The following is a 71,909-nucleotide window of genomic DNA, read 5'->3' on the forward strand; positions in this document are numbered from 1 at the left end:
AGCATTTTTTTGATGGCGACGACAAAAATTTTTCTAAGTATTTTTGAAATTGCCCCCAAAAATTTTTTGAGTTTTTTTCCAACCGCATATTGATTTTCGTATTCACACAAACATTTTTTGAAAAAAAAAATTTTGCATGCAAAATTTAATTTTTTGAGTGTATAACGTAGTCCTGGATATACTAATATTGGATTTTTTTCCTTTTCTCTTCATAACTTTTTTCAAAAACGCTTAAAACTCCTCTTTCTTTTGTATGACATGTTTTCGTATGCTTTGATCAATGTCTGGTAAATTAAAAATTCAAATTTTAGAAATACTCATCTTTGAAAATTATTGCCAAAATTTAAAAGTTCATTACTTTCGTTATATTATTTGTCTGAGACAGAAGTAACACATATCAGGCTGTTTCCAATGCATTTTTAATGCGAGACGGCCAAACCGTTGGTTACTACGTTTGGGTAATCAAGGTTTATGTCATTTGTGTTCCGTTACGAACACAACCAAAAAGTTTTGAGAAATTGAAATGTAAAAAATCAATATTTTTGGTTTATGGAAAAATGCTAGTCATACAATTTTCATATATGAAAAAAATACTAATCATAGACCTTTCATGCAATTTTCTGTACGTAAGGAATTGTATGGAAAGTGTATGATTAGCATTTTTCCATATATGGAAATTGTATGACTAGTATTTTTGGTCACCCCGGGAAGAAGCTTTTGTTGCGTACGGGTGGCGAATAATTAAATTGGAATGTAGGTGATATAACCTTCCCCTTAAAGCATTTTTGCTTGTCAATAAATTGTATTTCTCCCCCTAATTTGATAGAACGGTCAATCCAAACTGTTCCTGTTTTTGTCAGAGCCGCTTGCGTCTTGCCCGGGTCGAGGTCCTCGACCTTTGTTTCGACTTTTAAAGTCAATCACGCGCAGTTTTGCGATGACTGAAAATCTGCGGCCGAAAAACACACCCGATTTCGGTCGAGAAAGTCAAAACATAGGTCGAGCACAATCGAAGCATACCCAATGTCGGTCGAGAAAGCCGTAACATAGGCGAGCACAGTCGATACATAGGTCGAGCATGGTCAAAATAAAAGTCGAGCACAGTCGAAACTTACCCGATATTGGCCGAGAAAGTCGAAACATAGGTCGAGACAGTCGAACTATAGGTCGAGCACAATCGATACATAACTGGTGACCCGCTGTTTACCACCGACAGCCACAAGCTTTTATCACATGTGTTCGCCTAAACCCGGGTACTTGGAACCCTCATTTTAAAGACTTTTCGCTTGCTTCTTATAGACATAACAATGTGGATAAAAATTTCATATAGATAGTATAAGCTGACTTTCTGTGTTTTCTGTATAGATTTATTTATTACCTTCATTTATTATTAGAAATATATAATTTCCAGAAAAAATTACCTAAAATCTGTTCACTGCACAGCCGCAACAAGATAAACGTTTAATCTACATAATTTGACTATACACTAAAGTCGTAGCGATACAATGCAAACTAAAACTTGTTATGACAAGTGTTAATTTGACTTTGATTGCTACAATTATAACATTTTATCAGGACTTCTGAAATAGCGGGTAAGGCAAACGTAGGTAGATCGGGTGTTCTAGCCCAATCACGAAATTTTAACAAAATCCCTGCTTTACTTGAAAATATTTCAAAAAGACTTTCTTGCCAGATAATTAGAGTAGTGTTTGACCAGAAATCAAGAACTTGTTCAAAACGGAGATACATAATTTGAACGTCGAATTAACTGGTTTCGTGGTCCATGAAAAAACAAAGGCTCTTTTTCAGTTCCTTCCCCTTTTAATTAGTAATTGTAAGGATAGCTTTTGAGAAATTTATAAAAAAACTAAAAATGTAGGTAAAATATTCTCCCACAGACTTTTTCGAAGGCTGTAGAAAAAGGGGAAGCAAACCGAGATAAAGAGGGTATGCAGACACACGCGGATAAACAGTCTTCTATTGATATCCCTTTTTTTATTGAAAATCCGTTTCAATAACTTGGGAAAAATTTCAAAAAAATATAATAAAAACCATCTCATATTATTAAATAAGATTTTTGGGCAAATATGCCAAGCAAGATGTTTGATTTTTAAATTGAGCAAGCATCATTCGAGCCGGAAAGCAAATTGTTTTCAAAATTTTTAAGTTCCCCCTGATACTGCAAGGCACTAACGTGAAAAATCATTAAAAAAATTGTAAGTGGCAATTAAACCGACATAACGTGAGCAAATAAACAAAAATCCGATAATAAACCTTAAGCGGAAAAAATTTCATTTGCATACGAACAAAAAAAACGAGGTTCGGCCGGGATTTGAATCCCGAACGTAGGGGTGCAAAAGGTGACTCTACTGCAACGACTCTCGGCCAAGTTTGAAGGACTTTGCTTCTAATTTGAATCTTTTTAACGCAATCAGGGTCGGCGCTACGATTTTCTCAAGGGGTGGATTTGCACATAACTGTTTTAGTCCAGCAAATTGGTTTTTTGAGCTCTCGCAAACAGTGTAACGACCCCGTTTTTGAAGCCATTTTTGTGGCACCGGCAAGTGTATGCTAAAAACAAGACGTTTTTCAGGCACTTTTTGGAGGTTTTGACCAAAAAAAGCATTTTTTGGCGCGCGCTCCACCTTCCTCCAAAACAGTCCATAGTGCGCTAAAGGCGCTTGTAGAAAAATTATGACTGTGTCGGCCAAAAACGGATGTCTTAAGACAGTACCCGAAAGAGAGTTTTTGGTTGGTCAGGGGCTGAAAACCCGCTGCTGAATGTAATTGAAAGTTATTATGATTTGTTAGAATAATTTGGTAATATACCAGCTACGATTTGGCAATTTTTCCGCTTTTATTTATTTATTGCTCAAAAATATTATACGGCTCAAACGGTTTCATTTGGTTATTGTCAGCTTAGTCGCCTTTCATTGCAAAATTTTTTATGACAAAACTTTTGTAATCAATACAACGCGCCACAGCTGAAATATTTATTTAGAGCCTCTTTAGTAAATTTTACGCGAATACAGATAAAAAATGGCAATTGAGCTCCAGCTTATTTTTTCCTCAAATTACGGCGTTCAGTTAGCATAGTTAGTGTTGAGGCGTTCACTTTCAGAATTTCAGACCGAGTGTTAGATCTCCTGATATCACAATGATAGTGTGTGAGGACGAGCTTTCACTGGACCTCTAGCTTCAGCTCTAGCGAACTGAGTTTCGATTCCAGTAATTCACTACGTGATTATGTTCTAGACGCAAAGAAAAGAGCTTCGTTCAACAAAAAAGGCGTCTGGAATCTGGGAATTAATACATAAAGACTATCCTTAGACAAGCCTGTTAAGGCCTTCTGATAGCTCCTCTGCGATTCGCAGGAACCACAATTAAATTGAATTTCATTTCAGACAAACAAAGAAATTTAGATGAATGTAGTTTTTTTGAAATTTTTTTACGATTTTTTTTTATTTTGTTGCTTTCGTCTCATTTTCTGTCGACTAATTTGCCATGCTTTTTTTGTAATATGTCGCAAATGATGCGAAGCTGTGCTTCGCCTCTGAGAAAGACAATTGCGATTACACGGTGTCGGTAATTCTTATTTATAATTAATTCCCATTCATTATTGATGCTAACATTTGAGGACATTTTAATGTAAATTGCAATGATTGGCATATGAAATGATATAAGTTGCAACGCGTCCGACTCAAACGTCAGTAGAGAAAGACTTTGAATTGACCATTGAGCTGTTTGGGTCTCTTTTCACCCAAATAGGCTGCTGTTCTCCAGTTGCGGCTGATGGCTTCTCAGAAAATCCATTCATGGTACTACTTTCTTTTTCCGAAAACTTCGCGCTACTAGAATCTGCACAGTTGTCTTCTGATTTGTTTTTAGCAACTATTATGTGCTCCATGGTGACGTACTCTCTGTATCTAAACAAAAGAATGAACAAAATTTATAGATTTTGAAAAAGAATTTGTGATGCAAATTCTTTTTGAAAAATTCATCACCTGTTGAAAAATTTTGAAAAATTCATCACCTGTTGAAAAATTTTGAAAAATTCATCACCTGTTGAAAAATTTTGAAAAATTCATCACCTGTTGAAAAATTTTGAAAAATTCATCACCTGTTGAAAAATTTTGAAAAATTCATCACCTGTTGAAAAATTTTGAAAAATTCATCACCTGTTGAAAAATTTTGAAAAATTCATCACCTGTTGAAAAATTTTGAAAAATTCATCACCTCTATCCCCCACGCCGAAATAATTGTCTCAAAAATACCTCAACAACTCTGCTCTCATCTCAACATTCCTATAACTTTTATTTACAGTTAAGAAGAAAGTTGTAATGCGTTGTATATAAAAAGTTATTTCCTAACTGTTTCTGTCGAGTGGGCGAGACTATGCAGTATCCCTGTCTGCCTATTTTTACGTAGTTGGCGTAGATACACCTGTCCACTGCACTGGGTTCCCGCAACACCACCTTGGACCCCTCTTTGCTGCTACCACTACTACTATATGGTAGTTGTACTCTGCTGCTGCTAGTCCCACAACTGGATGATCTAATCTGAGGTTCTTCCTGTTGTTGTTGATGAAGATGTCTAGAGCCGTGTTTTTTCTCCGGCAGACTGCACATTCCATGGGAACATTAGTGCACAGGTCGAATTTGAACACACTGAACAAACAGATCTGCCCAAAGTTGTTAATTGATAACAAGGTAAAATCACCCAGTACTACCCAAAACAGGATTATATTCAAAAAAGACACTTCTTCCTGTTATCGTGTTTTTCAATATTTTAATTTTTGGCAGAAGAGTAATTTGCTATCTCGAAAAAAAAACGAAAAAATTTTTTGTTGCATTTGTTGAAAATAATCATTTCAAAATATTTGTTTACACAAAGGTGAAACAGAGCTTCACATCACTTGGGATGAAAAAATATGTGCCAGAAAAAATTAGTGGCAGCGCAAAAATTTTTACTGTAAAAATCAACGACTCGTTTCACCTTTTTCACAAAAATTGTTATTAAGAAAATCGGTACAATTTAGTCATTCTACAACCCTAATGATTCATAAATGTTCTTTTGACAAACTCAAAAAGGCGAAAGAAACATTTTAGAAAAAAGAAAATTGGAACACTTTTTACACGAATAACCGCACATGCTTAACTTTACAAATTTTTGTCATCAGAAAGAATCAAAATATCATTTGCTCTAAGAGACGGTGCTATTTGTTGCTTTCTTTCCAATAAAAAGATATAAGAAAAACTCAATGACAGAAAAAAAATCAAAAAGCTTCCAAGAAATAAAAACAAAAAATGAAAAAACAAATTCAACACAGCAAGCTAGCACACAAAAAAAATTACTACAAAAAGTTCAAAAATCAAAAAGCTACAAAAATTCGAATTGTTTGTTTCAATCGATGTTCGATTTGAAGGAAACACGTTCTGCAAAACAACTGCCAGTGTTCAATCAGAATTAAAATCATTTATCGAGCGGCAACGAGGCCAAAAAACGGGTGGACGACGTTTACCAAAAAAAAGTTGATACCATTAAATAATAAATATTTTTAATTCAAACGACGCGCGCGAAACTAGATCGTTAAATGGATATGATAATGACTTAAACTATTTACATCACAAAAAACAGTGATGTGGCAACTGAGATGACAAAACAAATAGACAATTAGGCTAACATTTTTTGAAAGGGGTTCAGTTTTCAGTTTAAAAAAGGCCCCGGATGGATTCTAATCTAGGATCTTTGCAGTCCCAAATGGGGTCGTTATCTCTAGACAAAGCGAGCAGGAGAAGCTAATGAATTCAAATTTGTCGTAAAACTACTATATAAAATCATAGAAATGAGTTTGTTCACATCTCCTTAGCTGAAAAAGTTCTGCTTTCCCATAAAATAACGCTTGCAAGTCGCAAGCGTAAACATATCAAAAAAATAGCAAAACTTCTTGCCATGCAATTACTTGAACGTAAGAGGAGCACACTGAAAATATTTTCAATTGTAATTTTAAAAAATCTGGAATTTTTGTAGTGGAACTTTTCTGCTACAAAAGACAATGGACTTTCGTCCTCATATTCTACCCCAGACTGACGGAAACTTCTCGCATACAAATAACATACAAAGAAAATTTTTCTCATAATTCCAAATAACTCTATAAATACAAAAAATTATATAATCTCTTACATCAACCTAGACACAAATGGGTTATCATTTCCACATTTCGATGAAACTTGGCATGATGAACAAATTCAACAAACTTGCCTTTTAACATTTTGAAAAAAAGATCAAAAGATTTTTTGCACCATCTCCGCGAAGGTAGTTAATGCCATTACACTTAACTCCAGTTCGACACAAAAGTGTCAAAAACAGCTGTTAAAGTTTGATACAATCCTCTCGCAACAATTTTACCGTAGTTTATCTCAATGTGATCCTTATTTCAAAACCATTGCTCTCAAATAAAAAATGTCATCTAAAGCTGCAGTTTCGTTGAAATCCATTGAAAATATTAATGGGACTATACTACAACTTCCCAAAACCAAACCTATACCACTAGTTTCGAGAAAAAGAGACTGCCATAACAAATCCATCGGAAACCAATCTAAATTTTTCGCTGAGGATTGGGCAAACAACTAATGAAAACTGATAAATTTTAAATTTCATGAAATCTCTTTTCTCCTATCCGCTAGATTAGATTTTCACAACCACAAGATCTCATTTGCAAGATTTTTAGCGACGGGCCAAGATTTTTGAATAGATTTTTTCCAGAAGTTTGTTGGAACATTGGTGGTCGGTTTATACAAATAAAAGCTTTTTCATTTGTGAATGCGTTAAAATGCAGAGAGAAAAATGGAGGCCATCTATAGAAAAAAATTTCAGATACACAAGTGCATATCATGACAAGAGCCATGGAACTAAAGCGCAGATAGGCATAGTCATGCTTCAAGTTTTTGGCATACTTCAGTCACACATGCTTCAGTCTTTTACTCCAAAGCTGCAGTTACAAAACGAGCTTAGTTTTAAAGAATCATGAAAATGATTAATTGACACGAGGCAAACGACACTTCATTTAAAACTATCGTACATTTACTATATATTTATTACATGCAGCTCATCTCTATTCGTTCAACTAGAAGTTGAATCTGCTTAGTCAGAACAAGCTCAGAAAAAACTAAAAGAAACAAAAGTCTTCGCATTATCGCATACTATGGCAGCAACTGACTGCTTAATATTCGTTCTCGGCAGTCATAATTGGCAGCAGGAGTCTTACTTCAGCACCGGGTCAGCCATGGTTCACGAATTGCAGCACAAAGCCCTCAACGATATGCCAGGGGTCCACTGCTATTCTTTGTGGCCATCGAACGTTCTTAAAACTCCCGAAGACCGAGACGATTACCGAGTGATTGAAACAGATCACGAAGTGCCAATTTGTGAAGGTGTGCACCCTCAAAGCTCCCTCAGATTTCACTCTTTGAGTACAGACCAATTTTCGAAGTACATGGAACTCTTGGTCACTAAATGCTTGGACTTCATTAACTATATAGAGCAGAAACACGGGAAAACTCTCGACTTTTTGATGGCCCATCACGTGTTCAACAACCCAGCGGTTCTAGCTGCAGTCAACCAACAAAGAGTTTGGGATGGCATGAAAAAAATCCCAGTTTTTGCTTTTTCACACGGAACAGGAATGATGATGTATTTGAACGAGTTAGACAACCACCCCGAATTCCCGCTTCGATTTTATCCTTGGGTTCGAAAAGCGGTCTGTTTGTTCGAAGACGAAACCGAAATCCAGGGAGTTTTTACTCTAACAGAACTTCAAAGAAGCAGGTTCTGCAATCTCTTTCCAAATTTCCCCCAGACGCGAGTTAAATTAGCAACACTGGGCTACCAACAGACGATTTTCAGAAAATTGGCGGTCCCAGAAAACCGGAACGAATGGAGTTTGAAATGGAAGCAGGTTTTGTATGAGGAAATTGACGAATCAGTGTTGCCCCTTAATATAGGAAATAACAAACCGCTGCCTGATCTGCACTCTTTTGAACATATAGTCGTGTTCTGTTCAAAATTGGACAAAGTAAAACGCTTAGAACTTCTACTGACAGCTTCGAAAAATTGGGAAGCTGACAAAAAGTCTATTTTAACTTTAATCGCTGGTAGTGCTTCCAAAGAAAACATTAAAACATACGTAGATATGGCTTACTATGATCTAAGACTTAAAAATACTTATTTCATTGGTGCTTTAATGCAGAGCGAACTAACGAAGCTGTTCAACCTGGCGGATATTGTTGTGCTTCCGAGCAAAATGGAGGCATTTCCCATGGTTCTCGTAGAAGCGCTGGCGTGCGGTACCCCTGTAGTTGGTATTGATACTTGGGCTTGTTCCAGCTTCACAGCTGAAAATGTTGGGATTTTAATTAAAGAAAACGAAGATCAAAACCAAATGGCGAGAGATATCAATGATAATGTTACGAAAGCGTTGAGCGAAAATTGGAAGAAGACTAAAAGCGAGCATTGTGCCAACTTAGCTCTAAAGAACTTCTCTAATCCACGTAGAGTGAAGCAGCTTCTGGACTGCGTGAAAGAAGTGATCGGAGACTGAAACCATTGGCCACAAAAAAACAATAGAATGCCCAAGATTCAATGTACAGTTTTGTAATTAATGAAAATAACATAAGTAAATTTTGATTCATTGTAAAAAAAAACATTCAGTAATGAACCGATAGAACGTTTCAGTAATTTTTTTAAAACTATACTCTGAGATTTCATTTAATCTATTCATTATTGAAGATAGCCGGTATATATGTGTAAAAGCATATAGAGTGCTCTACAAGTCGTTGCAACATTTGGCATGATCCAATTGAATTCAATTAAGTCAGAATTGTTCCATCCGTCCGCAGGAGGAAATAATTAATCTTCATTTGTAAGCAGCCTAGATTTTTTAATATTGTCTTGTGATCTAACCAGTATACTAATTCAATTTCTGTAAACTTTTATCGTTGTCTCTTTTCTGATAAGCTGACCACTTTTCAGTACACCATACAAATTCACAGCTATAAGAACATATGTTACAATCCTGCATACAGGTTTTTTCAATTACGGGTTCGCAAAAATTTCTCATAGTGAGTTGCTACTGGTTCAAACGGACAGAGATAGCTAACTGGAAGTTTTCAGATGACCGCTTTTAACTTAAAAACTGTTACACCTAATTGCCTCTGATTTCAAAACTGAAAAGGGAGTTCAACTCTTGTGTCTTACCCGTACTGAACAAATTCTTTAATTCTGACGAGAAATACTTAAATTCTAATCTACATATTTGGCCAGAAATTCGTTTTAAAATGTTTAAATAAATCAGGGATTTTCTTAAGACTTTTTGTTTCTCATCTTTTTTCTGATCGGAAATAAACTAAATCTAGGCTATTTCTGGCTAGAAAAAAAATCTGGTATGATTCCAACCCTCAACATACCAATTGCTAGCCGCATTCGTTAGCCTCAATGCAATATGATCTGATACATACAAACAGTTATCGCTATCTAATACGAAGTAACGCTTGTTATATAGAGAGTTGCAAAAAGTTCGGACAGACAGAATTAATTAAAAAGAGCAACTGTCTAGACATCAAAGGAAATTAAAACTGAAATAAACATAACGCCGAAAGTTCATAGAGCAGAGTTACGAGATCTACTTAACAATCCCCCTTTTAAGAAAGGGGAGTAGATTGTTAATCAGATTACTTGCATCGAACTTTGGGGGGGGGGGGGTCGTTAAGTAGATCCGAGTTTCGCTCAAAACCTATAACCACGGCGGGCAATTGCATCCGAAGCGTCGAAATGTTTTATAGTAAAATCTGGATTTCGGTATTTAAAAAATAGGCTAGCATAATCATCGGATAATCTACGATCTTGCATTTTGAATTTGGTCTCACAAAAAATTCAAGGTTGGTCGGCTTCAGATTTTGCATGCAAAGAAGCTTCGAAAAGCACTGATTGCTCATTTTAATTAATTCTGTTTGTCCGAACTTTTTGCTACTAATTATAACAAGTGTTAACTTGCATTGCGTTGCTTCGGGTATACAGTGCTAATTTAAATTATCCGGACAAAACGAACAAAACTTGAATTTTCAAACACGTTTTTCTCAAATTGGGTTAAAATTAGACAAAAAGTGAGCAGTACAAAAATTGCTTAGAATTTCATCAGAATTAAAATGGTGAAGTTTTTTATCCGAAATTCTCAACCAAAATTTTACCCCAAAATGGGTCATTTTGGCTTTTTTTTTATTTAATCAAGAATTACGCTGAAACTACTCTATTAACTGATGAGAAAATTATATCATAAGAAGCCTCTTACGCAGCCCAACAAAGTTTAGGAATGGTTAAATCTCCAAAAATTTGCACAAAATGTGTAAGATTTATTTTTAAACAGAGATTCTGGGTTTTATATAGTGAAAATCACATCTATTGACTATGAATTGAACGTTTTTTCTCTTATACTAACTTTTGGAGATTTAACCCTTCTTAAACTTTGTTGGGCTACGTAAGAGGCTTTGTTGTGATATCATTTCCTTACCAATTGACAAAGTAGCTTCAGCGTAATTCATGATTAATTGAAAAAGCCAAAATGACCCATTTTTGGGGTAAAATTTTGGTTGAGAATTTCGGAGACCATATTAATTCTGGTGAAATTTTAAGCAAATTTTGTTCTGTTCACTTGTTGTCTTATCTTAACCCAATTTGAGAAAAACGCGTTTGAAAATTCAAGTTTTGTTCATTTTGTCCGGATAACTTAAATCAGCACTGTAGTTTTTAACAAATTTATCGGACGTCTTAAATTTTTGAAATAATTTTGACCTTGAGACAGTGAAATGGCGTTAAAACTGCAATTGGTTTTTCAAAACTGCATTTGAACTGACAAAAAAGCACTGCAAAATGATTGCGCTTTTTTGGAGAATTTCATTTTTTCCTTATTTCAAGAATCTAATTGAAAAAATTTCGTCATTCAACAACAATTTGTCATGCACTTTTTGTGAATAAAACACATATAAAACGCCGACGAAAAGGCAAACGCGAAATTTCAAAGAATGAGTTCAATTTAGTTCAAATTTGAAGGACAGAATTATTTCACAAATTTAATACGTTGTCAGATAAACTTGTTAAAAGTTATTTTGTGTATACTCGGAGCATCTTTATCTCGCTGCGGTTGAGCAGTGAACTGATTTCCGTTTATTCTTACTTAAAAAAGTAAATTTCTAATGTTAGATGAGAATTAAATAGTTTCTGTACAGAAAACACAGAAAATTGTTAGATTTTCTATATAGAATTTCTTTCCAGATTAGAAGTTTTTGTTGGGTGCGTGCAGTGTCGAGAAAAAACGGTTTGAACTTTTTTCGTTTTAGTCTAACTTCGATTGAGTAACATCGTTTTATGAGAATTGGTCAGTTAAGCAAAAGAAACGTGATTTTACCAAGCAAAAGTAAGTTTTAGGAAGCTTCAGTTAGCGCTTATTTGGCAGTAACAGGTTTCAAAAAATAAACAAACATTCTGCGCAAGAAACAATTGAAAAAATTTTAGATATTCTGTTTACAAAACTTTTCATTTTTTCGTTTGTTTCTTATTTTAAAGACAACTTGTCGATTATGCCTCATTTTTGAACTTAACGCGTTAGTATTTTTCCTATATCGCACCACGCACAAAATACCACAGTAATTTCAAGAAGAAGATAACCTTTTTTGATTTTTTTTTATGAATGTGGTCAGAATATTCTGAGCTACCTGCAACATTTGATTCAATCCATTTTCGGGTGACTGACCCAAAATAAAATTTCCAAAAGAGCAGTTGACGCCAATATAGGCCTATTACGATCAACTTTTCAAAAATTTAAGTCGAAATAAAAACACAAAATAGCCCGCAAAATTTTCGAAAAACCACCATTCGAGAAAATTCTAGATTCGTCCCTGGTTTCCTTTTGAAGCTATTTTACGCCATTTACTTTAGTTAGCCAGCAAAAACATTTTTATTTCATTACATTCCGAAAAAATCCTAAATTGCAACAAATGTACGACCGCGTTGCCCTAAAATTACAAGCTGATTCTTTATACGGTCTATACAGTCATTATTAAACTGTGAGTCTAAAAATCTTCGCTAATCAATTTGCAGGTAATCATTGATATCATTTTGCGGAGTGTTTGCAAAGGTACTTGATAGCACAAGAAATTGGTGAGAAGCTGGTTTAATCTTATTTGAACATTCCTGGCACTCATTGCAACTTGATGACTCTCAATTTAATTCTATTGCATATTTCATGCCCTTTTAGCAATAATTAATTCTAATTTTTGTACTTATTTTGCCTAACTCAATCAAATAAAAATTATTAGGAAATATTAGAAAAATAACTTATCCAATCAAGAGTTCATCCGAGTATATCTTAAGAAAAAAAGTTTTACTTAACTCTCAACAACTCCTAATACCAAGTGACTTCTTTTTTTAATTTTTCAAATCAATTTTTACGATCGCATTACTCTGAAATGAAAAGTAGTTTCTACGGTCAAAATCTCCGTCAGTCAAAAGGCAGGTATTCATTGATATCATTTTGCGGAGTAATGCTAAAGGTTAAAAACCTGATAGCACCAGAAGGTGGGAAAAAACTGGCTTAATCGTAGTTTAATTTGTTTTATATGGCAGTTTTTAAAAAGCCCTGCTCGATCATTCCAAAATCTAGTTGTAACATCCAGACCCAGAGCATGAACTTCTAAGTAAAAAAACACGACTTTTAAAATAATTAAATCTTGTTTTAGGGACGAGCGTCGATTATTGTTCCGGTCACTTCATTAAGTGGGAAGGATGCATATAATGTTCTGACTACAGAAGTTTCCGAAGTATAGCGTAGGTTTCATCTTTTCCAAAGCAGTTTGACTACCGCAAACAAAGAACGTAAAGGTTCAAATATGGTATCGTATTAAAGTCTTATATTTTATTGGTCGTGATTTGGATTCAAAACAACACATCAAAACAAAAAAAGTTGTCTGTGTTAAAAAAAAATAGGTCTGTTTTTTTTTTAATTTCAGACCAGATTTACAATATGTGTGACACTCATCGCAACTTGATGACTCTCAGTTCATGTCTATTGCATTTTACTCTATTTTAGCAATAATTAACTCTCGTTTTTTCACTTAATCTAATTGAGCGCAAAATATCAGGAAAATAAGACAAGTACACTTGCCCTCACAGGTGATTAAAATTGAAAACAATTTTAATAAAGAAACACTTTTTTTTTTGGTTTGAAAGATTTATAGATGTGTTAAATTTAATTAATTGAGCCATTATAATCGGAACATTCAGTTCTACTTGTACAACAACTGGTTACCCTACTTATTTATAGGGGTGGCAGTTCTATAGTAGATATTATAGGAAGATTGTTAAGTAGATCTGAGCTCAGTTCAGCTCACAGGTATAAACAGTGGAAATTTGATGGACATTTTATTAAAGACCATGCTTTGGAAGTAAGCCAACAAATAAAAAGAATGCACAGCACAAGTTCAACTAATCAAGTTTTCCCAGAAAAAATCCACGGTGAAAATTTGGTGCATTTTTTAAGCATAATCCATGATTTAGAAGGTAAGCCGACAAAAAAGGTTGCAAAAGAATAGACCAACTATTCAAGTTTTCCCAGAAAAAAATCCAAAACCCTAAGCTACCGAGGCACGTGAAGGATAAGAAAATTGCTGAGGAAGTCAATTACTTAGATTTATTACGGGAAAAGACAAATTGCCGATTACAAATCACTTGCTTTTGCATGTGAAAAAAAAACGGACGATAGAAAATATTTGTTGAAAAACAAAATGTATTGTTATGTGTGGCCAGTCTTCCACTGAGCAAATAAAACTTGGGCGCTCTATGCCGAAGCAAAAAATCGATAGAGCAGTGAAATGTGGTGCTTCAAGAAGATGGAACGAATCTCGTTTACAGGCCACTTAGCTAAAGAGTTCGTATTGAATTTGGAAAACGCGAACGCTGCAAAATAAAACAGCTGAAAAACATTACCAGGAAGTGTTTTTAGCTCCAAAAAAAAGAGAAGTACAGACACGCTGAAAAAAGGCGTTTTTTGGATAAAAAATTTAACAGGAAGACAATTTCTGTTGGTTTCAGGTCACATTAACGTCATGAGAAAGACAGGCCGTCAAGGAAAAAGCTTTTTGAATGAACATCTTAACCGGAAACTAATTCCGGTTGGTTTCCGGTTATATCAACGGCAAGAAGAGGCTAATTGAATCAACACTATAACAGGAAGGTTATTCCGGTTTAATTCCATCTATATATACGGCAAACGAAGTAAATGCTCACCGAGAAAGAAGGTAGTTCCGGAAGGTAGTTCCGGTTTGTTTCCGGTTAAATCAACGGCAAGAGAAGTAAAGGCAGGCGTCAAGGAGGATGTTATTTGGATAGAAACCTTAACAAAAAGCTAAATCCGGTTTGTTTTTGGTTATATCAATGGCAAAAAAATTAAAGCCGCAAGAAAAAAAGCTATTTGGATGGACGTCTATATGAACGGCAAGAGAAGAGGAGTCAGGCCGATAAGGAAGAAACAATTTGAATGGACACCTTGTCAAGAAGCTAATTTTGCTTGGTTTCCGGTAATATCAAAGACAAGAAAATTAAAAGCCGAAACAAAAAAAGCTGTTTGGATGGAAACCTTAACAGAAAACAAAACCATTTTTTTACTTCCGGCTATATCAACGGCAAAAGAAGAAAACTCAGCCATAAGAAAGAAACCATTTGGATAAACATCTTGACAGGAAGTTAATTCCGTTTGGTTTCCGGTTATATTAACGACAAGAAAAGTAAAAACCGAAAGGAAAAAAGCTGCTTGGATGGAAACCTTAACCGAAAACAAAACCCTTTTTTGTTTCCGGCTATATCAATGGCAAAAGAAGAAAATTCAGCCATAAGAAAGAAACCATTTGGATAAACATTTTGACAGGAAGTTAATTCCGTTTGGTTTCCGGTTATATCAACGACTAGTAAAAGCCGAAAGAAAAAAGCCGTTTTGATGGAAACCTTAGCAGGAAATAAAATCCTGTTTTGTTTTCCGGCTATATCAACGGCAAAAGAAGAAAAGTCAGCCGATAAGGAAGAAACTATTTGGATGGACAGCTTGACCAGAAGCTAATTCAGTTTTGTTTCGGGTTATATCAACGACAAGAAAAGTAAAAGCCGAAAAAAGAAGCTGCTAGGATGGAAACCTCCACAGGAAACAAAATACTGCCTTGTTTCCGGCTATATCAACGGCAAAAGAAGAAAATTCAGACAATAAGGAAGAAACTATTTGGATATACATCTCGACAGAAAGCTACTTCCGTTTGGTTTCCGGTTATATCAACGACAAGAAAAGTAAAAGCCAAAATAAAATTGAAGCTGTTTGGACAGAAACCTTAACAGGAAATAAAATCATGTTTTATTTAGGGCTATATCAACGGCAAAAGAAGAAAAGTCAGCCGATAAGGAAGAAACTATTTGGATGGACACCTTGGTAGGAAGCTAATTCCGTTTGGTTTCCGGTTAGATCAATGTCAAGAGAAGTAAAGACCGACCGACAAAGAAAAAGCTATTTAGATGGAACGCCGAAACTATCGGAATTAGTCGATATGCAGTCGGAAGCTCAAGTGAAACGCCTGTCTACAATAAGACACGGCACTAAGAAGAAAACCTATTAAAATAAATGTTTTTCTCGAAAAACCGCGAAGAATGAACAATTTTTGAATGCCTTAAAGAACAATATGTGGTTTGATTATGTTAGTAGCACATACATATAGCCTGACCACCTTTTTAAAATCTATCAATTTGAAGTGGATTAAATATCTGAAAGTTAATTACCTATCGTGAGCTTATTTGAAAACATTAAAATGAGTACCTGGTGCAATATGCCGATAAAAAATCTGATTATAAGTAAAGTTAATTCAGATATCTTGCTCATTAAAACTTTTGCCATTGCCAAATTTAGTTTAAAGGATGAGTTGGTAATATTTCCTGTAAATTTTGCTTACCTGTGAAAACAAATGGCAGCGAAATGCAGAAATCCAAAATTGGCAACACAATTCTGTGTCCGTGCAGCTGATGACAAAAGACCAAAGGCAAAATATCAACCGAGCGTTAAGGATGTTAAAGGGAAACAAAATGTTGGTCACAATTTAGAATGAAAAAGTTACTGAGGTTAGGCCGCATATGAGATTCAGCTCTGTTTGTAGGAAAGAAAAAAGAGGATCAGCCTCAGTGTCAAATTTTAGGCCCCGATTTATTTCCCAAGTAATTTAAAACAAGGATGCAGCTAATTTTGAGGCTCCCAATTTTTATGATTTTTCATTTCCTTCGTCAGATTATAGAGATGAAAAAACAGATATATTTCATCAAGTAGACATTTTTAACATTATTTAGGACAGGTTGGTGGCATAAATGTCTAGTAGTAATCATGAACAAACTGATTATTACGTGATATGAAAAGGTCAGATTGGTTTACGAATGAACAAAAGAGAGGCAGGTAGGTGGTAATTTTTGCACCTGAATTAAATCACGGATAAGCACAAAAAAAACGTAAACGGGAAATTGTACGGGAAATTGTACCATTGTCTGGTGCTTAATTTGTAGATTGAAGCTGGCCGTTAGATGTGCTAGACTACATGTATAATAGGCCGTGGGTACTAGTAAGTGTGAATTTAACTGGGAGGGGAGAGAGATAAAACTCAGGAGAGGGGAGGTGGGGTGGATTAAGAATACAGCATGACTGACGCGCACAAGTTATTAGGGTTGAAGTGTCAGGTTTACTCTCACTTTGATAAGCAGTGGCCGAAGAGGTCATCCAGCATTCGCAATTAATTATCTTTAACGGGGACTCAAATGTAGAAGTTTGCTGTTATGCAGTGAATTATTGATGGAAATCAAACGCCACTTAAGTCCCGATGGTTTACAGACTGTAAATAATGATCTGAATAACAATTTTTAAAAACGACGTTTTATTAAAACAATCTAATTGATAAATGAAAAATCAAGCAGTCTGATACGATGAACTGTTTATTAAAGTCAAAATGGGAATCGGGAAATTTCTTGATTCTTTTTGATTTTCTGGAATGTTGATAGAGTAATAGTTGATACCAACAAACAGGATGTGTTTGAAAAAAGCTTTCGAGTGTTAAATGAGTCTGAACTATTTCTCTAATATTCATGGGAAAAAGGCTTTTCACAAATTACTTGGTTCAATGCAGGACCTCAATTTTATTTCCCAGGGGCATTTTCGTCACTTTCAAAGCAAACCTACATAGAGTATTACAGAGACAGGCCACTGCATTGAGTGTAACAACGGAAGAGGCAGGGAAAATCAGTCAAAATTTGAAGTCTATAGACAAAGAAGACAGATGTTCCAACTTTCTTTTCTCCAACCTCGCAATCAGCAAATTTTAAATTAAAAGCAGGCAACACGTCAAAGATTGGAGAAGAGGATTAAAAGATTAAGAGTCCTAAAAATATTCTTCATCTCATTGCAAAATATTGATTGAAACGACAGTCCGTATCAGGGCAAAGTCCTATATTTTCTTATTAACCTTTGCAATTGTTTAATTGCCGTCCACTGGTTTAAGTTTTTTGTTGTTAAAAAAAATCAATTTTTGTCATTTTTTGATATTTCAAATAAACCAAAATGCAGAAACTACATACCACTGAAAACCAAAATTGGCAAAACTTTTATTTCAAAAATGATGAAAGTCAGAAAAAACCTGAGTGCGATACAAACTTTTTCCTGAGTGTAGTTTTTCTTTACGCTTCACCGAAACCCGTAAGAACTAAGATGATACATTAGGATAGGTGCAGTTATGCTTCTGACCTGTTTCAAGCAAAATGGTATCCGAGCTTGGTTTTAATCGCGGTCCTTCGTGACGCGAGCCAGCATGAGAAACACTCAGTTACAAGTGAGGCAAACAATAACTAAATGAATAAAAAAAATTTATGAGAAATTTTAATTTTATGAATGAAGCAGTTGAACAGAGCAAATCAAATATGAATTAAAAGAAAAGAACAAGATTCCCTACCGAAGATTCTTGGATAATAATCGATTATGCTATCAGTTTATAAGAAAAATAAAAACAAAGTATAAGGAAATATGGGAAAAACTTTAGATACAAAAGAAAACTAAAACAAACAAAAACTGTTTTCTCTGTGAAATTAAAGAAAAAAAAACGTTCGTTTTGCGAACATAAGGTTCAAGTTTTGAATTTAGTTAAAAACTACTTATTTTAGAAAAACGATTATTGTTCCGATTTTCAAAGAAAGTAAGGAACAAATGTGCACGGGTGTAATTCTTTTTATTCGGATCAATTTTCAGAAGTTACTCTTGAGGGATCTATCCCTTGCTATTCGTATTTACCGAAGACTCGCGCTCACCACTATACTAACGTTCTAGATTCTGAGCAATGAGTCTAACTAAACCATCAAAATTTTGAGCGGTTTTATATGGTTGGTTATGATGACCAAATATATTTGTCATGGGATAATTAGTCTGCATGTCAATTTTCGTAACAATCGGACAATGTCAACAAAAAATTAACTGTAAAAACTTGCAGGTGGGTGGGGAGGAAAGAAAAGTGCCTGTAACGCTTGAAAAGTGGGATCTTTTCCACTCCTCCCACATTTAAATTTCAATTTGAAAAATTAACTTAACGTTGTCTTAATAAAAAGAAAATTTGCATGGTGAACAAACTAACTACTGTGAATAAACATGATCTTCATACCTAATGTCGTACAATCACGCAGTCAGCCATATTAAAACTTAAAACAACTGTAAAACTGAAAACTTGAAACGTTGGGGAAAGGGAGTTAGAAAGAGCCAAAATTTGATATTATCAGCCTAGAATTGTAGTTTGTTAAAATTTGATGAACCAAATTTATTCAAGACCTATACAATCTAGAATGGATTTTATCTCTTTGAAAAACAGTATTTGAACAACAATTCTCATTTTCAGACAATAACTATGAAACGACAATCAAATCAATTTTTATCCATGGATCTCCAATGCGGAACTTTTTTAATTTCTGTTCATCGAAATTTGATTGGCTCTGTTCCCCTGCCTTATGCACACCAATGTTCAAAAACACTTACAATAGTTAGTTGGTTTGGAAACTTTTATTTGTCGCAGTTGTAGCGTAACAAATAAGCGACGAGCCAGTAATAATATTAATAAATCATATTATTATGATAAACTAATTGAGTAATGTACAAATTTGTGGGAAATTTGCGGGTAATTACTAATATTATTCAAACGAGTAATGTGAAAAATTTGTGGGAAAATTTATGCATAAAGCAGTGGAACAGAGCAATTAGAATATGATTAAACAGGAATAAACAAGACTCTGCAACTGAAATTCTTGGACAATAATCGATTATTTGGTCATTTTTGAATGTTTCTAAATATGCAAAAAATTATTTAAAAAAATTGTGCGTTTAATCTTTGAGAAAATGAAAAAATTCGAAACAAAAAAGTCAAAAAACCCTCAACTGAAACTTTCGAAGGCCGTAGACGTTGGCTAAAATGAAAAGATACCAGCGAAATATGCAGGCACATAGTAAAGCAGCTGTTTTGTTCGATGTTACCATTTTTTCGAAAAACGGTATAAATAATTTAAAAAAAGATGAAATTTCTGCGAAAAGTGAGAAAATTTTCCAATGCGTCGCAAAAAAACAACAATTCCCATACATTTTTATAATACCTGTTTGCTTTTTAGACAGTAGTTAAAACTAGCCAAAAATGAAGCAACAATATATGTGCTATTAAATTGCCTATGCTTAAATAGGCTTAAAAATGATTAAAAATTGAAATCTAACTGAGCACCAAATGAGCACTTATATTTGCGGTTTAGGTTAAAAGAAAATCTTCGTAATAATACACTACGCTTCGTTTGTGTAAATAATCGATGATAATGGATTATGAACATTTATCAAAATTAGTCAAATACTTCTCAAACACTTCTCAAAAAACTGAAAAATAGGCTGTTGCCTTAAGTTACTTAGAAAACGTTCATTTTGTTTTCTGTTTTCGTCTCTCTGAGGTTTTTTGCCATTACTTATCATTTTTTAGTTTCTCAATCAGAGTTGGGAGTTTATTGAACATTGTTATTTAACATACAATTTAACATACAATATTATTTATAATTACTAACAGTGATTTTAGCTATTTCTTTAGCTAAATGAGGGTATTTCTTTAAAAAACACTCCGCATTTAACTGTTTTTCAAATTGAACATCATTCCGATTTGAAGGGGGATGATAAAAATTTTTGTGTGCTGAACTTTTTCAATTCGAGATTTTTGGTTTATTTTTTGAAATCTTCGACGTTATGTTTTCACGGTATGGGAAGCTCAGAACCCAACTCGGCGCCGAGAAAGCTAGAAAACTGGCATTTCTCTTCAAGAAAATTTATGCTTCTTAATGTGTTGAATTATTTAACAACTTAGCATAAATAACATGTTTTTTTTTCAATATTTAACTGTTAGTTTGTTATTTTCGAAAATAACATACAAATTTCCAACTCTGTTCTCAATCTTTGCTGGCTTTTTTTTCCTTCTGTATTTACGAACCTCCTTTGATCCCCTCTTAAGCATATAATCCTCGAAGATTAGAACTAGAAAACGCATTTTTTGGTCAAGATGTTCTAAAAACTGCGCGAAAGCGTCATTGCACTGTTTTTCACAACGTCGAGAAAACTTTCGAACTTTTAAAAATTCTACCCTCCACGCTTTACCTATACTTATTCCATCTAACCACCCCCACTTTTAATACGTATACCAAAAGACACTAAGTTAATGGTGAACAGCGTGCCGCAAAACAAAAACACAATTCTTCAAAAAAAAAGCTATCCCGCAACATAACAAAAAAACGCGAGCTTTTTTATTGCGGGTTATCGCATTAAGAAGAGCATACATTGGCGCATCTTATATTTGAGCAATTTCAAGTTCCGCGACTCTTTAGCAAAGTTGTTTAGCAAAAACTTAGGACAATATCAAAGATCAAGTAAGGTGCAAAACTCATTCGACCGATTAGCTAGCCTCAATTCAATTTGATGTGATTTTTTGTGCTGGATAATTCGCCACGTATAAAATATTTCGCATACGCTTTCAGGATTATGGATAAAATCTTCTAAGTTCGCGTAAAATTCTACCCTCCACGATTTACCTATACTTATTCCATTTAACCACCCCCCACTTTTAATACGTAGACCAATATACATTAAGTTTATGGTGAACAGCGCGCCGCAAAACAAAAAAAACAATTCTTCAAAAAAACGCTATCCCGCAACAAAAGACAAATAAAACGCGAGTTATTTTGTTACGGGTTACCGCATTACGAAGAGCATACATTGGCGCATCTTCCATTTGGGAAATTTCAAGTTCCGCAACTCTTTAGCAAAGTTGTTTACAGGAAAAAGAAGTACCCGATAACAATTCCCTTGCCAATCACATGGGTAATCAAAGACTGAAGTAAATTATCAGTGCAGCGTAATAAAGCCATTTTAACTAGATAAACTCTTATCAATAGGTTATTTTAACGCTGGGAACTCAACTAAATTCACAAAATTAAGCTCCTCATGGAAAAGAACAAGATTTATCGTATATCAGGGCAAAGCTTCACCTCAATCCATATCGAATAGTTTTTAGGACAAGAAAATATTGAAAAACTTAAATTTTGGACAATATATGTCAAAGATCAAGTAATGTGCAAAATTAATTCGACCGATTAGCTAGCCTCAATTCAATTTGGGGCGATTTTTTTTGTGCTGGATTATTCGCCACGTATAAAATATTTCGCGTTACGCTTTCAGAATTAAGGATAAATCTTCAAGTTTGCGCAAATTATTCCAGAGCAGGACCAAATAGGCAATTTTCAAACTCCCAAAACGTGGAAAAATTATCGAAGGTAAACTATATTTTAATTTTGATATCAGGAAGTCAATATGTTCAATGGGGCATAAAAATTTTTCGTTAGAAACTATTATTTCGATCGCTGAAAAATGACTGAATAAAAAACACCTCAAGCATAAAAAATTCCGTTGTCTTTGAAAGACATAACAATTAGAACATAGCCAACAGACAGTCAGAAACGAGTCATGAACTCAGGCAAACAGAAAAAAAAAGACTTGTTTGATAAATCAACTCAATTGGCAAAAACTGAATCGATGGGTAAAGTTATTATTCCGCTGGGAAATCTGAAAATTTAAATCCACTTTCGAAATTAGAAGTCAATCACGTTTCTCGTGACCGTTACACTTTTTTGTCATTCGATAGTGTAGTTTGCCTTACTTTCAAACAGGGGCGGATCTAGGATTTTCTCGAGGGAAGGGGGTAGATTTTTAAAAAAAGGCGTTTTTAGGCACTTTTGAAAAATTTTGTTAAAAAAATCGCGTTTTTTCCGCGCGCACTGACCCCTCAAAATTAGTGTATATTTGCGCCGAAGGATCCTTTAAACAAGTTTTAGGGTCCGTCGCCAAAAATGGATATTTCAAAAAAGGACAAAGGGGGACCCTTTGGGTCGAATCCCTGAGAGGGGGAGGGCGCCCCCCTCCCTAAATCCGCCCCTGCTTTCAACAAAGGTAATGAAGAGAACTTATAAAGCAATCTTAAATCAAACGACGAAAAATCAAATTTTAGCGTGAACACAATTTAAGACTTTCCTGAGTATTCACGTTCATGACTCTTAAAAAACGGGATAAAAAATAAAGCAAAAAAAACGCACAGCTTAGATAAGTAAAAACTGATTCGCTCATGTTTGCTGAAACATTATATATGAATTCTCTAAAATAAATTAGTTGACTGCAAGTTCGGTCGGTAAAACGATTTTAAAAACTTCAACATTCATAGCATTTATGTTCGGCTGATAAGAAACGACATTCATGATAGACATGAACGAGACTGAATCATAACACAATGTTAGGGCAGCTAATCATGGCAAATAAAAGACTTGATTCAAGAGAATGACGTCCATAGATAAAATGGCAGATCAATGCTTTCACATAAATTTTGAGAAGGTAAGAACAAATAAAGAAATGCGAGAAACTGGTCATAACTGCTAAATCTCGACTAATTCGATTGTCTACCTCCGCATTAGACTGCCCGCTGAGAAATAAGTAACAAAATAGTTCCTCTCAGACGCTCGCTAAGAACGTTTCGTACTTCTGGAAACTCTTTCTGAGTTCCTTTTCTTCCTTTCCTAAGTAAAGATAATTATGCAACGCAAAGAGCAGAGCGAATGGCATAATTCAGTCAAATAAAATTCAATCAAATAATCAATTGAAACTTTCTCTTTTATATTGGGACGAACTCGAATTTCCAGGCTCTCAAAACATAGAAACTCTAGATGTGCAATGAGTGTACAATTGAATATTTTCATTTGCATACAATTATGCGCCAGATTATCCAAAGAATGTGGAACACCAAAAATTGCAGCACCAAAAAAGCAAAGCAGAATAAAAACAACACGTTTCAAAATGAGAAAAAGACTACCAAAATTGGCGATTTTCAGCTTGCTGTTTTGTCTTTAAAGAAGAAAAACGTGTAGTTACTAACACTATTAACGTGCTGCATGGAAAAATTTTAGGTTCTGAAACACTAAGTTGGAGCCTCAAACGGTGCGGTAACTCAAACAGTGCTGCACTCGAATCAATGATCGCCAATATAAAAAACAAGACTGCTCCTATATAAGGGCAAAGGATACCGAAGTACGAATGCCTCTTCGCGATGATACCGAAGTACGAGTACCTCTTCGCGTCAGTATCCACGTCATACCTCACGGCATGACCCAAATCTCATACAAATCTTCTGCAACAGGAACATCGTTGCCCATTTGGTGTTTTTATTCTGAGAACGGAGAAAACCAGCGACTATGTTCCCTGTCATTCAGCTGGATCAATCAATAACATCCTTCTCCAAAGATCCGGCATAGAATCGAACCCAGGACCGCTGCACATCTGCCCTATCAGTGATTTAAAAAATAACGAGAGTTTACAAAAGCGTCTGGCGCCACTTCGGCGGATCGGTACACCTCTCTTGCACCTCGTTGCATAACACTGAGGAATGGTCTGGCAATTACTACTGTCAAAACTGCTCTTACTGTCAACATCAAAACCACTACCCCACACCAAGCAAACCAAAACCCAAAAAACCAAGCCCCTCGAAACCAAGCAACGAAGAAAACGGCTGCAAAGCTTTCAAACTCCTACAACTAAATGCAAATGGCCTACGCCCAAAACTTGACAACATCGTTCAGCTTATGGAAACCAACACAATACCTGTACCAGCCCTTCAAGAAACTAAACTTTATGATAAAACCACCTGTAAAGCACCTCCAGGCTACTCAATGTTAACTAACAACCGTAATCCGGGAAAAGGTGGAGGTTTAGCTTTTCTCATTAAAAACAACGTTATGCATCAATAACTTAAAATACCAATGAACCCAGAAGACTAACACATAGAAAACTGCAAAACTAAAGTAAAATAGTAAGAAAGTCACATAAACCTGAATAATGTTTACATCCCACAAGCTGCGACTCATACACCGCTTCCATAAATCAACTACTCAACTTTGAGGTTTCTCTAATACTCGGTGAGTTTAACGCTCATAAACCACTCTGGTTTTCACATTCTCTAAGCTTGAGGAGGATGCAAGAGGAACTGCACTTGATAAAGAAATAGATGACTCAGACCACGTAGTCTTAAATGAGAATGTCCCTACTAGAGTAACCTCCTATTGTGAAAGTTCACCCGAAATAAGTCTTGCAAGTGCCAACCTTGCAATGAATATTAGATGGACCACAGAGTCTTGCCTTGGCTCTGATCATCAGGCAATCGTACAAACACTAACTTGAGATATCGACTTTGTTGAACCAACAAAAAGAACTTTCATTAACTTCAGGAAAGCAGACTGGAAAGGATTTCGCGAATCTACTGAATTAGCTTTTGGCAAATGCAGGTCACCCAAAACAGTGCCTGAAGGTGAAGGTACATTCCGCAAAGGCAGCCAAATGGCACATTCCACATGGCCGCATTGGAACCACACTTTCCAAAACAAGCTACAGAGCTTTCTAACACTGGAGACGAACTTCAATCAATTAATCTTGGTGACACTAATATTTCCCAGTTGATCAAAAAAAACGATGACACTGTTAATAGACACAAACGCGATAAATGGATTGAATCTTTCAATACCCTCACCCACAGAGGAGTTAAAGGAAAACTGTTAACTCTTTAGCGGGCAAATCAGCTGACAACTCACAGAAACAACGCAAACTTCAATAACAAACCAGTTTATGATTCAAAAAAGTGTGCCAATCTCTTAAATCAGCAATACAGCCCTCACTCGCCCTTTCCAAATAAAGAGAAACGCAGCACGCTCCGCAGACTGAAAGAAATACGTCATGAGTGCACTATAATTGTCCCACAGGTCAGTCGTCACAAATAAAATTAAACTGAGCAACAAAAGCAAAGCTTTAGGGCCCGATAATATCGCTTCATTCATCTTCACTATCTCGGTTACAAAAGTATCAAGTTACTTACAGAACTATTATCAATCACTCTCAACTCCTCAATCATTCCCCAAAACTGGAAAGTCGGTAGACTCTTTCCTTTGATGAAACCGGGCAAAAGCAAAGATGAAACAAAAAGCTACCGACCCATAGCCCTCTCATCCATATTAGCGAAATTGATTTCAAAAATCCTGCTGGATAACTTCAACAACATCCCACTGGCAGATCACCAGCACGGATTTCGAAAACACATATCAACAAACACTGCCTTACACTGCATAGTCACTGATATAAGAAACGGACTAAATCAACATCGTCCTCTACACAAAACAATCCTAATTGTTTTAGATCTTACTGCAGCTTTCGACTAAATCACGGTATTTTGCTGCATCATCCTGAAAAGACGTATCTTCCAAACAACTTAAAAAGATGGATAACATCAGCCTGAACAGACGTCTCTTCCAAACAACTTAAAAAGATGGATAACATCATATCAACAAGGCAGGGCGGGCAACTTATGTTGAAATTAGAAACGAAAACTCAAAAATGCGACGAATGAACTTTCAAGTTTTTTTTAAACAAAAATGGAAAAATCATAGAAAAAACCATATCTCGGAAGCCAGAAAATATTGAGCAGTCACAATTGGAGACAAAAATTGCAATCCCTGAGTGTAATCCGACAGCACACCAACAGGGGGTTGAGAATTTCAAGTTCGGTTTTTTTTTTACATATGAGCTTTTTTTTTGAAAAAAATAATATAAAACGCCATATCTCAAAAACCGAAAAAAAATTGAGCAATCATACTTGGTCGCCAGACTTAAAACTCATGAGTGTACCCTGACAGCACCCCACAATGGGGTTGAGAATTTCAGGCTCGGTTATTTCATTTTATATTTAATTTTTTAAACAACGTTTTTTTTAAAAAAAAAACATAAGAATCGCCATATCTCGAAAACCAAAACGATTTGATCAAACATACTTAAAGGGCAAAATTTCAACGCCAATGGGTAACTGACAGGACCTGTCTCAAATTTGAGTTTTTGAAGTTCGCTGAGTTTACAAACTGCCAGCTGAAACCGGGCACGGGAGTTTTGTTTGGTTCTCCGTACCAAAAAAACTGCCCCTCTAGATCAAGGTTCACACAGTACTATCAGCAGGGGGCCTTTCTGTGCTTAGAGAACCCCGGGAAAGCCACAGTTACTGTTTTACGAACGAGACGAAACAATCAATCAATCTCCACCATCTTCGATTAAGGAGTACTGAAAATAAACGGCAATGAAGACACGAATTGGACGACCTCTCTTTTTGAAGCAACAAACAACAACAACAAGGCAAATACCTGAATGTTCTGACTGTTCTTTTATTCATAGTAGTTAATTCGAAAAACTTTTCGAATAGTTTTTGAGAAAAGAAAACATTGAAAATCTATAAATTTTGGACAATATCAAAGTGAGAAATTTTGAGTCGTCGTACGAAATTCATACGACCAATTAGCTAGCCTAATTTCAATTTGGAACGATTTTGTTCTGCGGGATATTTCGCCACGCATAAATAATTCGCGTTACGCTCTTAGTGAATAAACTCTTCAAAGCGCGCATAATTCAGTCCAGAAAAAAGCCAATTTGGCAATTTTCAAACCCTTTGAACTCTACAAAAAATAATCGGTTGTAAGATATCTTTTTAAATTTGAACTCAGGAAGTCGATATCTTCAATGGTGTATAAAAATTTTTGCTGAAAATTATCAATTCGATCGACAAAAATTGACTGAATAAAAAAAAACACACCGAGCATAAATATTCCGTTTTCTTCGAAAGTCGGAACAAAAACAATCATCATTTTTTCTTCAATTTTCTTGACACGTAAAGAAAAAATGCAGCTCAGTCGGTCTATTGATTGCGTGCTGTTTACTTTAAATATAAAATTAGCATAACTCTGCGTTATGATAGTTGAAAGAAGATGTCCCTTTCATGGACTCAGCGCGATCATATGATATCCATACAACCGAAGACTTGAAAAAAAGGACAGTTCCGTTATTTCACTATAAAGAATGCAAAGAAACGAAGCAAAATGTCGAACCTTTTCTTATCCCACGAAATCATTAAAATGATGGTTCCGTCACAGTATATACCCACTAAAAATTTCCTTTTTCGATGTTCACACGTCTTGCACAAAGGTTACTAAAATAATTCCATGGATTACTCTGATGATTGTTCAGACATAATTATGCGATATACATAATCCATGATCAAATACTGGAGAATATTGCACACCATGCTGCATAAAACATGTTTAAGGAGGGAACAAAATTAGGACTTCAAAAATAGTCGAAATATCTTTGAAAACGGATGGTCAGCAGAAAACACTTACGTGAAAAGCCTATCGTTGCAACAAATAAGCCAATTTATAACAACGTTACTAATCTGTTAGAGACGCCATGCTAGTTTCTCCTATTATTTCCCTATGTTACGGTGACTCCGATTAATTTTGAGGCTTGTCTATTTTTGAGTAAATGGGAAAAATTACAGTAACTTTTAGCAACTATTTCGAAAAACAATTATTTCGAAAATTATCATTGAAAAAAAATGAACTATGAATATGGTCGTACATCATGGTTGTCATACCCAACCATTGTGATCAGAGCTTCACTCGAAACCCCCAAAAAATGTGCCAATACCAAAGCCAAGCCAAAGATTCCAGAAAATGGATACGGGGAATTTTGTAATCTATCAACTAGTTCGAGAAATGCTATTGTGAAGTTGTTGGTATTAAAAAATTGCAGAAAGATTGGCCTCCAGTTTCTAGGGAAAACTGTTAACTGCAAAAAATTCAATTGAGCTTTTTATAATTTTTCAATAACGATTCTAAATTGACGAAACAGTTTAAAAAGTCAGCCTCCTCAATTCCATGGTTTGAGTACTGATGTAGATATGCTTTAACAGAGTACATTTTCCAGCATTTGTTTAACAGTTGGTCAATGAGTTTGATATTTGACTGGTTATTCGACAGAAGGAACATTGACTTATCGAAGGGTGGTAGAGGCTTCTCGCTGAATATTCCTTTGCCAGCACTTGAACTCGGTCCTGAAAATCTACTTGTGGAAGGCTGGAACCATTTTGGATATATTTGGGCATCCTTTAGAAACTCTAGCTCTTCCATTGGATGAAGCTTAGATCCTCTCGCGACAATGTGATTGGCTATCGACCTAACATTTGTGTTCCTAGGAGTAACTGACCAATCAAGTTGCTCGTCTATGCTCGAGTTTGTCAGATACATTTGTTTCAAATCTTTCGATAATGTTTCCCATTTTAGTGTCGTAAAATCTATCAACTTCTCGGACATTTGTGGTACGTGATATGCACTAAGTAACTTATGAGTAGGAGAGCACAATTTTGTAACTATCTCTCCCACGTTGTTTGAAAAGTCATGTTCTTTGATACATGGCAAAATGGATCCGAGAATTTGGGTTGCGATGACCTTGTTGATTGAATCGAATGTGACTTTGGTTTCTCCTAGGCGTTTTTCGCACACAGTTTGCATCGCGTCGTTTTGGTGAATGAGAATTCCGTCCGAAACTCGGGTTAAACTAGAGAGACTAAGAAGAGTGTTGTAGTCCTGAAACAAACTTTCCATTAATTCAAGAACAAAAGAAGTGTGATACAAGATCTGCCTTAACTATACTAAATTAATAATTTATGTGGCTAATGTGGCTAAATAAAAAAAAAGCCAACAGCTGGTTGGAAAAGTGTACACAGAGACTAAGCTTCGCTTCGCAAACGCTAGCGACAACACGACAAAAAGCAGCTTTATGAAGTGCAAGGTGAAATCAACCCATCCCCAAGACACGCTATATTACAAGCAACAATAATAAATAGGCCTCGAAATAGCATCATTCGGCTACGTCTGAGATTCGAACAGGCGACCTTGAGATTAAGAGTTACACAAACACACACACAAACACACACACACACACACACACACACACTAACCACGGAAGCATAATAGCAGATAGAAGGTTGAACACTAGCCACAAATAAAGCAGAGGAAAGATGCTATGCAATTTCCAACGCTACAGTGAAACTTCCAAATAATTGAACACTTTTAATAAACTTTTATTGTGATTTAGGCTAGAAAAAAAGCGCGTAATAACACAAAGCTGACGCTATTGTGAAAAAGAAAAAGGAAATCGAATAACTTGAGTTGAATTTTGCAAATTTCAAATTTCCAAAATGAAATTATATCAAGTTACAGATCTTTGAATATCAAGAAATGTTTATGGTTTACTTTTCTCTTCAGGCTATCCCATTTAGGTATAGGTCATTAGGTATTTTTTTATTCCACTGGGAATGCAGAAAACTTATGTCCATTTTTGAAACTAGAAGCCGATCACGTTTTTCATGAACGTTACACTTTTGCTATTCGATAGTCGAGTTTGCCTCTCTTTTAACAAACGAAACAAACTGAGCTTAAAAATAAACCAAAAGTCAAACCATAAAATCTCAAATTTAAGCGTGGAACTTACTTTTCCTGAAGAAAAAATCGAGTCCTATAGAAGTGAAGATCATTACGATCTTTTAGTTTTAGAAACTTCTTTTTATGTGAAGAGCAACACAATATCGCACGCCAACATCAAAACAGGGACGGATAAAAGAATATTTTAGGTTCGGCACTGTATAAAAGTTGAGCCTAGCTTCAAGAACATTTTCAAGGATAGATACACAACAAAAAATAAACGTAGTCTGCATTTTTTTGAAAGATTGAATTATACACAAGCGAAGAAGAGCTTCGCACCATTTTTGATACACCACAAACATAGCATGACAAACTAGTAGACAGAAATTACGACGAAAGCCACCAAATCGAATTTTTCTCTGTGAAAAAATTCAGAAAAGCTAGATCTCCAAAAACTTTTTATATCTTTGCCTCGAAACAATTTAATTTAAAAAAGAAAATCAAAAAATTGAAAAGGACATTTGCATAGAAACAAAAATTGACACAGCGGCGAATTTGCACTTCGCAAACACAAGCAAAAATATGACCGATAACGCTAATGGGAAAAACTGAACGAGTAAAACTTTGAATCTACAAAAGTTCGTAGGTGATGCACGCCAATTATGAGTCTATATTAATGCTAAGTGAAGCAAGCCACTTATGACGCATTAGCAGTACTAGTCAATTTGAAAAAAAAAGAAACTTACCAACAAACAAGCCCCACTGCTATTCGATAGTCGAGTTTGCCTACCTTTTAACAAACGAAATGAACTGAACTTAAAAATATACCAAAAGTCAAACCATAAAATATCCAATTTGAGCGTTGAACTGACTTTTTCCTGAAAAAAATTCAAGTACTATAGAAGTGAAGATCACTTCGATCTTTTAGACTTAGAAACTTCTTTTTATATGAAGAGCAACACAATATCTCACGCCAACATCAAAAAAGGGACGGATAAAAGAATATTTTAGGTTCGGTACTGCATAAAATTTGAGCCTAGCTTCAAGAACATTTTCAAGGATACATACACAACAAAAAACAAACGTAGTCTGCATTTTTTGAATTGATTAAATTACCCACAGGCGAAGAAGAGCTTCTCACAATTTGTGTTACAACACAAATATAGCATGACAAACTAGTAGACAGAAGTTGAGACGAAAGCCACCAAATCGAACTTTTCTTTTTGAAAATATTGAGAAAATCTAAATCTCCAAAAACTTTTATATCTTTGCCTTGAAAATTTAATTTTTAAAGAAAATCAAAAAATTGAAAATGACATTCGCATAGAAACAAATACTGACACAGAAGCGAATTTGCACTTCGCAAAAAAGCAAAAATATGACCGATAACGCTGCTGGGAAAAACTGAATGAGTAAAACTTTGAATCTACAAAATTTCGTAAGTGACGCACGCCAATTATGAGTCTACATAAACGCTAAGTGAAGCAAGCCAATTATGATGCATTAGCAGTACCAATCATTTGTAAAAAAAAAGAAATTTATCAACTAACAAGCCTCAATTTATAGAGCGGACGCATTTCAGCTAGTATACGACAAAGTTCATTAAAAATCCGACTCTGCCCAGGTTCGAACCCTCTTATTTTGTTGCGGGTCTCCTTCCCTACCTCTACGCTACAGATCTATGATACCTTGAAGCTAAAGTGCTATTTGTAATATAATAGTCTGTGTTATTATCCTTAGCATTGGCTGTACTTAATAGCTGGCTATTGATCGAAATGAACACTTTTAAAATGAACACATTTTGTCGCAACACTACTTGCGTCGCAACAATATTTGCGAATTAGGTTGGAAAAAAAGAGAGCTCATGCTGTAACACAAGCTTTGGTTGTGCAAATACAACGGGTATTTTAGATGCAAACATGCTCAAAATATGTCTGGTGGTTGAAAAAAGAGCAGAATTGGATTCCTTGAGTTTGTTCGACATGTTGGAATGAGTTTGATCCGAATTAAACACGCTTGGTAACCGCGAGCACATTCATCGCATACGTAATAATTCAGTATACATTAATGAACGGAGCAAAACGAAATTCAAAAATATATTTTTTGTTTGGAAAATTTTTATCGAACATTTTTTTTCAAAAACAAAATCAAACCAAGATTCCGCAGAAAAAACCTAACTCAAATACCTCTACCAAAGAGCTTCAGCTTTCAAAATTGCATTCGATAATTGAGAAGAAAGCGGAACCTTCAAAAAACCGTGCTACGGAAACTAAGCCGATAAAAATGAACAGACGGACAATAGTACGAAAAAGTTAGTTTAAAAACAACAGGTATCGGCCGGATTCTAACTACAAGCCTTTGTCGTCTCAAGCATGAGTGTTACCGCCAACCCAGATGCGCTGAGTGATTAATTGATTTTGAAATTAAATTGAAGCAAGACAAAAAATCTCCAAAATCTTGTGAATAAATTTGCTCACAGCCAAACCAGAAACTAATTCACTATGATCATAATATTGTCAAAAAAGCCGTCTCTTCAAAGTTTTCGAAAAATTAGGCCCATATTGCAAACTAAATATGCATTTGTGGGAGCAAAAAATTGTTACCCCACATTCTGGGTTTGCTTCCAATAAAAATTGTTGTCCATTACTTGTTGTTGCTCACTTGGTGGCGGAAATTTTTGATAGCAAATCTTTCCCATTCAGGTTTATGGTTGTGATTATTTTCATCATACAGATTACGGCCAATTTCTAGATTTCTCACTTCTGTTTTATGCGTTCAAACAGCAAAGTCCGCTAAGTCTGGGTCAGTTTTGCCTAGGTGTCGTTTGAGTTACAGACTTTCCATGTTACCTTCCAATTTATACAAACAAACGACACTTTCTCAGTTCGTCTTCATTCCTTAAAATTTTGATTCACTCATTCACTCATTCACTCATTGTCAAAAAAGCCGTCTCTTCAAAGTTTTCGAAAAATTAGGCCCATATTGCAAACTAAATATGCATTTGTGGGAGCAAAAAATTGTTACCCCACATTCTGGGTTTGCTTCCAATAAAAATTGTTGTCCATTACTTGTTGTTGCTCACTTGGTGGCGGAAATTTTTGATAGCAAATCTTTCCCATTCAGGTTTATGGTTGTGATTATTTTCATCATACAGATTACGGCCAATTTCTAGATTTCTCACTTCTGTTTTATGCGTTCAAACAGCAAAGTCCGCTAAGTCTGGGTCAGTTTTGCCTAGGTGTCGTTTGAGTTACAGACTTTCCATGTTACCTTCCAATTTATACAAACAAACGACACTTTCTCAGTTCGTCTTCATTCCTTAAAATTTTGATTCACTCATTCACTCATTCACTCATTGTCAAAAAAGCAAGACATAAATTGAAGCAAGACATGTGAACTCCGATAATTGTTCCATTACCACGTATTGCATATTTCTCTTGCTTCAATTTGATTTTGAAATTAAATTGAAGCAAGACAAAAAATCTCCAAAATCTTGTGAATAAATTTGCTCACAGCCAAACCAGAAACTAATTCACTATGATCATAATATTGTCAAAAAAGCCGTCTCTTCAAAGTTTTCGAAAAATTAGGCCCATATTGCAAACTAAATATGCATTTGTGGGAGCAAAAAATTGTTACCCCACATTCTGGGTTTGCTTCCAATAAAAATTGTTGTCCATTACTTGTTGTTGCTCACTTGGTGGCGGAAATTTTTGATAGCAAATCTTTCCCATTCAGGTTTATGGTTGTGATTATTTTCATCATACAGATTACGGCCAATTTCTAGATTTCTCACTTCTGTTTTATGCGTTCAAACAGCAAAGTCCGCTAAGTCTGGGTCAGTTTTGCCTAGGTGTCGTTTGAGTTACAGACTTTCCATGTTACCTTCCAATTTATACAAACAAACGACACTTTCTCAGTTCGTCTTCATTCCTTAAAATTTTGATTCACTCATTCAGTATATATTTTTGGAAAACTATCTCTAAAATCTCACATTAAAGTACAAATCTCGCATTAAAGCAATCAAATGCACATCAATAAATCAAAGAGAAATGAAGTTCAAACCTGTAGAATTATTTCTCCGTTCTTGTACGGCCACACAACCTCTGAGAATATATATCTCTGCGGGTAGTGATCTCTCACAGCCTCCGTCATCTTAGTGCCCAAGCCAGACCCAGTTCCCCCAGCTAGACTCATTGCTACGATAAACGAGGACAGCCTGTGGTCCATCTTTTCAACCACTTTTCTGATCTTGTTCAGAATCTGTTCACTCATTTCATTCCCGTAGTGTGTGTAGCCGAACGCCCAGTTGTTGCCAGCACCTCGCTTTCCGAAGAAAGCAGCGTTTGGATCATAGGACCACGCACTTTTCTGCCTATTTAATATCAGACATGTGAACTCCGATAATTGTTCCATTACCACGTATTGCATATTTCTCAATTGTACGTTTTCTCAATTGTAAAGCACGACGATCATTTATAAAATCGTAACTTGGTTTTCAGATATCCGATTTGCAGGAAGCTTATGGGGTTCAAAATATGATTACTTACTGTAGATTTGGAACGACAACTTTCTCTTCAGTGTCAATCATGACTGCGTTGGCCTCCAGCCTGTAACCTTCAGTACCTCTACTACTTGTTTTCTTCTCGTGGAAGAATGTCTCGCAAGTCTCATAAAAGTAATTCTCATTATCCCGTTTAGTCAGTGAGTTTTCGTACTGGGCAGCTGCCTTGTAGGCCCCACTCAGCAGTTCCTGACCCAGTTGGTTTCCACATTGGCCTACTTGCAGGGCCAAAAGAGCACCCGACATAAAATTTGATTCTGATGTGGTTACATTAGTTGCTATAAACAACCTGAAACAGTCATTTTTACGAGAAACTTTTCAAATTTCAAAGCAACAAGATGATTTAGGATAATTTAGAAGCAGTACACGAAGGTATAGTGACGGCAAATTGGTATTTATTTTCTAGAAAAAAAATCTTTCAAACGTTTAAAAACGCCTTAGAAATGAACGTGAGTTTTGCTTTCATTGTGATGTTATGCAAGTTTCAGTGAACTGAACAATCATTCAATCTATCTAACATGGTAAAAAAAAAGTATTCTAAGTCTCCTCCCTAAACGTAACAAGTAAAGAATCATTCCCTCCCCTCGCACCCTAATCCTTAAATGGCAAAATTAAGCAGTGAAGACAACTTTTATACTGATGGCAGTTAACGGCAGTTATTCCTTTACCTACATTTCACATCTTGAACTGGTAGGATTTGGTAACATATTACCAGAATTGGCAAAATTTAACAAATATTAATTTGATTGTTGGTTGAGCTCTATCTCTTGATACAGTCACGGGACAGACACGCATTGATTTCAACGAGCAAACGAACGAAACTTTTCTTCCCACTTTTGTCGTTTTCTCTGCAACTATTTAGGATATAGAGTTAGAATTTTGACACAGGCTAGATGAAATAAGAGCTAGCCGGATCAACATTTAAAAAATCTTGGTTTCAGGCGCAAAATAGCCGGTATATTATAACTAGTTTTTGCTATGGAAATATCCTCGCAAACAACTTTAAAAAATTTGAATTTACGGACCCAAAATAGTTCTTTGTAAAGCTTGTGAGCTTGACTTACTCTTGATCCCGCGGAAAAACGATGCGAAAACAATTGAAAGAATCACTTGATACGGCGTCCAAAAAGGCAAAATATTTACGAGTAACTTTGCGCTGATGATCGAATTAAACGAAGAATTTTTCCAGTAATAATTTCCGGTACATGACTGCTCCTATCTATGAGCAAGTTTCTCATGAGCAGTTATGTTGTCTCTAAATTTTCTCCAACTTTTAGATATAAGCGCCCAAGATCTTTTAATTTCATCGTCAAAACCAACACGACCGTTTTTTAAGCGAGACAAAATAATTATTTCGGCTCTTTTACACTCCCTCCACAATTCAAATTCTCCGTTTTCTTAATTGTCTGAAGTGTTATTAGGGCTTGAATGCTTGATGTTAAGATACATGGTATGAAGAAAGAATGTGTTCACAATAGTTAAGTTGTTCACTATGCAAAATTTCACGAAGAGTAAGCTCATCAGCTTTCTATATCGAAAAAAAACCGACAAAATTTTTTTAAATAAAGGGGCGACTGAATTAGATGAAAAAACTGTAGGAATGAGAAGCAACCTGGCTAAGATGATGCTAACATATAAGTATTTTTAAAAATAAAATTGTATTGGGAAGTCAAATTCATCAATTTTCGGCTAATTTAGTCTGAAAAACGAAATTTTTCGAACCAGCTTTTCTCGACAGAAATTTTTAATTTTTTAAGAACCCGAATCACGACTAAAATGGTGTTAATATGATACCACACTTGGCACTATACGAGCATTTTTTGAAGTAGTCAAAATCGGCTAAAAAACTCCAAGGATTGTGATTAGCAAGCGTTGTCAAATCAGAAAAATTACTTTATCAGATTAACAACTTATTTTAAAAAATTACTTAAAACAATTTATAGCTTGGTATAGTTAAAATGTCTGGAATTCTCCACCCTACTTATCCTGAGGTAACGACTACGCCTGTGACGGAAAAAGTCCTCGATTCGACTCGGCTAAGACATGTTTTTTTCTACATGAAAACAATCAGTTTCCAAAACTGTCGGCCTATCGTTTGTCAGATTAGGTTTTTTCGATTTAGTTGCCCTGATCAACTTGTATTGCACTTGGAAGTGTCTTCGATTTACTCCTGTGAAATTGTAATATTACTAACCCTGACTTTGCTTTTTCTCGCTTGAAAGCTTCATTCGGCCTCAATGGTTTCTGCCTGTTTTAACAGCTAAGTGACACAACTTTGCGTCAATTCAGTTGATATGACAATCTGTTTCGTAAAAAATGTCATATCGAGAGCCTCACGCAGTAAAGCATGCCCTCCAGATGACTAAAAACCTTCAAACGTCTCCAACCCAATATTATCAGAAGGGTAATTTGGATGAGTTAATTTAAATAGAAAAAACGGCAAGATTACTCGCTATGAAAAGCGTCAATAAAGTAAAAATAAGTAAAAACTGGGATAGATGAGATACAAGTAGCAAAAAAAACTTCCAGCCCTAATATTAAAAAACTACATAATTTTTTAATCTAAATTGAGTCCTGTTTTGGTGGTGGTGTGATGAGAAGACCTGAACAAAAGCCTAGAACTTAGGCAAACTAGTTAAATAGGCAGACTCGACTTTGAAAAAAAAAAAATAGGGTAAACTTTTTATTTCGCTGGGAAGTTTGAAACAGAGGCGAAGCTTCGCACCACTTGCGATACAACACAATCATGAAAAAAGCATGAGTCGAAAAAAAATGAGAAATCTTGAAAAAAACTAGAGTAAGCAAAATTTTTGTATGTCTCCATGAAGGACAACTAGGGCTCAGCTGAAATTGGAGCTCAGTATTTAAACTTTTTAAAGTTATTATACTGACGCAGGACGAAATGCGTTATTTCAAAAATTAGAACTTGCCCAAAACCTTAGTTGAAAAGAGTGAACATTTTGGAGATTTTGGAAATTTCCCAAAAACCTAGCCTTTCTCTAACAAAAAAATTAAGGAGTACCCGTTTCTGCAGGAAAAATTCGCGCAACCACTTCTTTCGATTGAAATTTTTATCTCAGATTTGATAGGGTAAAAGTTTCTATCAAAAAGTCAAATTTAAAAATCAGTCAAAAAATCAAAGTTTAAAAATCAACTTTTTTCTGCTAAACGCAGGTCGTGGCCGGTAAAGCAGGGAAAATCACAAAATCTTGATGGAACACTTAACCTGAAAACTGGCAAGCTATTTTTGAGTCGAATAAAAAATTTCAAAAACGGTCCAATTTTCAAAACTTTCACTTTTTTTAAAGGCCCTTATTTTTTTCTAGAGGAAACTAGGCTTGATAGGGTGGTTTTAGAGAAAATGAAAAGACATATATATCCGTCAAATATTCCCTCCAGAAGTTTTCGAAGGCAGCAGACAAAAGGGGAAAGCAAAAGGGACCAGGGGTGTATGCAGGCACACAGGAATGTAGGCGGTTGTTCTATATATAATCTTGACCTTAATTTGAACACCGACAGAGCGCACTCGAGCTCCAGAGTAAATTTGGGCCAACCAATGTGAACCAAAATTTTTTTGGGAGCAACAAAACGAATTTTATCGTGAACCAATCGAGTTATCAACTTTTTTGACTTTTGAAAAAAATTATTAACTCTGAACAATTCAATTTTATACGCACGCTCTGCCGACTTTTTAGCTCATTTTTACAAATTGATAATTTTGTCATTTCGAGAAAAAAAATTTTCAATGGTCGATACGTTTTCGAATGGACAATACTTCAAAGTGCTCTAATATAATGCTCAGAAGTTCAATGAAAATGTGTATTAACAGAAAATTTCAGATTGAAAGATTATGTCTCGTGAGGAAACGATTCCAATTCACTTTGATGACTTCCCAGCTCTCTCACAGGCAGAAATTGCTGAAATTGAAGATATTTTGACTCAAGATATACTCATGGAGCAAAACAGATAACCATCAGCTTCTGTACAAGAATTTATTCTTGGTGAAACATCTGTTATAAATATACCTTATTGTGAAACAAAAAACGAAGAAAATCTTGTGCTATTGCCTGATATTGCCGAAGAAAGAAACACAGACGGTATCCTGGAACTGCATCAAAATGAACGCGAAGCTGATGCAAATGATGACGCAATGGGAAATCAGGCAAAACGTACGAGACCAGTTCAAGCGAAACATCAGTCTTGCTTGTTGTGTCAGAAAGTTGCGAGTGATATGCGGAATCATTTGGTACAAGCTCACGGCTGTGATCGCGAAAGTAGAAAGTGGTTATTGTCCTACTACAGTACCAGGCGAGCGAAAGAACCTGTGTTTCAGTGCAACCATGAAAAATGCTCGAAACGGTTTACAAAAGTGTACGCTCATAAAACATTTTCCCGGTCATTCTGAATATGTATCAAAAGTGAACAATAAGATGTCATTAGAAAAAATTCCAGCAAAAATAAGACAAGGAGCAGGGAATAAACTGAAAAGCTCACATTCTTTAAAACCAAAAAATGCCCAGTATAGTGATTTCTATGCAGAAAAATACAAGAAACCGATATTAAGCAGAGCCATGATTACAATTCTTTCTAAAACGTGTTCGGGAACCCAAAATTTAATCAAACCTTGGAAAATTCAAACCGTATTGGAAACCTGTATTGATAAACCTTCGATACAAATTGTGCGGGATTCGTTTATTGCGAAATACGGCTCAGAAGTTGCAACTGATAAAAAAGTGATGCGAGTTTACATGAAGGTTTTTCAAGCTTACCGCAAATGTTTTTGAGAAAAATTCATTGGAATTCAACACAAGACATAACAAAGAGGCTAAGCTATTCCTCGCAGTTCTGCACAGAGGCCATGATATTCCTCGTTGTACTGCAAACTTATATAAAAAACTGACTTTGTGTTCCTCGAAGTTATAATTTTTCGGCAGAACGCACGCAATAATTATGCTTTACTGCTGATCATTTTCAACTTAGATCAATTATGATTGCTGATAAACAGTTAAAATTTCATGTTCTAAAGTGTACTGAGTTGATTTGTCACGAAAATTTAATATACTGTCTCTCGGTAGAAATTTTAAAAATTTCGGCACAGCGCACCTATAATTTGTAATTTAATAATTTTTCCATTGAACTTTGTTTTTGGTATTGGTAAACTTTTGAGCTTTGAAATGCTAAAAATCTATCCATGGAAGTCAGTTGGAAGAGTTACAGTGATCACCGACGAGCCGCATTTCGACAAAACAAAAAAGTTTCCTAAATTCGGCAGAGCGCACGCATAATATCGTTTTTGACGGCAAAGCGCACGTATATATAGCTGATAATTTTTTAAACCAGGCTAAAATTTTAGTTGACCTAAATATAAAGTTTTATTCAGTCCCTAAGAACGATGGAAATCCGGTGTGATAAAAAAGGGAAGCAAACAATTTATCAAAAAATCCGTTCCCAAAAAGTTCGGCAGAACGCACGTATTAACTTTTTTCGGCAGAAAGCACTCTATAAATATTGTAACTTCGGCAGAGCGCACCCGACTAAGATTTTCTTCGTTTTCTGTTTCACAGTCTGATATTTAGGTTTCAATGCATAGAACGGAGTTAAAAACCTCACATCAATAAGCGTTTATGTCCAAATGTTTCAAGCACATTAACGCATGGCCCTCGGAATAGTCAAATTTGTTGACTTTTTGAATCTTTTCAAATTTTTCTCAAAAATTAACCTCCCAAAATCGTGCTGAGGTTGTGGGTTTAATGGAGACAAGGAGAAGTGAGAAGCTCTCATGCATTAGCGATATTTTTTTCCGAAGCTACCGGAAATATTTCTACCGAATTTCACAAGAATATATGTTTTTTGTATATGTTTATATGTATGAAAAATTATGTTTTTTTTTGCAAAACAAAAAGTATTAAAATTTTCCAAAGTGTCTCAAAAAAATAAAATAAAAAAATCCTTGCACTTTCATAATACCTGTTTTTATCAAACAGGAATTCTAGGCAAACAAGCCAGGCAAGACGAAAATGAAACTTGACGAGGTAAAATTTCAAATTTTTAAGAACTTTAAATAATTTGAAAAAAAATATGAGAGTATAGTGTGTCGCGTGATTTTCGAGTGTTCCCAGCAATGTTTCAAGTTACCAATGTTTCCTACAAATATACGTCCTAAATAAGTAAATCTTCATTTCGTTCACCAAAATTTAGATGTCTTATATTTTAGTATAAAACGAGTAGTTGAAAAAAGTTAGAATTAATAAAATGAACTCTAAGCAAAAACAAAATTCAAGTTCACCACAAACTTGTGGTAGAGGTTAGTTTTAGGGGCCCAGTGGCCCTCAAAATGACGTCAAATAAACCATCGAGCAACTCATTGTCAAGAATCTTGTGAGAAGACGCATTCAAAGCCATATAGGTTCTGTCCAAATCACAAAGAATTATCTCGTTATTGTACAATAGGTTCAGACTACGCAATTCGTTGTACAGCGAGTCGAAACCTTTATGGACTAAAATACAGTGCTGGTGAGACAACAAATATTGGGGTGGCTCTCCCGTTATTTTCATCCGTTCTATCATCGAGATGTAGATTCCAGGGTATGAGCCGGTTATTACATGCACCGCCCACTTGCCATTAGCGGGGTCGTTTATAGTGTGTCGCGTGATTTTCGAGTGTTCCCAGCACCTGTCTGAAGGGGGTTGCGGCTGTGGTAGACCGGTTGGGGGAGGTGGAAGGGCTGAAAACTGGGGATGATTTAGAACATAAAAATGGTATATCGAATTATCAAGTTCACGGAAAAAAAACGAACAAAATTTGAACTTTATGTGAATACAAACCTTTCTATCTGAATTTTCAGGCTGCTACTCTATCGCTTGTGAAAATCAAGATGCAGTACTTTAACAATATTTCAAGCTATTCTTTGAAATTAGTCAATTAGCTATTCTTTTAATCAAGGTGGGACCGGCTGGGCTGCGGCAAAATGGATGATATCTCCCTCCCCCAAGGTTGGTCCTGCAGAGAGCAGGACCGGGGGCTAATAAAAAACGAGATAATCTATTACCAGTGTTAATGGAGAAAATTATTTTTAAAGCAAGCAAGCGTACCTGCCATACTAGAGATTTTGGGCATGCTTTGCCCGGTGCTTTTGAAGCTAGGAAAAGGACTGTTAGAGATAGATGGTGCCGCCGGACTAATCACTGCCACGTTTGGCTGAAAACACGAGGCCGGAATCAAGTAAGTCGGCAACTGTGACGGAAACACAGACCCACTACCTCCTAAACTATTGAGCGAACTTGGTGTGTTGTTTCCTACTGGTTGGGCAGCGTCGCCTGACAGTGAAACCAGCTTAGAAGTTAAAGCTGAAGCAGAGGCTGTGTGATTAAGCGGTGGAGACTTGCTCGGAGTCAAATTAGCCGATTTATCTCCAGCGGCCGAAATCAGAGAGCGACTGGGTGAGATCCGTGAGCCTATATTGAAGTGAGGTGAGTTCATGGCATTTGTCGGCCTGTCGACTGACGGACTAGCGAACATGTGACTAGTCTCTGGACGACTGCTCTTCATGGCGAAGTCCAACTTCTGGTATCTAAAGTGGAAAATTTGCAGTCTGTGAAGATTTCAGCTCATTGGAAATCGAACATTCTTACAACACGATTCTGATATTGATCTGATGAATTAGTTTTCATTATCAATCGTGACCATATGATTAGACCACTCAGACAAAAACTGCGGATATTTTTTCTTCAAAAAGTCTTGGAATAATCTGTTGATCTGATGAACATACTCACCTAGAGCATGGTGGAAAATGTTTGATTGCATTCGATGTTCCGTAACTCATTTCCTGGTACTTCGCAATCTTACTCTTTAACAGTTTATCTGACAAAGATTTTCCCTGGTCTGAAAGTTGCACGAAGAGTTGTCTCGAATCCACATGGACTAGTTTACAATCTAGAACTATGTCTTGATATTCGTCAATTTCAGTTTTCGCTTCTGGAACCCATCGTAATGTAGATCCACTGGGAGCCAGACGTGCTAAGGACACCTAGAAATTGACAAACCATTTTATCAGAATATTGAACTTATCGATCATTTTTTACTTTCTCCAACAATTTTATCTATGATACAACATACTAGGATCCAGGATTTACCGAAAAATTAAAACAGAGGCAAAGCTGAGCAGCGCACCAATTGCGACACGAATATGAATGACTATGATTAAAATGAAACGGAAAAAAAATGGGAAAAAAATTGACAAAATTATTTTGTCAATACGAAGTTTCAACAAAAGACCAAAATATCCAGAACAAAATTGCCTTCATCATTAGAAACGATAGAAAGAGCTTTGGGAATGTAAGAAAGAAATCAAACTTTCGAAAACAGTCATTTCTGCGGAACTAAGCCGACGAAATTAAGCAGACCGATAAGAATCTAAATTAGCCGAAAGTTTTTTATCTGCAAGAAAAACAGTTCTCGAGTGGAATTAAACTCCCGGGCTTTGTCATCTAAAGCACGAGGGTTGCAGCAACATGGAAGTAAGCTGAATCTTCAAAAACTCAGGCTACGGGAACTATGACGACGAAAATAAACAGATAGCTCGAAAAAGCACAAAAACACTAGTTTGCAAAACCAACAGGTCTCAAGCAGTTGTGTCACCTCTACGCCAGATGGTTGATTGAATTTGAAATAACAATTACCAAGGTGTAACAAAGCCGAAAATACCTGAGCAGAAACCTTTGAAAAAAATTCCAAAAACTCTTAGCTAATAAAAAAGAAATTATGCCCCTTATCATCTCGGAGCATCAGCACGCACACAAAAACTTTTTTCGATTTCCAAACCACGCATTAGGAGGCCGCTAGGTCGATACAAATTAAGTCGTAACTTATTAAGCAGATAAAAAAAACATAAAACGAAAAAAAAATTGCAAATCGAGTTGGTAAAATTACAACCAATGTAGAAACCAATTTTAAGTCGGCCGGATTTTTAAAATGCCAAACATTTAAAGCAGCTACAGTGAAAATTGTTTACAGCAAAAAAACTATTCTTAAATGTGGCAACTAAGCCGACAAAACATAAGCAGACAAATAATAGGCGTGGAAAAATAATTTTTGAGGCGTGGAAAAAATTTGATTGAATATGCATATACGCCGTTTCTATTCATAATTTAGAAGGCTGAGACTAAAAATTCCTGCAAAGAGCAAGTGTTTAAGGCGCCGTAACAGATGTCTAGCATAAACTTTAATTTATTAATAGGTTTTTAGGGTGACCTTTGGTAAATAAAGGCGATAAATTACTGAAAATTTAGAGCAAAAAACCCATACTTGGCTCACCTGAATCGCTTGCATTGGAAGTTGAATAAAATCTTCATGGAGAGCCAAAATGTCATTGCAATCAATCTGATCTTCATTTCCATAATCAACATACAAAACCACACATTTTTTCGAAGCTGTTAAAACATTCAAAATGATGGCTCTGTAATGTAGAGTTTCGTATTTTGCCACACAGCACTGACCGATCGAGAAAAACGTGTCGCTCACTTCGTAAAGATGTTTTCGACTCTCGTCGTTGTAAAGGGCACTCATTCGTTGGTTCAAATCGTCTAAGCTAGACGAAAACTCCTCGCCGCAAATCTGCACTACAAGATTAGAAGGGTTTTCACAATGAGCTAAATACACTTTAGAAATGATGTCAGCTGAAAACTCGATTTTTGCATACTCGTAATATGAAGTAATCGGTTTATCGAGGGGTTCGCTTATTTTTGTTATCGGAAACCCCATAGATGTTAGACCTCCAAGAGGGTTGCTACCAATGACCAAATTAGATGTCATAACTTGGGTTGGAATTGTCTTTGAGACTTCGTCTGCCGCACTCGGAGCCCATGGACTTTCACTAGGCACTGCTGGATTTACTGGGACTGGTGACGGGAACTGATTTGTAGATGCGGTTAAAACAGGTGGCGGTACTTTCTCCGGTAGAGGAATAGCTCCGTCCAGCTTCATGAATGTCGAGTTGGTGGCGTCCACCCAGAATCTAATGACATTTCCAAGTTCATTTGACATGTACTCTTGGACGTTTGAAAACCCCAGTTGCGGCATCGCATGATACGACAGAGAGTAGCCGAACGTGTGTTGAAACTCTCCTTCGAACTCATCTAGCGGCTGATCTGTGGGGTTTGCATGTAACAACGTCAGAACATTGTTGCGGACTAGTTCTGGGGTTAAATTGGTGGGCGGGACAAAAGGCGCTTGGCCATTACCATTGAAGTTCTTGTCATTCCTGCGAAACATTCGTGATCATAAAACTTTGCAGTTTACAAGAGCGAACTTCATTTTACTGTGAACTCCAAACTCGCTATAATTCAAACTTAATTATAATTCCGATAGAGCAGTTGATATTTCAGGTTGGTACTTCAGATTGTTAGATGTACTTTACAATTTAAAATCTCAGAAGAGGTCGATCTAGAATCACGAGTTGGACCATTTAAAGCACTAGCCGTCCCTGTGTCAAGTTGAGATAGACAAGATTGTCGTTCATTTAAACAAACTTACCGGGAGTCCAAAGGTTTCTTGCTTTTAGACCTCGTCGCACCTTCACTTGCAATTCTGCAGTCTGAAATGACAATTACTTATTCTACATATTATTTTAAAGATCATTTGACTAAAATGCAAAATACTGTGCTTCGCAAGTATTTTTGGAGCAACACTTAGATCTCGCGAGGAACAACAATTTGGAACAACAATTTGATCTCTTTAAGGAACATAATTAAATAAAGCCAGCATAAGAAACCATAAAATACAAAATCTCCTGTCACATTTTAAACACAAGACTCGACGAAAAAAATGAGGTGGAAAGAAATTTTCTATCCTTATTTTTTCCGTTATGGTACCATTTTAGGAACACCCGAAATTCGTATACCACAACATTTTTTTTCAACATCTTTTTTTGAACAATTACCTGCATCACTACATGAATACTTCAAAAGAATTTTGAAAGAAATTTAATTGAATTTTAAATTTCAATGAAATTCGTTTACCAGTCACTTGCTCGTTTATCAGTGAACGAGTGAAAAAAACATGATTTAAGTCGGTGCTGTGGCAACCAAACCGATAAAAATAAGCAAACAAACAGCAGTACGACAATTTTTTACGAACAGAAAATTCTTTAATTTGCATAAAAAACAGATCCTTTTTCGCCCAGGCATTCACGTTATCTCTTCGCCATTTAACCAGCTCAAGAGGCTGAATTTTAATTGAATAAGATACAAGCTATCAACTGATTCAGTGATTCTGTTACACAAATTGGTAAACCTGAAAAAAAACTAAATTCAGATTTGATAATAATGCTAATCACTGGCGTAATGTAAAGCCAATCAAATTAAACAAAACTATAACTTGCCGATTTTCTGTCCTCCCAAGTCATTGCCATGAGTGCCGTCCACAGCCGCACGCGCATTCTTCTCATTCGTGTACTGGACAAATCCGAAGCCCTTGTGTATGGACAGGCCAGTGATGGGTCCAAACTTCTTGAACATCTTGTGGAGCTGCTCCTGCGTCACAGTCTCTGTTCTCAGGTTGCCCACAAACACACGCGAGTCTGCTAGCACAGGGTTGTTCGTGTTAAAAGAAATATTGGCGAGAGCTCCTGATTTCGGTTTCATCGCCATCTTTGTTAGCATAATCAAACCTGAAAAGAAATAAATTTCAATTAAATCTCACAAAAGCAAGTACAATTTAAAGTTAATATTCGGTACGAATCAGTATTTCTAACAATTATGACGAACGGAGAAAAACTTCATTTCGGGAAGGTTAAAGGCTACCTTCAGGCGCGGATATAGGATTTTATCTTGAGGTCGGATTATCAAAGATTCAATCCAAACCCAATGCTGGCTACCTTAGTTTCTCCAAAAAGACTAGAATAATTTCTTCAGAATGGACACCTTAATTGTTATACAGACTACTTCATTGATTCAGAGCCAAAAATGGTAAGTAAAATTATACTGAAATCAAGTTAATCAGAACAGGTGCCTCAGTGTCTATGCTACACGCCCCTTTTATCTCTACTGTCTACTTGAAAGTGTTTCCAGGGAGCATAAAACAGTCGCATCACAAGACACATTTGCACGCAACATCGCCAAAAAACAAAAGACTGGTAAGTGCAATTTGATTCTTTAATAGGACCAAATTATTAAACCACCCACAAATAGCAGCTGTTATTTATTTGGTTACTGGTGACGACCAAAGCTTGCTTTAAAGTCTGATAATATCTGTTTTGATTGGACATAAACATAGTAAAAGACTTCAGATAAAAAAAATTAAAACGCATTTGTACACCTGAATAAAATAAAAGCACGTAACAAGCTTATTGCAATCCAAGACAAACATTTGACAAAACGAACACACAAAGCTGGCTCAAAAGTCATTGTGCACCATTTGAACCAAAAACAATGTTTATTGTCCGGATTAAACATGAGAAACGAGGCCAGCGTTACTTTAGCATGAAGATTTGCTAATAATACAACTACTTCTCTTTTCAATCTGAGAGGTAGTGAAGCGGTCTTAACGTCAAGATGCAGAGCCTCGGAGTATCTGTTACGTTTCTGGAGAGTTTTATTCGGGAAAGCTTAACAGTTATCAGACCGAAGACCGAGGAGGGTTCCCAACCTGTATTGAGTGAGGCAGCCAGCATGAATGAGCCCAGAGATCAAGGGGTGAAGGAACCAGTGCACATGAACATGTTTGAGCTGATCGAGAAAGTTGTGAAGCCTCAGACAGCGACGAAACAATCGCGGTTTGTTGAGCTACACCACGGAAAGGTCAGTTTTAGTTCTGAGAACAACTTCCAGTACCCATCAAGCTTTTCTGATTCTTGTGCTGCAACTTTGACTAGCTCTTAAGATGAAGCTGTCACCTTTCAATAACCTTTGATCTGATATTTTCCCTAACTTTTCACTACCAATCAGCTATGTCTGTTTCTATTCGCTCTTATACCTCACAACTTAATCTAACTGTAAAATTTGTTTAAAAAACTATCTGATCTTTAAGGTCGACCCTGGTGGGAAACCATATGTCAAAGAGGCCAACATATTCGTGTCTTACCCATGGAGTGCCGATGTCATAGAAGTTATGCAATGCCTGCTAGACTTCGCCGCACGAAACCCTCTAGGAGCGGGAAAAGAGTGCTACTTCTGGATGGACTGTTTTGTCATCAATCAGCACTCCGTCAAAACCAATATGAGCCCAGATAGCCTCGAGGACTACATGGACAAAACCATCCGAGGATGCGGACACATGGTGCAAGTAAGATGATCGACTTATTGCTCGGGATTGATTTGGGACTTTTCTCTTACACCTATTAACTTGTCAATAAAAGAACTGTTATACAAGCGTCCGCTTTCTTATTTCAGAGCTTAAATGCCAAAATCAACACATCAAGCTTATCAATAAAGGATTTCGTGGAGTCCCACAATTGAGATAAGAGTTGAAAAGGAGCCACGCACAATTTGCGATTCAAAAACGAATGACTATGATTACTTGCAAATGAAGCGACAAATCAAAAATAAACTTAAAAAATCGTTTTTGGTTCAAAAAATTAGAAAAATCTTATGACACATACTTCCACTTTAAGAAATTTTACGTAACCATTCTGAATGTAAGAAATCAGCTGAATCTTCAAAAAAACCCGTTCTGCGCTGAACGAAGCCGCAGAACTTAAAATAAGCAGAGAGACGACAGTCTATGTGATTTTTACTCTTTAAAACCCAGAACCTTTGTTTAAAAACAAATTTTAAACAATTTGCGCAATTTGTTGCAGATTTTATCCTTCTTAAACTTTGTCGGGCTGTGTAAGAGGCTTCTTGTGATATAATTTTCTTACCAATTAACAAAGTAGTTTCGGCGTAATTCTTGATTAATTGAAAAAAAATGACCCATATTTGGGGTAAAATTTTGGTTGAGAGTTACGGAGAAAAAAATGCACCATAATAATTCTGATGAAATTCTAAGCCACTTTTGTTCTCTTCACTTTTTGTCTAATCTTAACCTAATTTGAGAAAAACGTTTAGTTCGTTTTGTCGGGATGCTTTAAATCAGCACTGTACCATTTCAGGTACTCACCAAGTGGACGTCTCCGGTTGCTTTCAAACGCCTCTGGTGTGTTTTTGAATGCTTCATCGCCGAAAAATGCGCAATACCAGTTTTCTTCGTACAGCCCCAAGAGGAAGAAAAACTATTGATTAGGTGCCTCCTCGAAAAAGGCATTGGTTCATCGAACCCTATTGCTAACCAGTACTTCAAAGTGGACTCCCGAAAAGCAGCTGCAACTCTAGCAGATGACAAAAAGGTCCTTGAGGATGCCATTGAAATGTACATCGGGTATGGAAAACTGAACGAAGTCATCAAACAACAATTGCGCAACTATCTGACAGACACTTTAAAACGAACAATTGCAGATGAAAAAGAAATAAACGAGGATCCAGTACAACTGGCGCATCATGGGAGCCTGATTCTCTCTCTTGGCATTTCAGACACTACCTATTTGATAGATCTGTTCCAGAAATGTCTCAAGATGTTTGAAGAAATGGGAAAAGACCAGTGGAATCCAGACACTGTCATGTGCTACACAAACCTCGGTAGCGTTTGCCGCGAGGGCAACTTGACTGACGAGGCACTCCAATACTTGTTCCAGGCACTCGAATTAGAGCAAAAACGCATTGTGGTCGAAAGACGGAAAGTGAGTACGGTTCTGGCCGATATCTACTATCAAATTGGGGGCACTTACATTCAGAAAGGCAAGTACAGAGAGGCTTTGGATGTTCTCTTGAACGCCAATGAGATTTACGAGCAGCTAGACGAGGAACCTGAACAGACCATGAAGACTCAAAGGAAAGTTGCGGCGATCTACAACAAGATGGGGTTGTACCAGGTCGCCAAGAAAGTGTTCTCTGACATAATTGAGTTTGCATCTGATCAAAACTCAATTCCAGTTGCACTTGCTCGTTTGGAAATGGGTAATGCCAACTAAAATTAGGTTGAATTCGTTCTTTAACAAGAGAAAATTAAGACAATGATATTTTCAGCTGATGTTTTGGTGAACGAAGGAAGTCACTACTTTGGAGCTCTCGAAGTGACAAAGGCTATAGAGGTCCTTGTCGAATTCCTTGGGAACGAGTCTACTTTGGTAGTTGAGGCCTACAACAAGAGGGGAGAGATTTATAGACAGCAAGGAAAGCTGGAACAAGCCCGAGCAGATCAACTGAAAGCGCTTGACGCGTTGCAGCACATATATGGAAAAGATCATCCCAAAACAGGTAGCCTTTTCTTGTTTTATGTTTCGGATCGCCTTTCCCTGCGGTTTGAAAAGCCTAAGCAATAGATGATTTTGCGCGCGTTTTTCATTTAACAAAAAAAAAACATTTTATTCTACCAAAAACGATCAAACTTTAACAGTAAAATAGAGACTAGAAGATTCGGCTTGTTTTACTATAGCATAATATCTTGTTTTATTCGCGTATTTAGGACGCACGCTGGGATATTTGGCGTCGATCAAGAACTCAATGGGTGACTTTGAGGGATCCCTCGATGGGTTCTTCACTGCACTGGATGTTCTGAAGGGGTTCAGCACGGAAGACATGTCAGAGGAGATTGCGAAAGTTAATTGCAGCTTGGCAGGAGTCTATCTCAAAATGAACAAACACGATAATGCATTGGAATGCCTAACAACTGCACTCTCGATAAGGTTTCACAAAAAATCTAACTGTCTCGTGGCTGATTGAAATTCCAGAAACATCCATAAAGCCTAGGACTAATAAATTATTCTTGTCTACATTTCTTATGAGCTTTTTGACAAAATGTGAAACTCAGAAAGGTAGAAAATTTGGTTGCTTATCTTCAAGTTAATTTGCACAAAATTACAAGTAGATATTTGAACGTTTAGGTCAAAATTAGTGGGCGAGGAGCACCCAGATGTGTCGCCAATCTTCTTTGACATTGCCAAATGCCATATTGGAATGTTTGAGCGAAAAGAAGCCATTACATTTTGCGGGAAATGTCTCGAAATTGAGCTGCGGTCTTTAGGAGATAAACACCCTCAAATAGGTGCGGTACTCGCTACTACATTTCTGTTTCTATCATACATTTTCATTCAACACTTACACGGGCAAAAAATGGCAAAAGGAAACTAGAAACTTTAAAAAAAAAAACTATTAGTTAGGTTTCCACACGAATTTCGCAAAAAGTTAAAGCAAGCTCAACGGAAACTCGCCACAAATAAAAAACTAAGCCAACTGACAGTTGGGAAAGAGCAATGAACGCAAGGAAACAGAAAAAAAAAACTGAATTGTTTTGAAAAAGAAAGAATTTTAGAAAGAAAAAATATATGCCCTTAAAGCTCTTCGAACTTCACGAACAAGTTATGATTGGTGCTCTTTTGATAAAATTAACCCACTTTGAGAAAAGTGGAACAATAGGTAAACAAATTTTTTCGCTGGGAAATCTGATAAATTTCTTTTTCGAAATTAGAAGTCGATCACGTTTTTCGTGACCTTTACACTGTTTTTGTTCGATAGTGGAGTTTGCCTTCCTTTAAAAAAAAGAAATGAAGTGAACTTAAAAATAAATGAAGTCAAGGGGCGCAACATTAAAAAAATGAGCGTGAACAAACTTTAAGATTTTTCCTAAAAACAAAAAAAATCACCAAGACCTATAAAAGAGAACTGACTACGATCATTTCTCATAAAAGACGCTAGAGAGTCTCTAAAAACGCTAGAAAACTTTTTTTTGACATTTTGTTCCCTTCCTTGATCGAGTTTCTTTGAATTCGAGTTTTGCTTGCCTTACAGCTATCTAGCCTCAATTTTTAATTACAAAACTGTAATCTAACGCGCTCGCCGCTGCAGCATTACTGTCCATCTTTAACTGCGACAATTTATCAATAATAAATGCTTTTTGCATCAATGTATCAATGTTTATTCGAGTCTTCTGATGGTACTGCTTTCAGGAACTAGCTTTTGTTTGCTGGGCGATCTGTACAAGGAACATAAGAAATACATTCCAGCATACGAAGCATACAACAATGCTTACCAAATATGGTCACACACGTTGAAGCCCAATCATCCCCATTTGGCTAAACTGAAATCGACCATTGACGAGACTCTTGTGTTGGTGAACGCAAAAGAGAGAAGACGACAAGGTATACAATTTTCATCAAAAAGTCTTCTTCTCTTCATAACAAAATATAGAAACACATGGCCAAAAAAGTCTTCTCTCTTCATAACAAGATATAGTAATACACGGCCAAAATTGTTCTTATAAGACGCTACCGAATTACAAACGCAATATCTTTTATGATTTTATACCTTTCTCGTAATATAGCACTTCCTCGTAGGTTTACAAAAAAATAAGTTGGGAAAAAACTTTGAGGGCAAATGAACATTAATGATAAAATGCGCATGAACTAATTCAACATCACATTAAAATTATTTTCATCATTTCAAGGTTCAGAATGGAAAGATCAGGTAACCTATATTGAAAAAAAAACCAAAATAATCAAAATTTTCAGAAGTTTGACTCGAATGAAGATGAATCGGGAAAACATGTCGAAAGAAACAGTTGCCAGCATTAAATTAAAATTAAGACAACAATTATCAAGAGGTAACTAAGCAGAAAATACTTGGGCAGACGCCTGTTGAATCAGAAAATGTTTTAAAAACTTTGAGCTATAAAAATCTGATTTTGCCTTCAAGCAAGGCAATGCGAGGCCACTAAACCAATACAACATACGCCGAAATTATTTAGACCTAAAATGTTCAAAGCAAAAAAAGATAATAAAGAGGAAAAATTAGTAGCTGGTTCATGATAACTGGGATTAGAATGCAAAAACTGGTAGCTAGAAATTGATTTTCTTATACAGTATACCGATGAAATCTGTAAATACAAATGTTAACGGGTAAAAAAATCATAGCGCCCTTTTGCAATACCCTTGCTTATTTTGAAACGAGAAAAAAACCAAGTTTTACCACAGGCGAAGCTGTAACTTCGCAAACATCCACAGGAAAGCGGCATAAGGGAGCTTTAAAATGCACAAAACACAAAATTTGCATGTAATCTTTTGGAATGTAAAAATCTACAGGCAACCACGCAAACTTTGAAAGTAAAAAATTGGATCGTACAAAACCAAGTTGTGTGTAAATAGGGCATTTTAAAATATTTCGCGATCAACATGAAATTGAAATGTTATCAAATGTTGTATGAAGCAAATCGTTTTAAGGTTCATTTGATGAGTGAAATAGCATCAAAAGTGTTAACTTATTAGTAATCATTTTTCACATGCTATTAAAATAACCATGGTTCAAGACATGCAAAAAGAACACCGCCAAATCTAAGGCACTAATATTTGGTACTTAGCTTAGAAAAATGTTGCCTTGTAGCATCACACTACGCTTCGCTGGTGTAAATAGAGGGCGAAGCTGTATTTTTTATTACTCCCCATTCAGAAAAAAAAACATTTGCCACTACAAAGACAATACAAGGCAAAAACAAAACAAAGAAGAAAAGTTTCGTGAAGTTAACAAAACAAAGAGCAAGTGTTTTCTGATGTTCTCCTAAGTTCTGAAGTTACTGAAATTGTGATCAGGTTGTGCGTTGTACCAAAGTAATAGTTCAAGCAGTCATGATATCATAACTAAATCATAAACATAGCCAATCGAAGATCGGAAAAGAGTAATATACACAGGTAAACAAAAAAACCACTGACGTTCTAGAAAAAATCTCAACTTTCGAATTTCAAAGAAAAAAATATATGCCCTTTAAGCTCTTTGAGTTTCGACAACAATTTATGATGGGCGCTTTTTTGATAACATGAACCCAACTAGAGAAAACCGGATCAATAGTTAAATTTTTTATTCCGCTGGAAATCTTAAAATTAAATTCCACTTTCGAAACTACAAAATCCTTCACGTTTTTTTGCTCTTTTTCCACGTTTGTATTTGGAGAGTGCTATTTACATCCTTTTCAGCAGATGAAGTTCAATTGAACTCAAAAAATGCATATATATCTGAGTGCATTCATAAATGCATCAAAATGTATGAATGCACATCTGTAGTTATTAGAGACTTTTCCTAAAAAAAATTCAGCAAGACCTATAAAAGAGTCTTGACAACATTCATTACTCTAAACAACAAAAGCAGTACAGAGTACAAATACACAAAGAATTACCATAGAACAACTAAAAACAAGAAATCAGACACACGCTTACACATTTTGAACAGACTGGCGCGAAAAAACGTGAACGATTTCTAGTTTCGAAAGTGGAATTTGCTTTTTAGATTTCCAGCGGAATAAGAATTTTATCTATTTATCCAGTTTTCTCTAGTTGTGTTCAAGTTATCAAAAAAGCGCCACTCATGAATTGTTCTAGAAATTCAAAGAGCTTAAAGGTCATCTATTTTTTCTTTGAAATTCGAAAGTTGACACTTTTTCAAGAAGTCAGTGTTTTTTTAATGTTTACTTGCGTTCATTACTCTTTTCCAATCTTCGATTGGCTATCTTTATTTGGTAGCAAACATTAACAGAAAGCTTTTGACAGACAAACAGCAAATTGGAGAAACTTAAAAAACTCAATCAGATACTTATATTAGCAACTTTTTACCAGCGGTCATCATTGTACTTATTTTGAGGCGCAAGCAAAAAACATTACTAACACACAGCTGGAAAATAGTCAAACTTGTTTGAACTTCTTGAACAACTTAGAACTGACACAATTTGATAAAACTAACTCAATTTGAGAAAACATGATCAATAAGTAAGACTTTCAGTCCGTTGGGAAATCTGAAATATAAAATCCGCTTTCGAAACTAGAGGTCGATCACATTTTTCGTGACTTTCACACTTTTTTTCGGAAGTAGCGTTTGTCTTCCTTTCAACAAAAGAAATGACGTCAACTTAAAAACAAATCAGAGTCAAACTGCAAAAAAAAATCAAATTTGAACGAACAAATTTTAAGTTTTTTTCCTGAAAAAAATCACAGCCTATATAATAGCAATCACTACATTTATGATTCTTAAAAACCACCTTTTATTAAATCTTAAAACCATTTTAAACTTCAAAAAACGCTAATTTTCCCGTTGAAAATACAACTGCCTCTCACGAGAAAGCGGTAAGCTTTTTTCTTGTTTAAATTTTATGCTCACTCGGTCAATTGAGTTTTTGAACAGAGTAACGCATAACTGCTAAACTTGACACAGAGGCAAAGCTTCGTTTCGCACACACTAGCGATAACACGACAAAAAGCGGCTCTATAAAGTGCAATAAGAAAAATTAGAAATAAGACTCGAATTAGTAAACACTAGCTAAAAAGATAGTAGAGAACAGATGCTATGCAATTTCCAATGTTACAGCGAAATTTCCAATTAAGTGAACACTTCTAATGAACACTTTATCACTTCTAATGAACAGGTTCGTAATAATTCACTTAGCTGAACGCAAGTGTAATAAGTTTAACAACTCTAGTCACAAACAACTAAAAACCAATATCGTATAAGGATAAGAAAATAGTTACTAAAAAAACATTTCGAAACTATGTCAACAAGTTGCATATGTATCGCAAATGTAACTGCTCTTTACTACTTTTCACTAAAAATATAAATTTTAGAGCTCATGGAAGCCGCTAAGCCCTCAATGAGAAGTCAAATCAAAATGAGTGGAATGTTGAAACCTACTGCCCATTCTGTGTATTACGCTGTCGCCAAACTGTATGATGGCCATGAGCATTCAAAAGAAGCCGTTGCAATGTAAGTTCAAACCCCAATTCACTATAAATTCGAAGTAACTACAGATTCGATAAAGCTCAAAACTTATGAGACTGTTTTTAGGTACCGTAGGTTCCTGAAAAGTGTTCAGTATGCACTTCCAACCGAGCATCCCAGAGTTGTTACAGCCAAAAACAGGATACGAGACATAAATCAGCCAGACCTGCAACAGGAATCTGTGATGCAAAAGCCACGATTTTACAATGAACCTCAGTAAAAATATCTTTCACTTACTTTAGTTTGCCTTAAATTCATATAAATACTTCTGTAGTTTAAACCTATGTACAAAAAATTGACGTGAAATTATTTTCCTTATTTTTTCTAAGGCTGAGCTGCGATTGCGGAAATATATAAATTCCCAACGGAACCAAAGTTAAAACAATCAAAAATATTAAATCAAATTTTGAGACAGCCTCATTTAAACTTCCTAAGAATCCATGGAGCATCATCATTACGAAGGGCAGACTTTTTGAGTCAAGTAATAAAAAACAGCTCATACAAAAACATATCGTTAGCAGTTGGAATAACGTTAAAAGCACGTTAATTGTTCCGACCATTGTGCACAAAAAAGAATAAAGTTAATTTTAAAAAAAAACTTTTTTTTTGCTTTTAAGAATATGATCGAAACATACTTTGCTACTTGCACATAAACCGGCAATCCTTGTTTTATTCTATTTTTAAAAAGATTTAAGGATAAACTTTTCGGCTAAGCAAGCCAAACTTAATGTGGCAATACAAAATATAGGCCTTCGTTGTAGGCATAATAATACTTGACTTTGAAACACCGATATATTTTTCAAAAGTAATCCAGCCATTCTCTAATAAATAAATAAATAAATAAATAAAAAAGTCTTAATTCAAATCAGTAAAGTACAACTGATTAACAAATACATTTACAAATTGTAGTTTCTCATGGAAAATCAATTAGAATCTGAAATTTCATTCCGGTCAAATGGTTCGTAGCAATATCAGTGATTTGTATGCGAAGATATAGAACCGTACTAATAGCGCTTACATTCCGAGATTTGTCCCAATAAACAAAAGAGGCTGGAAAATTCTCGAATTTTAAATTTTCAAAAATTCGAATTGTGACGTTACATTTCTGAGAATTGCTAAAACTGCCATTTTGAGCCAAAAAACAGAAGAATACAGAAAACAGCTGAAATAGCAAGAGACAGTCGGTAGAAGACATAGACAAAACGAAGCTTCTTATCGTGACGATCACGCCCGATAAGACAGCTAATTAGAGACAACAGACGGAAAGGAGGCTTCAGTGGGGAAGAAGAAAAGAGCAGTACCCTCCAGTGCCACGATTAACGACATTGTTACAGTGAAATCACGGAAGCGGAGGCTCCGCCCCCCAGAAACAGTATATGACGAAGGACTAAAAAGAACTGACTTTTTAGCTACTCTGATGCCATAAACCTTTGAATTAACACCTGTATTAATTGATATTTTAGAATATGAGTAGCTAGAAAGAGGAAAGGGTCAATCCATCTCCAATGGATTTAATATAGAACTGCCATCGAAAACATAGTAAAATAGGATATTCGAGCCGTGTTTTTAAAAGCAATCATGTAGTCTGAGGATACGGGACCCAGATATGTGGTTGTGTTCGCATGTAAACGGAAGCTGACTAAAAGTCGTTTAACTGATGGCCTGAGAATAGTAACCTTTTACTTAGCCCTAGACAGACCAGATAATCAACTGGCTAGGTCGAGACGGTGAAAAACGAGTAGAATGTAGGTAACTTACGCCGGCCAGTCGTTAATAGATACTTTTTCTACGCTCCGTCACTGTGTAGTATTTGGGCGAATACTACATAGACGTTTTTATGGCGCTCCTGGGTGGGATAAGGCATAAGACAATCATGATCAGCAAACGTTTCAGCGACGAACCCTCCGCTCCGGACGTAAGCCCGAGTTAGAGGCCTTAATTGCCTTTGTTGTACTAGGGGCAAGGTGCCGACCCTCCGCCTAGTACTATTTAGGTTTTTAACTTAGTTAAGACCTAAAATTCCGGGGCCCGGAGGGTTAGGTGGGAAGTCATGAGCCCGCTGATTGTGACATTTAACCAGAATGTATGAAAATGCAATTTCGTATTCGATTTTTTATCGACTAGAAAAGAACATCTGAACTGGAAGATTAATAGTTTCAATGGATTAGCAACGTTATTTGAACGATTAGACAAACCGTGAAGGTCGGAATATTCTGGCAATTTAAATTTTCAAAATTTCGATTTGTGAGGTCACATTTCTGAGAAATGCTGAAACGGCCATTTTGGAGAAAAACCAGAAGAAAATCAGAACAACAATAGTTGCAGTGGAAACAACTACGAAGAAATAACGACAGATAGATTTGAAAATTGTCAGAAACCGCTCCGAGTTCCGAGTTATAATGATTGATTTATATCTTTTCTGATAAAAAGATTGAGTGTTTTCGTGGCGGATAAGGTACCCTCCATTGAGTGTTATTTTAGGATTTAAGCACGTTAATGGTGATTTCGCCGGTGACCGGAGGGTAGGGTGGTAAGCTGACCGACGTGTTCCAGACTTAACAGGGGCATCAAGGACAACATCCACACAGACTGTTGGGTATCGTTGACACAAATTTAGTATCTTTCGGGTACTATTTCATTAACAATTAAGTGTTGGGGGGCACAATTGGCGCGGTCCGATTGCACCCTCCAGCGATTGCAAATTTCCGAGTTAAGCGTCTTAATTCGGGAATTTTGGTGCAAAAGAGGGTATAGTAGTAATAATTAACGACTACTAATAGATTGTTATTCTCACTGTATTTTATTTATCTCCTATTTAGACCCGAGAAACACCCAATTTTTTTCGAAAATTACTGATTTTCGACCAAACTGTCAGACCCCAAAAATTTAGATATCCGAACTTTTTGAGCAGCAAAAAACTTCTGTATAGTGAGCTACTACGTAGTTAAATTCCCCTATCTAGAGAAACCGCGCGGAAGGACACTCAATAGAAATTGACGAAAATGAAGTTTTTTCGATCAAAGTTTTTTCAAATTTTCCGAATTTCGTCCATATGTTTTGAGGATCGAGTTTTTGAGATTTCTAGAGTTAAAGCGATAAAAGTTTTTGTGTAAGGAGCGTGCTAGCATAACGTGCTCGGTTGCTAGAGAGATTTTTGAGTAACCCTCCAAATAGCTCCGTGGATAGAGCTAGAGACTTAAAGATTGGAAAAAGAGCGAATGGGAGGGTCCAAATTTGATAGTTTTTTGGCCTAATTTTTGTTTCCAAACAGATTTTGATCCGTTTTTTTTGCTTCTACGCTCGTTTCAATTATTTTTAGTATTTCCCACTAAGAATTTTGGAAAAAGTGTTTCAGAACCGATATAGGTGGTTAAAAAAGGCCAACCTGACGAACGCGTTTTTGCAATTTCTCAAAGACTAGCCAACCGATCGGAATAATTTTGGTACCACGAGGCGAAGTTTTTGACTAATTTCTTGGTTTTTAATTATTTTTGGGTTGATAATTTCAGGAAAGAAAATTTTTGTAGAGTTTGTTAGTTCGGAGGGTCAAATTGTTCGGGAACAATCCGAGCGGCAGAAAATTTTATAAGATCACCTTTTTATCCTACTGGGAAGGTTGACCGAGTCAGCCAACCTAGTTTTAAGTCAGTTAGACGGCATTCGGAGGCTTTACAGTGGTAGAACAATTCATTTTCATGATTTTTGGGGAACCCCTCGAAGCAACCCTCCGGAGTCAGCTAAGCCCCTTAGCAACCCTACTTAATAGAAATTTTCCACCCAGTCCTCCGAAGAAGTTAAAAAAACCCCCTCACAGAGAATTTAGCTTGTTTTGACACTTTCTGAGACAATTTGGAGACCCTCCTAAGTGAGATTTGAAAAATTTGAAATTTTGAAGGAACCCTCCGAAGTAACCCTCCGGAGCGTATTAAGCCTCATGTTGACCCTCTTTAGTGAGTTTAAGGGGACCCTCCGAAGTCACTTGGATGACCGAGGTGCCCTCCAAAAAAAACCCTCCGGAGTAAGCTAAGTGTCTCAACAACACTCCGAAATAACCCTCTGTATTGACTTAAGCCGCTTAACAACCCTCCTTATTGAAAACTTAGGGGCACCTTCCGGGCAATTTGAGCAACTAAAATATCCATTTAGTGTCGGAATAAAAGGGGTCAACTACTAACGGGGTACAAATTTTGGGGACTTAGGAGCCCAGTTGACCTGGAAATTCGTGATCAACTTTGGATTCTAGATCGGGTTTATCAGTGGTACCCGAACCAAATTTTTTTAATTGTTATTTTGGTTGTGTGGTTGCCTTGAGCTACTTAATAGGAAAGCTAGGGCAATCCGGGAACACATAAAAGAAGACCTCGATGAGTGTACTAAAAAATACACACTCACTTGAGAAGAAAAATGGGTTCCCTGCTCTCGTGCACTTGGGGCGGACCGGGTGTGGGAGAGCTTTTTCATAGACTTTAGAAGTTTTCGATCAGAGGTTGCCTTGAGCTACTTAGTAGGACATCTCGGGCAATCGCAGGACACCTAAAAAAAGACCTCGGTGAGTGTATTAGGCAAATACACACTCACTTGAGAAGACAATGTTCTGGGCTTCGTTCTTTTGGAGCATTCCAATTGAGGAAAGTCTTTTTCTTCAAGACTAAGTTTTAATTATCTGTTACTGAAACCATCACTGTTCATTGATAAAATTTTGTTTGATCTTAAACGAGGCAGCGATTTGATACGAGTGTGGCGGTAAAATTATTTTTGAACAAAAAGATCGCTGTCGCCTATAGGGTGTTCTTATCTAGTTATCAATTGCGTTTTGTGTGTTATTGTAAAATCCTAAAAAGATTTTGTGATGCTGTTACACTAGATAATTGAGTGGAGTTGTTAATATCTAATCTCTAAGTAGGCCCCTGGTGTAGTTGGAGCTGAATCACTTATAGTATTTCTACGAGATCGAAGGTACAATTTTTAATACCAGAGGACTCTAGTGAGTAGACTTGAGAAAATTTTTTCGAATTTAATTTTGAAACTTGTGCATTGCCGTCAAAAACTTTTTTAATCACGTAGCATGCAACGCAGAGACTCATTAGGAGCAACAACTAAAATTCCCAAGCTGAGCACGAGGACTACAGGAAAGTTAAAAACCCGGCGTAGCCAATCCACGACTAGCAGCATTTCCGACGTTTTTGCTGACGAAGCAACGACTAAAGATCAGGCTGGTCTTTCAGTGAGCGGAATGAAACTGAGAAGCGAGAAGAACCTCGATGGCAATCAAGGGCGAAGTGGTGGGACCAGACAGGCGAGCGAGACGCTTACGGACCCCTTCGAGGAAGGGGAGCAATCAATGATCCGACCCGACCACCACCATCACACGGACCTGGAAGAGCCAGGCGAGGACTTTGAACGGGAGGAAATTGAAAGAACGGAGGAGGCCTCGGAGCGTTCTGACGTCGGGACCGCGAGAAGAACTGTTGTTCAGGGGAATGTCCAAATCAGAGACTAAGAGTAACGAGTGGAGAAAAGAACAATCATCTCTCGTCAAGCAGAGCAAGAATGCGATGATGTCAGGTATAAGTCCGAAGAAGGAACAAACGAGTTCAAAAGCCAAGAAAAGTGGGAAGTCTTTGTATGACGAGCGCATGGCGTCACTACAAACTGAGGGTTTATCTTCCAGTTATGACCATCCGGAGATAGCTCATCCGAATGTGGACTTCACGCCATGCCCAAGGAATGTTAAGAGCAAGAAAGCGTTGTCCAACTCGCCGACCAGGCCGATGTCTGATGGGATAACCGTAAGAGTATCCTCGACGTTAGTCAGGTTGATGATGTCGATGGGCATTCAGAAGGGCTTCGAGTCATCAAGTACCACGCTACAACCCCAGTTGACCTCATCTTCTCTGGGTCTCACCCCGGTATCGGGGACGGCTGGCAATATAAGTTACATTTTTGCTGGTGTAATGACAGGCCTTCAAGAGCTGGAGCTGGACGGGACATGACTAAGAGAATAAATCGAGTCAAAGAGAGAGCTCACCAGGGTCAAGAGAAATTGCGAGATGAGCTAATAAACGTGAAGTCGTAGGCGAGAGTCGACCAGGCTCAATTGATTCGTAACACCGACCAATACCAAGGAGTCAGAGGAAAGATAGGTTAGGATGACAAGAGAGATCGAGCGACTGTTGATCGATCACGACAATACCTATGCTCATACGATGACTAGGCTGGAGAAGAGGTTGGATGTCAAATCTGGCCTGATGATGCGGAAGCTTGACGAGATCTTAAGCGAGAGTAATCGGGAGGAGGATTTCGCCACAAGGGAGCGCACACGTCAGGCAAATGATGGAGTTGGAGCACGCAGCTATGCTGGGGCCAGCCATGTTCGAGAACGAATTACGAATCTTAGCATAGGGAGCTGCCGAGGGCAGCCCCATCGAGGCCAGGTTGGACAAACCCGGTCCCGCCGGAGACGGGTGCCACCCCGGAGACACGATTGCCCACTGTTCCACAAGTCAGATCAGTGCCAGATCTGACTACAGTCTCGCAGGACACAACGTATGCTTCGATGTTTGAGCCTCTGAATAGATATCTTGAAACATTCATCACCAAGCTCTCGAAGTCAGCTGAGAGAGGAGAGAGGTCAAGGAGGACACTCAAAAAGCCGAAATCACACAAGGATGAGTCAGATGGCTGTATCAAGACTTGGATAGAGTTGCTGAATCTCTCAAAGAAACAGGAATGCAGCGCATTGACAAGCAACCTAGAGGGTACCGCCCTAAGTTGTGTAATGGCGAAAAGGACCAATGAACGAGACAGCGCTCGCAAGATATTCGATATCTTGCTGAATCGTTTCGGCTCTGGTGTACAAGGGCATCAAGCTATGGTGAACTTTGAAAAGAGGCGTCAAAGAGATGACGAATCCATAGACAAGTTTTTGGACGACCTTGCAATCCCGAGGAGAGAATATCGGAGCGAAACTTGGCGATCGCCTCGAACTTCATGGATGGAGTAAGGAGTGATGAACTGAAAACCATGCTGGCAACACACACTTCACCCTGTCGCTTGACCAGGTACCCACGCCGATGATGATTTGCGTATGAAGTCGCGTGAGTACTTGCTCATAAAACCGAGGGCGCAAAACAGTTACAGCAACTATGGCAACTACAGCGGAATAAACACTGGCGCGAACTCCAGTTGGTACACCCCTCGTGACGACATGGATAAGAGGAGGTCATGTGCGAATTGTGGCTCGATGAACCACCATGTTTCTGCCTGTTTACTTACAGGCAGAACATGGAAGCGATAGGCTACTTTCTCGACGACGTTGATGCGACCGACGAGGACCACGAGGAGTACGTGAGAGGACTCATAATGAAGTATGGACCAAGGTGCTTCTTTTGCAATTTGGCGGGACACTTCAAGTCGGATTGCACTCAACTTTGGGATGCAGTGGCGGATGCGAAACATCCCCGCCATGAAGAGGCGCTTTCGGGCGTCAAAACCGGCCGAGCACGTCTGATGAACGAAGCTGAGTCTTGGAGAAAAGAGGCGACACCGAGCACATTTACGACTAAGAAGGTGAATACCTTGCCTGATGAGGTGATAGCCTCGAGCCCGGAGGCAGAGTCGGCCGGCCCGCTCAAGGTGGATTATGGCTTAGCGGCACGGACTGCATTACAGAATGTCCAGCAGGAGCTAGCCACGAAGGAAGTTGAGCAATGGGTAAGGTCGGAACTAGAAAGCATAGATCTTCGGGAAAAAATTGACATTCTGGGGAAAACAACGAAAGAATAGGACAAACAGGAACCCAGGAAACAGGGACTAAAGCTAAATAATATATCGGGAAAAACCTATGGGATGACGAAAGAAGGAACAAAGACAATGACCATTATTTCAGTCGCAGGACACCAGGTGGTCAAGAACTTGATGGAACCGTCCGAGATCACGCTGGTACACCTGGAATTTATGCGGACTACCTGAGGGACAAGGATCCCAAGTTGAACCCCAGGGCAGTGCGAGCGCTGCTCACGACAGGAGGTCCAAAACTAATGAGAGTAGATGGATATTACATCAAAATCCATGGCCCATATCCGATTCTGATGAATGTGGACGGCATTAACATCTACACAAAGGCTCACGTGACTGATGCAAGCGACCAAGTAGGCCGGATGTACATTGGTCGAGAAGAGCTTAAGGTGCAACGAATCGGGCATAACGCCATGCTTGAGCAGGATGCAGTCCACATAGGTTGCTAAGCCGATCTGGCAGCACATGTGCTAGTTGTGCAGCGCAGACAACTTTCAGTTAAAGGACTGTTAGACACGGGATCAGTGGTCAGCGTCATGCCAGTAGGCACTTGGACTGATATGGGCTTCGACAGATCGGATCTGAAATCGACAAACATCAGACTGGCAGCTGCCAATCAGGTAGCAATCTATGTGACAAGACGGACCCCGATTATATCACTGCAGCTTGGAGGAAGACATCTTTGAATGAGCTTCCTGGTGTTGAAAATTTGAACGAATCCGATCAATTCATCCTGGGGACAGACTTGGTACGCAACTTTGATGTTACGATCGACCTCAACGACGGGTTGATCAGGATCAAAGGTCCTGAGAGGAAGTATGAAAAGAATTCTCTCAATTAGATCTTAATTAACCAGGCAAAGGTGCCAATTTTTCTGGATCAAAAAGTTAGATTGAAGCCAAACCAAGCGTAGTAGCGACGCTTAGGATGAGGAACTTGAATGAACTCAGTAATGACAGTAGATGTGTCTGGTACCGAATCCAAACAGTAAGAGCTCCGCTATTTTAGAAAGAAGCTTCTCACTCACTCAGAGCCGACTTCTAAAAATTGTTTTCAATGAAGTCCGAGACAGATGATGGGTTATCTAGTTGTTCGAATTTTCCCGAGAGACCAACTGAAACAGAGTTATTGGCAAATAAGTATGTCCTGCCCGAGATAGAATATCTGAAGGGTAAAATATCGGATAAGGAACTAGATTCACTCAGGGCGGTGCTAGATCGGAATGCAGACGTGTTTTCGAAGCATGGCCGACATAGGTTGCTGCAATTTTGTAGAACACGAGATTGCGACAGATGAGGTTTCCGTACCTCATAGGGAAGGGGCGAAGAAAAAGACCCCACACAAGTCAGAAGCGTGCAGGAAAGAAATCGAGATGTTAATGGAGTACGACATGATTGAGCTGTCGAAGTCCCCGTGGGCCTGTGGCGTGGTCATGGCTAAAAAGAAAGGGGAGAACTCAGGTTTTGTTGTGATTTCCGTTACTTGGACGCAGTGACAATAAAGGGCGCAAACCCGATTCCCCGCATCGATGAGAGCCTCTCCAAGTTGGGGGACGTGAAGTTCTTCATGACGTTGGATTTGGGCTCTTCTTTTTGGCAATTGCCACTCAGAAAGCAAGATCGGGAGAAAACGGGCTTCGCGTGCGAGCTCGGATTGTTCCAGTGAAAGAGGATGCCGTTCGGATTGTGCAACGCGACGGCCACATTCCAGCGACTGATGACCCAGGCACTCACGAATGTAACCAAGAAATACGGGAACGTCATCATGTGTTGTGTCGATGATGTCGTGATCGCAACACCAACCTTCGGGGATCATAAAGAGAGGTTGGATGAGGAGTTTACTTGCATGAGAAAGGCGGGCCTGAAGTTTAAACCCTCCAAGTGTGAAATCCTCAGAGACTCTATAAAGTATCTGGGCCGCCTTGTGGATAAGCATGGAGTAAGACCGGATCCCGTAGTGGTCGAAGCGGTCTTGAACTGGAAGGCACCTAAAACAGACACGCAACTGATGAGCTGTTTGGGGTTTGCTAACTATTATCGAGAGCTCATCAAAGGATACGCCGATAAGATATACCCCACGCAGCAGTTGATGAGAAACAAGTGTAAAAAATTCACTTGGACTGATGAGGCACAAGTTTCAATTGAAAACATAAAACGCGAATTTTGCGAGGCACTGGTCCTCGGCATGCCAACAGAGAAGGGGATGTTTGTGTTAGACACGGATGCATCATGGTTGAGATATTGGGTATACTTCACCAGGAGCAAGACTGGAACGGGAGAACGGTTCTCCGTCCGATAGCCTATGGAAGTTAGGTCTGAGCGATACTGAGACAAAGTACGGCGCACCAAATGTTCGCGGTGATCCCTTTTGTGGAAAAATACAGAGCCTACATGGGGAGCGCTCCCTTCAAATTGCGTGTGGATAATCGTGCTCTTGCCTGGCTGAAAACCTATTCGATGGAGCAAGGTTATATTGGTCGTTGGATCGTGCGCCTGGACGGATACCACTTGATCATAGAGCACCGTACCCGTGACAAGCACCAAAATGCGGATAGCCTCAGTAAAAAGACAGAATTCTATGAGCAACTAGAAGAGAAGCAGGCCAATAAAGCATAAATCAAAGACGGGTTTTCATTTCTACATAAGGAGACCTACGATAAACTACCACTCACCAAGTGGCTGGACAAGTCAGGGCACCCCATACCAGGACACCCTGAACTTCCGGTAGAGACGGCCGCTGAAATTAAAGTATTGGCCAGGGGTGATCCTGTCCCACTTGATCTGCTAGTCCGGTCCAATCTGGTACAGCAAGATCTTACTAGGCTTGGAATAAACAGCATAGCCCTGCTAAATAGGTCAGTGAACGCCGAACGTCATGGGGAAGCTCCGTGACTTGCTAGATAGAGAAGTGGATAGGCATGATCGTGAGTGGATGGAAACCATGCAGCGGTTGACCGTCATTGAGAGAACAGAGAAGAGGCCAGTGACCATTCGCAGTCGACATGTTGAACAGGATTGCCTGTCGATAGTGAACCAGCTGGTAAACTCAATGCCAAAGGATGTCTTGTTGAGGACTTCGTTCACAGAACATCGGACATCGATCCATGTCCAAGCTACTGAAGAAGTCCGGTCAAGTCGAAATCCAGCTTTACGAGAAAAGTACATTTTACGGATGCAAGGGAAGAGTATTAGCCGAGCTCGGATTGTTCATCCGGGGACGAGACAATGTCCGGGGAGTCAGGCACTTTCGAGCCCGGACAGGACGACTTGTCCGGGGAGACAATGTTAGGACAACCAAGGGACAGAATGTTGTCCGGGGAGCCGGATTCAAAGCGACCAAGGGACAGAATTTTGTCCGGGGAGTCGAGAAACATCACAGACAGATTGGAACATAATGATATGGAATCCATCGGCTCGAGTGATGACAGGAGGCTCCAGTCCTGGGAGAACACATCGGAGACTACTTCCAATTCTGATGTTTTGGAGATTGTGGTTCGTTCCTTGTTGGTGGAATGGAAACAGTGCGGGCTGGACCGGGAAATGCATCAAAAACCGGACAGAGACAGGTACACCTCCGATGAGGAGGGCACTGTAGTGGATAATGCCGCAGATGAGCTTGAACTGATAGCAGTGTCGAAACGCCCAACCAGATTACTACAACATGGTCGGTCGTCCGTACCAACCTGGAGCCATTTGTGCAGGAAACAACACCTTTGAAGAAGATATGGTGTGTCAAGTTGATGGATGATGCCCAAACCCCGGAGATAATAAGCTGACAATTGAACGTGGTAAAGACGAATCTGAAAGCCAGATACTGGCTGTCGGATCTCCTAAGGGCTCAACAAAATGACAGAATGACGAGCAATCTGAAGAGATGGATCGAGAACGGAGCACCTGACAAAGAAGATTTAGAGGAAGACAGCTATAAGATCTTGAAGCAGTTCTATCTGAAGAGAAAAGATTTGTTGTACCTGAACAAAGACGGAATCGTTGCCTGTAAACGCAAGGAAGAGGACAAGGTCCTTGACAAGTATAATTCAATAGTGTTACCACAATTATACGAGACCGAATTGCTCTTTCGTTCACATGATCAGATGGGCCATGAAGGTGTGGACAAAGTGTAAAACAGGATACAGAAACGATTCGAATGGCCTGGTTTGAAGAAGGCGTGAAAAATGGGTCTCTGCATGCTTGTCGTGTCAACGGGCGAAGGACCCCAGGAAATTGAGTTTCCCCCTGCAGTCAAAAGAGTCATCGGGATTCAACGAAGTGGTGCAAATTGATCATCAGAAGATATGCATGACAGCCACGGGCTACAATCAAGTGCTGGTAATGATCGATCATTTCACGAAATATGCAGAGGCAGCCACCTGCACGACAGCATCAGCGGAAGAAACGTGCGATCACTTGATAAATGTGTGAAAAGCGAGGCACGGCTGCCCCATCACATTCCAATCAGACAATGACAAAGCATTCCTGGGCGATCTCACGAAGGAGTTAATGAAGAGGTCGCAGCTGGCTAAGGCCCACTCGACCAATTATCACCCACAAACGAATGGCCTAGTTGAAAGACAAAATCACACGTTGGTATCCATGTTGAGAGTTCATTGCTCACGCTACATGGAAGACTGGGATAGACACATGCGCAAGTGATGGGCGCTCAAAACAGCGCAGAACATTCCACCACGGGAATAAGTCCGCCAATGATGCTAACTGGTCACGAAAAAGCTCTTCCGTTTACATTCTTCTACCCTGAGTACGAAGAAAAAAAACAGCACCGCAAACGTACGTGCGTGATGTTATTAGAAGGCAGCAGGACCTCAATGAATTATGCAGAAGGAACACGCAACAGGCGGAAATCCGACAGAAAAGGAGATTTGATAAAAAAGACTGCAATGCAAAAGCCTACTCGGTTGGCGATTATGTCTGGGTGTTCCAGGAAGTAGTTCCACCAAAAGGAACCAAAAATTACTAAGAATATTGCGTGGTCCATTCCAAATAACAGAAGTGCACCAAGGAAGTCGTTTTTATCGATTGAGCAGCGGACGAGCAGCTCATTACGAAAACATCAAACAGCACAATGCCTCATCAAAGGACTGGTGCTTCCCAGCTGACATGCAGGAGGAAGACTATTTGGTAGTGGATCCTGCTTGTGAAGTGAATGAAAGAGGTACGCGCGACAAAAACGACGGGAATGAGGTGGTAGATAATTGCAATCTGCCACTGGACCTGGAGTTGACCGAGCGAGTGGAGGTGGACGACGAAACTCTACCTTATGCCGAAGAGGACTGGTACTGCCCAAAACAAACTGAAATCGAAAAAAGAGTACAGCCTGACTTTCCCTTCACCATGGAAACACGCCAGAGCAAAGGAAGGAACAAGAAAAAGTACAACCCGTATGGCGATGATTTCGTCATAGACAGGATAGTTTTAAGCGATATGATGGAAGTGCTGGTAGGACTGGATGAAGTAGCGGTGCCACAAGAGATAGACTTAGTCAATGACATGGATCAGGATTGGATCGACGTTCACTCTGAACCAGAAGTAGAGTTCGAACTAGAGGTGGAGCAGACTCATGAGCATGAATTAACGAACCTGCGAGTGCTCGAATGGCTCCATGATCTGCCGGTAGATCCTGAAGAGACAATCTTGACGATTCAGGATGTCGATAAAGACGGCATCAAATATGTCAGCCATGACAATACCGAGTCCAACTGGGTCGCTCCAGATGGCCATCTACGCGTTCCCGAATCCAGCCTCAATCTGCTCGATTTTGGGCGATCGACGGGGAATTCGATGGAAATGTTTGTCTGCGTAGTGGGGGTATGACTCACCCATACCAAAAATCTGATCATTAAAAAACTAAAATTGGCAAGGGAAACCGGAGAACTGGAAACGGAGGTCGAGAACGCTAAAAAACCACCTTGTGGACAAATTTTTGAATCTTATTTTGACATACCAAACCACTATTCAAATAATGTTGTCATAACGGACAGCGATTTCATACTCACGGAACGTACATGCGCTATAGCGATTACCGCGGATGTAAGCTTCAAAACAGCACTAGCGGCTGACTTTAAGAGAGAGTATAAGATTATCCAGTTTTTATGGAAACAAAGGCCTGGTGTGAGAGGGATGATAGCGCTGCCCCCTGTTGCATCACAGATACCAGGGAAATATTTGTGTTTCCTGGTTACTAAGGCCACTGATAAGCAACACGTGAATCCAGAGAGCTTGGTATTGGCCTTGACTCAATTTAGGGACTTTCTGGTTGAGAGAGGAGTGACCTCTCTCTCGTTACCATTCTATGATACCAATAGGGGAAAGCTACACTCGAGAGAGTTATATGCCCTTGTACATGTGATTTTTTCGGAAACTGACATAGAGGTTTACTTACATAAAAAGTACTATCTGAGCATATGCTAGGAGTTGCATTCGGCGATAAGTGGTTTTTATTAAGTTCAGTTAATAGGCATTAGGGTCGAGTTTTAGGTTAGCTACTAGGGATTATGTTTTTATGTAATAGTGTCAATATGTGATGTTTATGTGTTATGTTGTTGTTAGACTATGTTTTAAGTGATGTTTATGTCATGAAAACCTGGAGCAATCCAGGTACAAAAAGTGACAGCGCTCATTTGTGTTTTCTTGATAAGATCGCAGGTGGAAGATCCACTTTGGTGCTAGTTTTTAAATCAACAACGAAAGAGAGTTTCAATGGATCATTTTTAAAAAATGTGAATGATGTTTTATCCTGGAAATGGAACGGCATGAAAGGATGGTTTTAAGTCGTGACTTGCTTTTTAGATCTTGATTTTTGTTGACTCAAAGAACCAAAAATCAAAAGAACTCGACGACAAGATGCATACGATAGAACGATGGGTGACACAAATGACTTAATGGAATTTGTCTCAGCGAGTTTAGGAGCGACTCTGGACGAGATATACCAGCGGCTGATTGACTGTGATTTGAATGTTATTATATGACAAATTTTTGAATCTTATTTTGACATACCAAACCACTATTTAAATAATGTCGTCATAACGGGAAGCAATTTCATACTCACGGAACGTACATGCGCTATAGCGATTACCGCGGATGTAAGCTTCAAAACAGCACTAGCGGCTGACTTTAAGAGAGAGTATAAAATTAACCAGTTTTTATGGAAACAGAGGCCTGGTGTGAGAGGGATGATAGCGCTGCCCCCTGTTGCATCACAGATACCAGGGAAATATTTGTGTTTCCTGGCTACTAAGGCCACTGATAAGCATCACGTGAATCCAAAGAGCTTGGTATTGGCCTTGACTTGATTTAGGGACTTTCTGGTTGAGAGAGGAGTGACCTCTCTCTCGTTACAATTCTATGATACCAATAGGGGAAAGCTACACCCGAGAGAGTTATATGCCCTTGTACATGTGATTTTTTCGGAAACTGACATAGAGGTTTACTTACATAAAAAATACTATCTGAGCATATGCTAGGAGTTGCATTCGGCGATAAGTGGTTTTTGTTAAGTTCAGTTAATAGGCATTAGGATCGAGTTTTAGGTTAGCTACTAGGGATTATGTTTTTATGTAATAGTGTGAATATGTGATGTTTATGTGTTATGTTGTTGTTAGAGTATGTTTTAAGTGATGTTTTTGTCATGAAAATCTGGAGCAATCCAGGTAAGAAAGGTGACAGCGCTCATTTGTGTTTTCTTGATAAGATCGCAGGTGGAAGATCCACTTTGGTGCTAGTTTTTAAATAAACAACGAAAGAGAGTTTCAATGGATCATTTTTAAAAGATGTGAATGATGTTTTATCCTGGAAATGGAACGGCATGAAAGGACGGTTTTAAGTCGTGTTTTGCTTTTTAGATCTTGATTTTTGTTGACTCAAAGAACCAAAGAATCAAAAGAACTCGACGACAAGATGCATACGATAGAACGATGGGTGACACAAATGACTTAATGGAATTTTGATCAGCGAGTTTAGGAGCGACTCTGGACGAGATATACCAGCGGCTGATTGACTGTGATTTTGCACAAAAGGACCTAGGACTGGCGATGTTTGTGGTCGCGCTCCTCAATGCGTTAGGATGAGAGGGTCGAGGGAATCGCACCACTGTAGTGTTGATACTGGCCTTCGATGATTCCGGGACCGCCGAGAGAGGTCGAAACCGACTGATGAGATGGCGGTGAGGAGAAATGTCTGGCCACGACTTGGTTCGTGAGCCGGGACTAGGCGAGCAGAGGGATCACCGGCAAGGTGAGATGCCCTTACCTGATCAACCTGTGCAGCCGCTCATCGGAGCGAAAAGACTACGTGATGGGTCGGGCCCGTCGCACTCAGCAGATTCTCCAACGGCTGCTGCTCCACTGAAGAAATTGAAGATGAATGAAATGGAGATCCAGACCTCGAAGACTATTGAGACGTTGGAGAAGAAGAAAAAGTATCAGAGGGAGCTGTATGCCAAGCTGGAGGAGTACAGGGCAATAGCTCGACAAAAGACGAGTGGAAGAAGAAGTTCGAAGATAAGCAAATAGCCTTCAAATAAGATGAGGTAAAACACCTGAGAGAGTTATATATGGCAAGAGTGAGCCAAGTGTCACCGGTGGTTCTGGCGACTACGAACTCCTCGGATGGACCAAGGGACACACGTCCCAATGCGAAGGCACAGGAGTTGTACGCTCCGAGAGAGCCCGGAGCTCCTCAGCAGACATCACAGTCTGCTCTGAACCCAGGAATACGATACCGGATCCTTCAGACACCTATTTGATTCCCCAGTTTCAGGA

At 37.8% G+C, this 71,909-nt stretch overlaps 5 protein-coding genes across 5 annotated transcripts; 2 read left to right on the forward strand and 3 right to left on the reverse strand.

The window, feature by feature from the left end:
• Nucleotides 1–3,574: 3,574 nt before the first annotated feature.
• LOC134856890 (uncharacterized) lies at nucleotides 3,575–17,412 on the reverse strand. The gene is made up of 3 exons (XM_063873185.1): nucleotides 16,035–17,412; nucleotides 4,372–4,667; nucleotides 3,575–3,926 (listed from the first exon to the last, which is right to left on the reverse strand). The coding sequence occupies exons 2-3, from the start codon at nucleotides 4,626–4,628 to the stop codon at nucleotides 3,701–3,703; spliced, it is 483 nt and encodes a 160-aa protein (XP_063729255.1). The 5' UTR covers nucleotides 4,629–4,667; nucleotides 16,035–17,412; the 3' UTR covers nucleotides 3,575–3,700.
• On the forward strand, nucleotides 7,205–8,599 carry LOC134839192 (uncharacterized). The gene has a single exon (XM_063854665.1). The coding sequence runs from the start codon at nucleotides 7,205–7,207 to the stop codon at nucleotides 8,597–8,599; it is 1,395 nt and encodes a 464-aa protein (XP_063710735.1).
• A 10,944-nt stretch (nucleotides 17,413–28,356) lies between the features above and the next one.
• LOC134856891 (tubulin delta chain-like) lies at nucleotides 28,357–34,843 on the reverse strand. The gene is made up of 3 exons (XM_063873186.1): nucleotides 34,545–34,843; nucleotides 34,060–34,369; nucleotides 28,357–29,157 (listed from the first exon to the last, which is right to left on the reverse strand). The coding sequence occupies exons 1-3, from the start codon at nucleotides 34,802–34,804 to the stop codon at nucleotides 28,372–28,374; spliced, it is 1,356 nt and encodes a 451-aa protein (XP_063729256.1). The 5' UTR covers nucleotides 34,805–34,843; the 3' UTR covers nucleotides 28,357–28,371.
• Nucleotides 34,844–40,783: 5,940 nt separating this feature from the next.
• LOC134847629 (uncharacterized) lies at nucleotides 40,784–46,220 on the reverse strand. The gene is made up of 6 exons (XM_063864780.1): nucleotides 45,937–46,220; nucleotides 45,090–45,150; nucleotides 43,872–44,817; nucleotides 42,332–42,585; nucleotides 41,651–42,129; nucleotides 40,784–41,283 (listed from the first exon to the last, which is right to left on the reverse strand). The coding sequence occupies exons 1-6, from the start codon at nucleotides 46,214–46,216 to the stop codon at nucleotides 40,841–40,843; spliced, it is 2,463 nt and encodes an 820-aa protein (XP_063720850.1). The 5' UTR covers nucleotides 46,217–46,220; the 3' UTR covers nucleotides 40,784–40,840.
• Nucleotides 46,221–46,851: 631 nt separating this feature from the next.
• On the forward strand, nucleotides 46,852–55,637 carry LOC134847623 (uncharacterized). Its single transcript, XM_063864769.1, has 9 exons — nucleotides 46,852–47,353; nucleotides 47,583–47,837; nucleotides 48,646–49,546; nucleotides 49,616–49,846; nucleotides 50,055–50,274; nucleotides 50,473–50,633; nucleotides 51,535–51,726; nucleotides 55,186–55,324; nucleotides 55,406–55,637. The coding sequence occupies exons 1-9, from the start codon at nucleotides 47,108–47,110 to the stop codon at nucleotides 55,557–55,559; spliced, it is 2,499 nt and encodes an 832-aa protein (XP_063720839.1). The 5' UTR covers nucleotides 46,852–47,107; the 3' UTR covers nucleotides 55,560–55,637.
• Nucleotides 55,638–71,909: the final 16,272 nt, after the last annotated feature.

This window comes from Symsagittifera roscoffensis, chromosome 1 (genome assembly GCF_963678635.1).
Source record: "Symsagittifera roscoffensis chromosome 1, txSymRosc1.1, whole genome shotgun sequence".
NCBI lineage: Eukaryota > Metazoa > Xenacoelomorpha > Acoela > Convolutidae > Symsagittifera > Symsagittifera roscoffensis.

Bases quoted from the DNA above. Each gene is read 5' to 3' on its own strand.
- LOC134847623 (XM_063864769.1), top strand. From the start codon at position 47,108: ATGCAGAGCCTCGGAGTATCTGTTACGTTTCTGGAGAGTTTTATTCGG. The intron at 50,275-50,472 runs GTTTCACAAAAA...TTGAACGTTTAG, and splicing joins ACAACTGCACTCTCGATAAG to GTCAAAATTAGTGGGCGAGG. The intron at 51,727-55,185 runs GTATACAATTTT...TATAAATTTTAG, and splicing joins AAAAGAGAGAAGACGACAAG to AGCTCATGGAAGCCGCTAAG.
- LOC134856891 (XM_063873186.1), bottom strand. From the start codon at position 34,804: ATGTCGGGTGCTCTTTTGGCCCTGCAAGTAGGCCAATGTGGAAACCAA. The intron at 34,370-34,544 runs GTAAGTAATCAT...GATATTAAATAG, and splicing joins GTTGTCGTTCCAAATCTACA to GCAGAAAAGTGCGTGGTCCT. The intron at 29,158-34,059 runs GTTTGAACTTCA...AGTTTGTTTCAG, and splicing joins ACGGAGAAATAATTCTACAG to GACTACAACACTCTTCTTAG.
- LOC134839192 (XM_063854665.1), top strand. From the start codon at position 7,205: ATGGCAGCAACTGACTGCTTAATATTCGTTCTCGGCAGTCATAATTGG.
- LOC134847629 (XM_063864780.1), bottom strand. From the start codon at position 46,216: ATGCTAACAAAGATGGCGATGAAACCGAAATCAGGAGCTCTCGCCAAT. The intron at 45,151-45,936 runs GCAAGTTATAGT...TTGTCATTTCAG, and splicing joins CTTGGGAGGACAGAAAATCG to ACTGCAGAATTGCAAGTGAA. The intron at 41,284-41,650 runs GTACGCTTGCTT...CCCAGTTTTCAG, and splicing joins CAAAATCTCTAGTATGGCAG to CCCTTCCACCTCCCCCAACC.
- LOC134856890 (XM_063873185.1), bottom strand. From the start codon at position 4,628: ATGTGCAGTCTGCCGGAGAAAAAACACGGCTCTAGACATCTTCATCAA. The intron at 3,927-4,371 runs GTTAGGAAATAA...TCTTTTGTTTAG, and splicing joins TCGCCCACTCGACAGAAACA to ATACAGAGAGTACGTCACCA.